A 72089-nucleotide genomic window follows, 5' to 3' on the forward strand; every position below is an offset into this window, starting at 1 on the left:
CAAGTCTTAGGATTCCATCCTATTAGAATTATGCCTATGACATTGATGTATATGGCAATTCAAATTCAAAATCCTGATTTCATAGTGGTTTTTGACTATGCCCAATACCTTGAAGACGAGATTCATGAGGGGCTGCAAGACATTAAGAGTGGTGTGTTGGACAACCATTTCTTTTGGTATTCATTGTTGACGCACATGTTCTTATATAGGAATGCAAATTATTTTGAAGGCACCATGAATTAAAGGACAGTTGGTGGTGAAGAAATTCCAGTGCAACTTTGGAGTATGGACATGTCTTGGGAGAGGCCAAAAGCTAGATTTGTCAGATTTGACAAATATTTGCATCTAGATTAATGGGAATATTGATAGTGAATCCACCTAGGATTCCAACATAGTTGCATGATTTTTTAAGACCTAAGGAAAGATTGCCACTTTTGAGAATTGAGCATAATTGGGGGGATGTTATCCCCTACCTGGTCAACATAGTGATTAGAGTGTATGGTTTCCTTGGTGAGCCTCATGTGATACCTTTTCATGTACCTTTTAGACTCAGATTTCTAGAGGTAATTTAGCAAATTGGATGCATTAATGACAAAGAATTGAAAGGGAGAGGTTAAGGAACCATTTTCCCTGATTTGACAGTCATCCCATATTTTGTGATCACTAAGGGAGGGTGGATTCATTTTGACAAATTGTTTTCACCATATCATATGGGGGTCAGCTCAGCAAGACACATTGACCCTGAAGGTTTATACATTTTGTTTAGGACCAAAATAAAATGAGGTCCACATACCCATGAGCACAATTTCCTTGAGGATATAATCAGGAATAAATTTGATTTAATGGTTCAAGATGAAAAGAAGGAAAAGTGGATTGCTTATAGGAAACTATGGAATATTGTTCAAAAGATGGATCGAAGTTATAATCCATTAAAAGGTTTTATCCCATTCTTTGCTAAAATTGTTTTTTTGATGAATAACTTTGAGGAGGTAATGCTTTCCCTAAAAGATAAAAGAGCTAGGCTAGAAGAATTTCATGGAAATCAAGTCAAGAAAAGAGTTCAATAGACTCCAACACCACAAGAAGCATCCCTGCTACAACAAATGAGAAGAAGATCATCAGGCCCACCACCTCTGCTACCACATAGAACTGATGGATTATAAGAGGATAGACCTATCAGCTCACCTTTAGCCAGTAGGCCCTTTTTCAAGAGGATAAGGAAGGAAACAAACAATGAGGAAGAAAGCAGTAGTGAGAGTGATGAAATGTTGAAGAGGAAAGGGAAGAAAATAATGAAGAAGGAAACACCCCCTAAAATGAAAGCAAAGCCACTTAAGGGGATTAAGATCATTGATCTTGTGGAACCAAATAGGATCCCTTCACCACCACATGTACCCCTTTCACCTCCAAGACAAGTAGAAGAACGAGTTGTTGAACAAATGGAGGAATCACATATAGAAGAACAATAAGAGGAGGATACCATTATTGTAATAGATGTAGATTTGCAGGTTGGTATCCCTCCTATGCCAAGGCCTTTGGAATTAGATTTGACTCCTTTGGATATCCAAGGTAGAGCTTTCAAAGATCCAAGAAAACAGGCTCGTGCTAAATTTATTGAAGATGAGGCTTTTGTACAAAGCCAAGCTTTCTTGCAGCTAGTATGGAAGATGAAGATTGATGAATACAAAAGGAGATGTGAAGAAAGGAAAGCTTAAAAGCCAGATAAAACTGATAAGGAGAATTAGGGTGAAGTAAAGGGTGATATGATGGAAGAATTTAGAAGAATCATTAGCCAAGAAGGGGTCCTAATTCTTCCTGAGTGGGATATTGTTGATGTAGTGGCCTTCGATGCCATTAGAAAATCAAAACAATAGCCTTTTCATTCTGAAGAATCTAGGTTGTGTTGGTATTTTGGATATGTTGATATGGTTTTTTCATTGATGTCAACACTTGTCAAACACTTGTCAACCTTATCAGGACTTGGAGATCTTTGGTTATGTTCATCGGCAAGTCAGTGACTTATGCACAGTCGCTGGTATTTGGTTTACCGATATTAAGCATTAAGTTTTGGTTAAGTTAAATTTGGTTTGAATTTATTGGACAACTGATTCACCCCCCCCCTCTTAGTTGTCTCTGGGACCCAACAATTGGTATCAGAGCATAGTCCTCTTTTTGCATAAGTTTAACAACTTAAGGAGATCCAATGTCTTCTAACTATTTTAGGAAAGATGGTCCTAAACTTGATGGAACTAACTATGGCATATGGAAGATTAGGATGGAGACACATTTGAATTGCATTGGAAAGGACATATGGGATGTTACAAAGAATGGTTATACTGCTCCTACTCAAGGTAAACGTAATCCACCAAACTTGGCTAAAGATGAGGAAAATGATTGCAAAGCAAGAGAAGCACTTTTGAGCGCATTATCAGATCAACAAATCATGGGATTATCAGATAGATCTACTGCTAAAGCTATTTGGGAAAAATTGGAAACATTGAATGAAGGAGATTCCACAGTCAAAATTGCAAAACTTGAATGCTTGTGTGTCAAGTATGAAAAATCTGAAAATGGAAGAAGATGAAAGAATTTTTGCTTTTATGGAAAGAGCAAATGAAATTGTTTTGGGTATACAATGTTGTGGAGGAACCTTAAGTGAATATGAAATTGTTTCTAAAGTTTTAAGAGCAAATTTCAAGAGTATTCCAGATAAATCTAACAATGTTCTTGATTTAATTCATACTGATTTATGTGGTCCAACAAGAACTAGAAGTATACAAGGAGATAGGTATTTTATGCTAATCATTGATGACTATTCTAGAATGTGTTGGGTAACTTTTCTCAGGGAGAAATCTGAAGCATTTGGGAGATTCAAACTATTCAAAGTGATGGTAGAGAATGAAACCAGCAAGAAAATCAAATGTTTGAGATCAGATCAAGGAGGTGAATTCACATCTAAGGAATTTAATACATTCCATGAAGTGAATGGGATCAGAAGACAGTTATCATCACCCTAGACACCCCAGTAGAATGGAGTTGTGGAAAGGAAAAACATAACTATCTTAGATGTAGCTAGAAGCATGATATCAGAAGCAAATCTAGTTCATATATATTGGAGAGAAGCGGTCAATACAATAGTTTATACATTCAATGGAGTTTGCATCAAAGGTGAAACCGATAAGACACCTCATGAACTATGGTTTGGTAATACTCCCACTCTTAAATATTTCAGAATATTTGGAAGTAAATACTATATTAGAAGAGATGAGTATATTGGAAAATTTGATCCTAGAAGTTATGAAGGAATCTTTCTTGGTTATTAATCTAAGAGCAAGGCATATAGATGTTTTAACAAGAGACTGCAGAAAATTGTTGAAAGTGCAAATGTGAAGATTGATGAACAATTTAGAGGAAATTCAAGGTACATGGACTCTGAACTAGCAATAGAGATAATCACAAATGAACCTACTATGAGTACACTGGTATATAATGTTGATCCAGTTACACCAGCATCATCTAAGGATTCAACAGTCACTGAAGAACAACAACAAGTAAAAACACCCTGGTATGTAAGATTGAATCACTCCGAAGATCAGATAATTGGAAACAAGTTTCAAGGAGTTATGACTAGAGGAAGATTGACAAATGAAGAGGTATGTCTTATTTCTCAAATTGAACCTACAACTATTATTGAGGCAGACAGACTATTATTGGCTTTTGCAGCACACAAGAACTATAAAGTATATCAAATGGATGTTAAATGTGTATTTATGAATGGAGATCTTGAAGAAGAAGTTTATATTGAACAACCTAGTGGATTTTCTTTGACAGATGACAAGGATATGGTTTGTGGGTTAAGGAAAGCTTTATATGGACTAAAGCAAGCTCCTAGAGCTTGGAATGCTAGATTTGACAAATATCTTTTGAAGCTTGGATACACTAAAGGTAATCCTGACAACAATCTATACTACAAAGTGACAAATGATGACATCTTGGTTATTGAAGTTTTTGTTGATGATATAATATTTGGAGGAGAAGATGGATTGTGTAAAGACTTTTCTAATAGAATGCAGCAAGAATTTGAAATGTCTATGATTGGGGAGATAAAATTCTTTTTAGGATTGCAGATTTCATAGACTCATAAAGGTATATTTCTATGTCAATATAAGTACTTGAAGGAATTACTAAAGAAATTTGGCATGGAAAACTCTAAACCAGTAAGCACACCTATGACTACAACTGATAAACTCTCTTTGAAGGATGAATCGACACCTGTTAATCCGACTAGATACAAGTTTATGATAGGAGGTTTACTATATTTGACACAAACAAGACCTGATATTATGAATGCAGTATGTATTGTTTCAAGATTTCAGAGTAATCCTAAAGAAAATCATGAATCAACAGTAAAAAGGATTTTCTGGTATCTACAAGGCACTACAAATCTTGGTTTATGGCATCCTAGAGATGAAAATTTTGATTTATGTGCATACACAAATGCTAATTGGGCAGGAGATGTAGATGATAGAAAAAGCACCACCGACGGAGTATTTTTTCTTGGTAGCAGACTAATTTCATGGTTGAGCAAGAAACAGAGTTGTACATCACTATCAACAACAGAATCAGAATATGTTGCAGCAACAACTAATTGTACACAAGTATTATGGATTAAACAAATGTTGAAAGACATAAAGGTAAAATGCAAGGAACTATAACTATTTACTGTGATAATATAGCAGAAATTGATATATCTAAGAACCTAATATTTCACTCAAAGACTAAACATGTTTCTATCAAATTCAATTTTCTGAAAGACAATGTTGAAGCAAAAGAAGTGAAATTGGTTTATGTGAATACTAAGAGAAGATTGCAAATATTTTTATGAAGTGTTTTCCTAAGGAGACTTTTGAATATCTCATAAAGTAGCTTGGAGTTCTACCCCCACCGGTAGAGACTTGGATAGTTGATGTTTTTCATCAACCGACATAATCAACAGAGAAATCTTTTATTTTGGATTTGATGAGGAGAGCTACTTCTTAGGGGGAGTAGTTGGTATTTTTGTAATGAGTTGGTATTTTGTATTTAAATCTGGTGTTTTGTATTGCTTTGGCATTTGATGTCAAAGGGGGAGAGATATTATGGAAAAAAACATTATCTTTTGGAGAGATTATTCCTAGGGGAGAAACATTATGTATTTTGATTTCTGGTTAATGATCTCTTTGGGAGATTGTTGGTTTCTGGTTTTTGGCATTTATGTTTTGGCACTTTGATGGTTTTTCCATCTTGTGTTGGCATCAATGCCAAAGGGGGAGATTGTTGGTATTCTGGATATGCTGATATGGTTTTGTCATTGATGTCAACACTTGTCAACCTTATTAGCACTTGGAGATCTTTGGTTATGTTCACCAGCAAGTCAATGACTTATGCACAATCATTGGTATTTGGTTTACCGATATTAAGCATTAAGTTTTGGTTAAGTTAAATTTGGTTTGAATTTATTGGACAACTGATTCACCCCCCCTCTCAGTTGTCTCTGGGACCTAATAGGTTGGCATTAAAAGGATCTAAATTTGTGCAAGATTATGACACACCTGTTACTACTTATCAAATTGCCATTAGTTTTATATACAAAGTCATTCTATATACTCTAGTCGGTTACCACTACCGAAATATTTAGTTGGTATGAATAGCCTAGTCGGTTACAGAAGGAAAACAGTCACAAAGCCCAGTATACACCGAGCTGTCTACCAAGTGTTATTTCACGTCTACCGAGCAATAAAGATAATACACCGAGTTCATTTACACCGAGTGAAACATGTTACTAGATTCATTGAACTTGGACACATATGAAAACATGTTACAAGATCAAGGCACACAGAACTGTTATCACATTGGAAATTGCACATACAAATTTTGTATAATTTTGAGGTCATCTAACCAATGAAATATTTTGCATGGTTATTTATTCAAGAAATCATGTTTGTAAGATCGAAGCAATGAATCAGATCACCGACATAAGAAGTCTATTTATACAACATGAATTTAGGGTTAGAAACATATGTGAATGTGAGAAATGTGTGTGCATATGTGTATGAAGCAAGACTTATGTGATACATGAGAAATCACAGAGTATTATGACTGTTACAGAGACACAAAGGTCACTGAGAAGGTTATCAGTGAATAATCGAGGAACAGAGTAAACATAAGGGTTTATCGAGTTACTTTATGAGTTACCGAGGTATGCTATAGGCAAGGTAATCTTATTTTGAGCACATAGAATCTGCTACAACATTTCAGATGTAAAGTTGTAGATATTTGTAAAGTCTTATTGTAATATTTTGAAGTTGTAAGAGAAACCTTTAATAGGGTAAAAGACTCTAATCAAGTCTATAAATTGTAAATCCTCTAACCAGGTGCAACATATATATAGTGTTGTAAAATCCTTTAGCAAGTTAGATCTAATAGATATTGTTACTCCTAACAAGGTAAGCTATCAGAAATAGCTAAATATGTAGCTCTAACCGAGCACTCTTTATTATTGCAGTAGTGAAGTTGTGGGTGCCATCCCCACTGCATTTTTTCTCTCTAACCAAGAGTTTTTGCATAACCAAAATATATGTGTTATGGAGTGAATCATGTATGATTCTTACTCATTTGTTTTAGCTTTATGTTATGTTACAGTAGTTTTTGGTTTATGCATAACAGTAAAGATATTGTTGAGAAAAGGATTTGAAGTACTGATTCACCCCTCCCCTCTCAGTACATTAGCTTTCCATATTGGGCCTAACAATTGGTATCAGAGCTTGAATCTTGGAAAAGGGTTTAACTACCTAAACAGAAAGATCTTATCAATGGAAGGCTATAAACAATCTCAGAGGATTGTGTATCTACAAGAAGAGCTGGATAATTCAAATCAAGTGATTGCAGACATGCAAAGGCAAATGCAAAAATCTCTGAAAGTAAGGAGAAGATTATCTGATGACTTGCAGGATTCTCAAGAGTTAGTGGAACAAATCAAGACATCATCTGAGAACAGTATATCTAAAGAAATTGAAGAAATGATTGGAATGTTGAAAGAAAAGAACAAAGCATTGGCTGATCAACTTAAAGCAATGAAAAGAGAACATGAACATTTCAGTACACAGATGATTGAAAATCTAGATGCATTAAGGTTAGCTGAGGATAAAGAAAGAGATCTACAAAGAGAGAAACAACAACTTGAAGTCTTAGTATCTGATAAGAATGATGAAATCATAAGGCTAACTGGTATTCAACAAAATCTGACAGATCAACTAGGTTATACACATCATGAAACAAATATGAAAGATGATGAGAATCAAGCATTGAAACTTGAAGTATCAAGGTTGAGCAATGAACTTGAAATAGAGAAGAAATCCAAGGAAACATTGAAGAAGAGTTATGAAGCATCAAAGATGTTGGATGAGCAACTGAACACAAGATGACCCTACAAAGAAGGAGGACTCAGTTACGAAGGAAAAGACTCTACCGAGAAGGGAATCTACACTACCGAGAGAGGAGAATCATCAAAACAAGCTGAAAAAAAGAATAACATCAAAAGGAAGAAGTCTTTTTGTTATTATTGTGGAAATCAAGGTCATACTACCAACATGTGTCAAATCAGAAAAGGTAAGCAACTGAATACCACTAAGACCAATGGTTATTGTGACAATTGCAATAAATATGGTCACACATCTAATCAATGTAGGACAAAGTCTGTTAACAATTATCAGAAAGAAAAATTCAAAGGGTTTTGTAAAAAATGCAATAGATATGGACATAGTACCGAGAAGTGTTGGTTTAAGGAAAAGAACCACATGTGGTCTGCACACCGAGCAAATACTAGAGGTTACTGAACTCACACAGATCCTTACCGACAATATTCTACAGTACCATGAGATTACAATACAAGGATATGGTGTGAATGTTGTGGAAGATATGGACATATACGTGCCAACTGCTTTATAAGGTTTGGAATGGATAACTGAAGATCATGGAGAAATCCTGGCATGGCATGTTTTCATTGTCACAAAGTTGGACACTTGGCTGGAGATTGTAGAGATCAACCTAGAGAAGACGCCGAGGAAATAAAGGAGAAATTAAAGATGATTTGGAGAAAGAAGGAAATTGTGTCAAATAAAGAAAGCACCTTACCTACCGAGTTAGGTGCTCCCACTCCAAATTAATCGGTAAAGGTATGAAGGGACTGCATTCTCACAAGGTTAAATCTTAAACAGTTCCTATTTTAGTATGTATTGAATTCAAAATCTGCATAGTAAGATGTAGTAGTAAGTTTGAAATTCTATCAAAGTCTTTTGGAGCACTTTACAGGAAAACTGTTAAGTCGGTGAATTCAGGAAGCCTGTCAAGTCGGTATATGAAGGAAATCTGGTTACTCGGTTAAAGTGCAAAAAAAAAGGTGGAAAGAAAGTTAATTGAATCAAGTGCATTTAATGTCTTTGACCTAACTTGCATGGAGCCCGATAAGGTATTTTTGGGTACTTAAAAGGTTTTTCGCAGTCATTTTCATTCACTAAGTTTTTGAGAAGCAGAGTAGAGCGAATCAAGGCGATCAAACCATATTCAAAGCAAAATCTAAGGTATTTACATCAAATCTCATCGCATTGCTAAGCTGGTTTACCGAACTCATTAAGTTGTTATTATCTGCTGAGTGTGAAGCGTCTGCCATTTGTTAAGTTCTCAAACCCTAAGGTTCCTGTGTCAATTTTTATCTGAAATCAAAATGGCATCTAAGATCCAAGACCCCATTGTTGTCACAAATGTAGAAAAGGCCTCACTAAAATACTCTTTGACTCCCAAAATTGCATCTAAACTGGATGACAAAACTACTTTTTCACTCATCCCAGATCGAGTCTTGTTAGTCGAGGATGTGAGATTCTTCACAAAATGTCGTGTTGAAGAACTCGGTCATGTTGAGATCAAAGATGCATATGATGAATTGTGCACAGATGGTAAAATGGATAGCAAGTATGAGCATATCAAAATCAAGGGATTGACTGAAGCCCTAACCTATCCCCATGTGTTCAAACTCCAATGGGTCAATTTTGTACTAAGCTGAGTGCATGATGATTTTATGTGGCTACAAGAGCAATCGTTTAAGATCACTAAAGAAATCATTCATCTGATCACCAGTTATCCTATCTATGATCGTGCCCGAGCACAGAAAATGATATCACAGAAGGAATTGATCAGTTTGACTGGAGTTGAATTGGATTACAGAGGTCTGAAGTTGAACAATGTCACTGATCCTGAACTCAAATTTGCCATTAGAGTAATTGGTTACTGTTTCTTCCAATCGGCAATTGGACTTAGCATACAAAATTGTTAAGAAAGGCATGAAAATTGACTTGTGTGAAGTATTGCGGAAGAACTTGTTTGAAAATCTGAACACAATCAGGAAGCCGAAGAAGAACAACATGGCAAATACTCTAAAATTTGGATCAATACTTGTATGTTTTTCTACTTTGATAATTTTTTTCCAACAGTCGGTAAAGTTGTTTGGGAACTACACTGACCAATCACCCATCAGATCAATGACTTCATCAAGAAGTTAGGTGATAACTTTAATGATATAATGGATGATTACTTTATCAAGTTCCAAGAGAAAATGCATAACAGGTACCAAATTCCACCACAGCTGGTAGAAAAATACAAAGATGAAATATGTTTTGAGGTCGACACTGATTACTGTTATGTGAATGTTGTGGAACCGAAGACTCAATCTTTGTCACCTATGGGTTATGAGATTGATTTTGATATCACATAATAGAAAATTGATGCCTATCTATCATTGCCAAGGCATACTACCAAGCTGAGGTATGGAACCTATGAAGAGGTGAAGGAAAAAGTAAAAATGAGCATTATAGTACCTAAGGCTACAAGAAAAGCTACAAAGATGATTAAGGCATTAACTAAGAAATTTGGAGAAGAGTCTTCCTCCACACCTGTCAAAGGAGTTCTAGCCATCACCGAAGAGGAGACAGAAGCCCAAGAAGCAGCCATAACACTTAGCACCAAATTGCCTAAGGGAAAAGTGTTGAAGAGAAAGAAACAAGACACTTCAATGGCCCTATGGACCCCTCCAACAAAGAGACCTAACACAAGGGCATCTGCTACATCACTGAGTAAGAAACAAAAGACTTTTTTCGTTCCTAAGGTAACTAGAACTTACAAGAAATCTACTCGAAGACTCATTTTGCTAAAAGAGTCGAGTGATACCGAATATGAAGATGCAAATAAATTTCAGATTGTGAAAAGCAAGAAGGTAGATGTGCATAGTGTAGAAATTTTTTGTAATAATCTAAAGGAATATGGTGGATTTGGTGGATTTAGATTTGTCAAATATGAATCCAGATCTACTGATGAAAAGAGGAAAATTGAAGAAGCTGTCATTTGCACACTTCTCAAATTCCAAGTGGTCCCATTAGAATTATGTAATTCTATTCATAAGGAATTATATGCACATATTGAAACCAGATGGCAATATGCCCTAGACTTGGAGAAACAAATTAGAGAAAGAAGTTTCATCTCTTTCCTGATATGTCGGTTGATGAAATAAAAGAACATTTGACAAACAGCCAAACTCAATTTATAGTAAAACAAAAGGCCTTGAAATTGATGAATGGCCTGTATATAGAAGTGGAGAAGGAAACAAAAGAGAAATGCAAGACCATCTTTCGAAGAAAGAATGCTGGTGAACAATCTACAGTGGAAATAGTCGATGTCACCGACCAAGAGCCTGGTGTCACCGAGAAAGACCCTGCTGACACCATTCAAATAGATGAAGATATCATGGATGCAGAGGCACCTGAACAAGAAATGATAGAAGGCAATGCTTATGCAAAACTTGTCTCCAATGAATCTATTTTGGAACAAGTTCATCCTTACCCACCAATCAATCAACCTATTACAACTGAAGCTCCTCAGGCTACAGGTGAAGGCACCGAAGGTCAAAAGTCTACAGCAGAAGGTACTTCACAAGAACAAACCTCTCAAGCACCTTCTAGCACAAAAAATGTTATAGCTGAGACACCAAGCACCGAGACATCGAAGGACACTACCAAGGCTAAAGAAACTGACAAAAGTGTTGTCTCTACTGAGCAACCTACCGAGGCTTCTCAAGCCTCTCAAGCTATTGTAGTGGTTCACCCGATGAAAGGTCAAGAAAAGAAGTTGAAAAATCATAGTTTCAAAATTGATTTATCAAAACTGATAGTGTTTCCCAATGTAGACATCTCCAAATTGAAAGGGCAAGCACTCATTGAATTTGGTGAACTATGCAAAGCAAAGGCCGAATAGGAGAAGCAACTAGCCATACAAAAGAAGAATAAAGTACTTTAGAAGGTAAAGACCTTACTATCAGATATGCTACCTTCAGCTATAGTATCAACCGATGCAGCCATCCATATTCAATTGGATGAACTCCTAAATCAAATTGAGACATCTAGAGTAGATGCATCTGAATACTTGAGCAAACTAAAAGACAAGGAGCTAACTGCTAAAATGATAGAGGAAGTACAGAAATCCATTTCTGTTGGCAAGGTAAAACTTGTCAAATTTATTGCTGAGTTGTCCCCTCAACTCAAGCACATTCTTTCATTATTTCAGAAACTCTGCACATTTTCTTTATTTCTTAAGGACATTAAGAATAAAATAGAAGAAATTGAGAAATAGATCACCGATCTCTCAAATAAGTTGACCCCTAAGCCCAATTCAGTTCAAAAATTTTATACTAAGCTAGAACAGCTCATGGCTCAACAATTGGAACTGAGGAATGAAGAACACAAGATTAGGATGGACATAATGACACTTCAAACATTATTCCTTCCTCATCTTTCATCTGCTCAAGAACAGCTAGATTGAGCCACTTATCTCTCTACTACATAAGAGGGAAGCACTTTAGATGGCTTAATTTCATTATTGGATGATATTAATGCACAAAATTCTTTAATGGATAGTGTAAAGGATGCACTCTCTGTCATTCTCACCAAAGCCAAGACAAAGTAAAAATCCATTTTTGATCAGTTGCCACCTCCCAATGGTAACTAAATTTTGATGTTTGTCAAAAAGGGGGAGTATATCAAAGTATATCATCAAAAGTATATATAGCATCAAAGTACACAGGGGGAGTGTATAGTATTCAAAGTATCAAACAACTAGAGTGTAGTATATAGGGGGAGTATACCAAGCAGAGAATGAGTAGAATATGCAGAGTATCCAAGAGCAGTGAATCGAGAAATGAACAGAGGAAAGAAAAGTGATTACAGAGTTTTGTACAACATATTGATAAGGGGAGTATATTGGATTATACTATTTCAATGACTAATTTATATACTGCATGTTTAGTCAAATTTTGTAAAGTATACAGATTTTTGAGTAATGACTTTGAAAGTAGTTTTGTCAAACATCTCAACTAATGTCAAAAGGGGAGATTGTTACTACTTATCAAATTGCCATTAGTTTTATATAAAAAGTCATTCTATATACTCTAGTCGATATGAACAGCCTAGTCGGTTACAGAAGGAAAATAGTCACAAAGCCCAATATACACCGAGCTATCTACCGAGTGTTATTTCATGTCTACTAAGCAGTAAAGATAATACACTAAGTTGATATACACCAAGTGAAACGTGTTACCAGATTCATTGAACTTAGACACGCATATGAAAATGTGCTACAAGATCGAGGCACACAGAACCGTTATCACATTGGAAATTGTACATACAGATTTTGTATAATTTTGAGGTCATCTAACCAATGAAATATTTTGCATGGTTATTTATTCAAGAAATCATGTTTGTAAGATCGAAGCAATGAATCAGATCACCGACATAAGAAGTCTATTTATACAACATGAATTTAGGGTTAGAAACATATGTGAATGTGAGAAATGTGTGTGCATATGTGTATGAAGCAAGACTTATGTGATACATGAGAAATCATAGAGTATTATGACTGTTACAGAGACACAGAGGTCACCGAGAAGATTATCAATGAACAGTTGAGGAACAGAGTAAACAGAAGGATTTATCGAGTTACTTTATGAGTTATCAAGGTATGCTATAGGAAAGGTAATCTTATTTTGAGCACATAGAATCTGCTACAACATTTCAGATGTAAAGTTGTAGATATTTGTAAAGTCTTATTGTAATATTTTGAAGTTGTACGAGAAACCTTTAACAGGGTAAAAGACTCTAATCAAGTCTATAAATTGTAAATCCTCTAACCAGGTGCAACATATATATAGTGTTGTAAAATCCTTTAGCAAGGTAGATCTAATAGATCTTGTTACTCCTAATAGGGTAAGCTATCAGAAATAGCTAAATATGTAGCTCTAACCGAGCACTCTTTATTATTGCAGTAGTGAAGTTGTGGGTGCCATCTCCACCGCAGTTTTTCTCTTTAACCAAGAGTTTCTGCGTAACCAAAATATATGTGTTATGGAGTGAATCATGTATGATTCTTACTCATTTGTTTTAGCTTTATGTTATGTTACAGTAGTTTTTGGTTTATGCATAACAGTAAAGATATTGTTCAGAAAAGGATTTGAAGTACTGATTCACCCCTCCCCTCTCAATACATTAGCTTTCCATATTGGGCCTAACAACACCAGCCATTTGGTCATTGGAACAAGGGCCTAGAAGACCTGATATTGGTGATATCAACCCTAATTTGAGGGGAAGCCTAATAATTGAGAGATTTGTAGATACATCAAATGTGGAAGCTTCAAAATTAACTATGGATGCAGCCGAATTGGCCCATGAGACCACTAAGAGAGGAGAAAGAGAAGAAGAAAATTATGAAGAAGTTTGAACACATTTTTGGTGAATATAACAAGGTGCAACAAAGATGTATTGAGTTGCATTCTAAGGTTCACCTTCTAGAATAGAAACAATTAGAAGCATCCCTTGCTGCCCCTATAACTACTTCAGCACCTTCAACATCAAGGTCTCCTCCTATTACCCTTGTTGATGCAACAATTAAGTGTTCTTCATCAAAGCCATTTGTTGAAGAACCAACTAGGTCAACTGATCCAACAAAAGATCAACTGCTGGAGAAGATCATAGATTTGGAGAATAAACTGAAGAATCAAAGGATTAGTCTACCTTAAAGAAAAGAAAAATAATTAGCTATATGTTAACTCATTTAAATGAAAAATTTGATAGCAGGTTGATTAATATTCATTCTTTATATATATTTTTGTTTAATATTCAAGTTCTTGATCAAGATAAAGAGGTGGAAATACCTCTGTTTACCAAATGGTTCCAAAGGGAAAATGAGCTTAGACTAATGCCAATGGATTCTAAATATCATGTTGAGAGGCCACCTACACTTCAACCAACCTATTTGTTGGTGAAGTCAATGCAATAAGCTCGAATCCAACTAGAAATCATAGAGAGAAAAATAAGAGAGTTTATGAGGAGTTTCAATGAGTTAAATGATACACTTCTACCAGAGATTTTGGATGAGAATGGAGCTATCAAGCCTTTGCAACTATGGAAGGAAGAGATAGAGAGAATAATTAACACTTAGGTGGAACTAATTTGTGAGGATTTGGATATTGAATTATTGGAGAGGAGTGTGGATAAAACTCTATGCACAAGGACATTCTTTGAGTCTCTTGAAATAGAAACAAATCAAGTTGTTGTAAAGTATACTACATATAGGGCAAAAGATGATAAAGTCATGAGTTTTAGGTGGCCATCTAATGAAGAATACAATGAATGGAGTAAGACATATTTGAATGAGAAATAAAGATTGCAAATAGTTAGCTTGTCAACTTATTTATGTGACATATTGGTAAATGGTTTTGTCTTCTTGTAGCGGTTACCTTTTTGAATGCAAGCAACAACAAGGTGGGCCCGTATTAGGATCTTTTTCAGCAATAAAAAGGAAGAAAAAGTGCATGAAGTGTTATGATGAAGCAGTTGAATATATTTAGTCTTGGTTGTGACATTCCTCAAAGGAATATTTTGTAACAAGAATCATGTACGTCCAATCATTTTGATGACAGGTGTCTCCTCTAGCTTGAAGCTTGTTTGGTCCCTTATTTTCTATGAAAGGGAATTCAAGGCCTAGAGAAGAGGTTCCTATTCCAACTTTGTATGAAGTTTTCTAAATCAGAGTCATAGGTTCCATTAGCAATTTTTAGGTGCAAATGAGCAAAGTGTATAGTCTTTTTTGTAGAGCAAACATAGAATGAGTCTTATGTCACATTTTGTTTAGGTTTTGAAGGATTGAATTGTATATTATCTTATGATAGAGATGGAATTTGAGTTAATGAAATAGAATCCAAACCTATTTCTCTCCATTGTATGATTCTACTATCTTTTGAATGAAATATAATCAAGGGTTTCTTTCATTCATTACATTGTTGTGATGTATGTGATTTGTGTTTATGCTTTGATCTAAGGGATCAATTAAATGCTTGAACAAAACTACAGGGTGGCAGGGCTTGTGCAGGGATACTGATAAGTAGTTCAGGTTTGGGTCATAGTTTAAATATATTGTAATATGATATATTCTTAGTTAAACATGCTATCAGATAAATTTTATTGTAATTCATCTTACATTTCATGAATTTGACTCCCTAATGGAATAAGGCACTCGTTATATCTTGTCTTAGTCTTTACAGTCAGTTTTATGCTCCGTTCATCTATATTTTCTATAAGTTATTGATTATTAGAATATATTTTATTTCATGTCTATTAATATATGTTTTCTCCATCTCATGCTCCAATAGGTTGAGGATCACTGAAGAATTTGTCATTCTTGAGCATTATCCCTCTTTGTTGAGCCTGTATATGAGATTACCTACTTTGTTTTAGTGCAATTTGTGAGTATGGCATAGAGATTATAAATACACTAAGGGATCACCCTCCTGGGTCTTGCAGAGCCCAAAGTGTAGAAGGATATGTTGAATCCTTGTCAGTTGGTCCAAGTTCTAGAGGATATTGATAGTTGGACTTGGCTTCTCCATAGATATTCGAAGAATCAACTTGGTTTCTACCTTTTAGAGTGTAAACCCTTTGGGGAACCAAAAATATCTTTACACTAAATGTTATTATTATTTTCTAGGAGTCAGTTTATCATTAATTAGTAGTAAACAATAAGCATTAACAAAAAATCCACTTTAAGGTCTTAAATCACTCCACTCAGCCTGCAAAACATATTATTGAAGCTAGAGGAGTGGAGATGCCATTTCAAAAGTGTAGACACCTGATCAGAGACACTGAACCATAGTTTGTGACCTGTGAACCTCATAAAAGATTAGTTTTGAATGTTAGTTTTAAGGGATGTGGGTCCCACTGGGCATGCCAAAATGAAAGTGAGTAAAATGTTAAGTCTAAACAACAATTAAACATTCAAATTAAATGTAAAATTAAGAATTATGCCTTTACCACTCCATGGATAGAGCTGGAAATGGAGGCATCCTTCTCCACTTGATTTTCTTTTTGATACTTTAGGATGTGAATTTCTCTCCAAATTGCACAACAAAGGAAATTTTTTGGAATGATAATGGTCGCATAAGTTTAGCTCAAGATTGTGCTATATACATGTGTGTTAGCATTGTGTTAAATGCTATCATTGATGTCAAATTTTGTGTTTTGGTTAGGACTAGATGTGGCATGTTGACCAGTAGTGGAAGATAGGTATGTATGTGATGTTGAAAAATGTTTGGTGATTTACCAAAAGGTTTAGTACTCTGGAAGATGTGTTGTAGTTGATATTCAGTTCTATTTTGGGTGCAGTTTGATCTCGAATTTGAGGATGAGTTACGACATTTGTGTAGTGTGTGGATCATATTTTGGGTTCAATATTTATGGTGAATGTAATGTGTTGATTTTTTCTATGAAGTGTGTTGTAGTATAGTCTACTGATTTGTTCTATGAAGTGTGTTGTGGTATGGTCTACTTCTCACTCCCTTCTACCACCAGAATGTTTAGTGTTGACCTATTTTAGATCTTTGTCTTGGCCAACTTAGAAGATTATGGTTCCTGGAGATAGTATATATATGTGGATAATCTAAATGTATTAATGTGGCAAATTCCATGGAAGATATGCGAGACTAAAAGGAAAAATTTGATTGATATGTGAAGCGTGTTCTTGCTGATAGGCACCAAAAGTAGTTTTGGTATTGCAGATTTTGTTACAATGGTGGATTATCTTTTCTCTCTTCTTTCTTTGGCAACGATCCTTTCTAGGAAATAAGCCCTCCATTAGTGAGCCTTTCTCATTAGTGATCCCTCTGATAGTGAGCCTCTTGGTAGTAATCCATCTTTGTAAAAATCACTTTAACTTGTGTCACCTTAATCAGTGTTATATATTGAGAACTAACATTATCTGTCATTTTTCCCTTCATAGGTTTTCCACATAAAATTTGGTGTCAATTGTTTGATCTATTTTGTGCATGTGCTTTCATGTTATATTTTCTTTAACTAATTTTGTTAATTGCTTTAGATCTATGAAATAATTAAAGGAAGGTTTAATTCTTCAACTGATTCACCCCCCTCTCGGTTGCCTTGGATATTCAATAATATGAAGGGGAAGACTCCAATTTATAGATTTTTGAGATAGAAATGGATTATTCAGATAAGAAGTTGATGAAGGGCTAAGATTAAAGGAAAGGAGATGAGTTGGATTGAAGGCTTAGCCTTGTGATGAGTGTTGGTAAAATGGTGTATCAAACTTGCATTGCATTTATATGAGGTTACTAATTATAGTAAGTTTTTATTTGACCACAAAATGGTGTGAAATGATGAATAATGATGAATAGTAACTACTCAATAGATACTGAGAGGGTGGGGGTGAATCAGTATAGACAAAAACTTCCTTAAACCACTTTGACTGTAAAGACTACACTAACTGGTAAACATTATCACCGATCTAAAATAGGGCACTACCGGTAAAACACAGTGAGACTGTAAAACACATAAACCAGTAACACTTAGATCTTCACAAAAACTAATAACTCATTTCCACTTCACCCATATGCATAAGCAAGTAATACATCATCAGAAATATAATGACCACTTGATCAACATGCTTTACCACTTAACAGAAAACACTAAGACATCACATGAAAAATCATCACACATAACACACTGATTTTTCACGTGGAAATCTAACTAGGAAAAGCCACGGTGGGGATGAATACCCACAAGTTGTTCTTTGAACTCTTCTGAAGTCCACTCTATTAGGAGCCTAGTTTGGTTAAGGACTTTACGATAGGTTTTGCTAGGAACTAATCCTGCTAGGGATCACCCTGTTAAAGGTTAGAACCCTGTTAAAGGTCACCTCACAAGAGGAAGAACTTAATGATTTTGAGTCACCCTGTTAAAGCTACCTAGTTAAGGGATTTTCCAACTACTGAAATGGTTAGAAGTCAATAGGTAAAACATTGATTTGATAATAGCACTCAATGCCAAGGCAGATCCACTTTAGTTTCTTTACTTCTGCAATCACACTCTACAGATCTCTACTCACTGCACCGGTCTAGCAAGAATCAAGTATCTCTTCACTTGGATACACACACAATCATTTGCCAACAACTTCACAATGCAAATCATCATCGACCTTATAGACAATAATTAGGTCGATATCCAAAACCTAAAACCCTAAGCATCTAGGTTAACAATATAGTCGGTCCAATCCTGACCGTTCAATCACATTGCATAGTGTAAAACAATCTTGAACAAATCTCAAGACATTCTCCATCATTCATTCTTTGCCACTTCTAGAAGCTGATAACCCATCACGCCCTCTCCACCATTTACTAAGACTTCACACATTCCCTAGGTAGATAGGATCAATCTTCTTCATGCAAGATCTTTAAGGAAATCCTTCACGCAACATGATCTGATCTTCATTTCAATGCTAACCCATCACAAGATGTCATCAGTCAAATCACACAAACTTGAAATGCTTCAATCGGAAACCTTGAAGCTAAGACTACCAACTGCTAGTCATATCAAATGAAACCCCGATACGGGTTCACATTCCAACATACCGGTTCACCATTTCACATATACCAGTTCACATCATCATACCGGTTTACTTCATACCATCATAGCGGTTCTCTTGCCAGTTTGCTTTCTTCAATATACCAGTTCATACTTCAGCATATTGACATCAATGACAACATACAATATCATCATGTCATCAAACTCTGCACATATGCCAACATGAAATTCTCCCCGAAGCTTCTGGTTGGCTAGATAAGTATGCCGATAAAGTTTTGTTGCAAGATCACAACTAGTTTTGATGATATTAAAGTTTTCATTTTTGAATGGTGTGATGAAAGGTTTAAATTTAATTTTAAAGACTTTAGATCCTTGAAAAGTGGGTGTAAATAATGTAGCAGTTTACAAGGTGATAGAGAATTTCACAAGCTTTCTGGTGCTTCAAACGATTCGTCAATCCAACATACCGTTTACAAGTTATGGCCTCCATAAGTTTGGACTCCTGAAATAAGAAATATAAAATGCATGAGACACATAAATGAGATGTAAAAGTGATGCAGTATAGAGATTCCTTTCTTTATACTCTATGATTATATGCTCATCACATTAGCAACACATGGTGTTATGACAATCAGGTCAGGGGAAATCATTAATTTTCTATTAGAACCCTAGTTATCAATAAATCTCGTGAAAAATCAACAAAGATCTTTCTCCCTTTTGTCAGTTAAGAATTTCCATCATTGGCAATAGGAAGAAACACACTACTCTATATCCACTTGTTCTTACCCAAACAGTTGGAATCAAATTAGTACAAAAAATAGGGCAAATCACAGAAAAGAATGTGCTTCCAAATTAGTTGCCAATGATTAGACTTAAAAATTTTAATTTTTGTATTCACATATCAACATAACATGTTTCCAACCATTGGTTATACAATTTATACCAAATTTATGCATTCCTATGGTCACAATAGACCCTTGGGTTCCCTGACTGTTCAACTTCCAGATTTGAAAAATCCCTATCGGACACAGATATCAGAATATTACTGCCTTCGATCATGAATTCTTAATCACTCATCAAAATAACTCTTCAAGGAAGAATAACCATTCCACGTAATTTCGATAGAAAAAACTTATCCTGATGTCGCCCATTTCGGTATAGCTATACCAAACAAGACAATTGGACAACTATCGAAATAGCCCTTCATAGTTGGCTAAACAACATATGCCAATCCCGATAAGAGAAACCATCCCGATGACATTTGTTGAGTTAGCTATATCGATGGCAAACTTTGACAACTTTTAACAACAGAGAACCTTTATCAGGATAACTACCTTGATGACAATATTGATGACTTTTTAACAACAATAGCACTTCATCGGTATAACTTATCCCAATGACAACAAAAATTTGTGCATTCTCATGGTCACAATAGACCCTTGGGTTCCCTAACTGTTCAACTTCCACAATTGAAAAATCCTTGTCAGACACAAATATCAGAATAACAATACCGATCTGCTAAATCAATGTTGGGTATTGATGTCGAAATAGCAACTCCGATCATGACTTCTTAATCACTCATCAAAATAAATCTTCAAGGTGGAATAACCATTCCACATAATTCTGATAGAACAAACTTATCCTAATGTTTCCCATTTCGGCATAGCTATACCAAATAAGACAATTGGACAACTATTGGAATAACCCTCCATAGTCGGCTAAACAACATCTGCCAATCTCGATAAGAGAAACTGTCTCGATGACACTTGCCGGGTTAACTATCCCAATGAAAAACTTTGAAAACTTTTTACAATAGAGACCCTTTATAAGGATAAATATCTCGATGACAATATTAACGACTTATTTACTGCAATGACACTTCATCGGTATAACTTATCTCGATGACAACAGAAATGACAACTTTTGAACAACATTATAGATTTGCAAATTATGACTCCAAATTGGACATACCCATCTAAAAATATGAAATTACATTACAAATGGTTTTAATAGACCTTATTGAATAAAACTAGACCTAACCCTAACTCCTAAGACTCAAAACGTATTTACTAGATTCCACATGCTCCTGCACCAAACACCCGAAGAGGAAAATTTCATCCTCCTGATGAAATGAGATCTGCAACTTTTTCTTGAATTTCAATACTCTAATGATCCTCCTAGAGAATGCAACAACTTCCATTTTTCTTCATCTTCACCTTCAGCTTGGCTTTGCCCAAGCAACTTAGCACTCCTCTTGACTAGTAACCTTGGATCTACACCTCCATGCTTTGGCTTGACTGTACCTTCTTCATCCAACTATTGTCAACAAATCTCTTGGTCTCATTCATCTCTAAACATCCCATACTCTATCCTTCCTCTTCCTTTGGCATAACTTCTACCATCATAATCATCACATCAATGAATTAACAAGCTACTTCTTTCCCTCTTTGTCTCTGAATTCTCTTCTTCACTATCACCTTTAGGTTCCTTATGCTTATAACCATTGTCATACCAGCATTTAAATGTCTTCTTATCAGATCTAGCAACCAAAGACATCCCATCATCTTAACCATAGTACACTCTCTTTTCTCCACTTCTCTTGCCTTCTCTTGGCCTGCCACTTGTTTAGTCCCTTCCACCTTTGGGAATCTCTGAAAACTCTTCTTCTTCTCATCTTCTTCACCTCTCAAGGTGACTAATCCTTGCCATGGTCCTTGGCTTACAATTTCTTTGTTTTTCTACTCACATTGAACTACACCTTGCACATGGTGTTCTTCCACTTTGATCTCTACATTTGGAGACTAATAAACTTGTGTTTTAGCAGTATTTTCCTTCCCCACAACTTCTCTTTCCCTCAAGGGACACATCTTTGTTCACATAATGATCTTTTCAAGCTCATATTGGCTTTCCTCTTCCTTCATTATCTCAACTTTGGAGACCACGTTGCTGTCTGATCTTTCATCTCCTGTGTCAACATACATCTGCTGTATTTTATGTTCTTGTCCAATTAGTGGACAATACTCTTTTTCCTTTGTGTCCTGGCTAGGCCTTTCTTGTCTTTCACTAGGTATTTCTCTTTCCTTCTTCTTCTTGGTAATGGTTGCCTCATCATTACAATGATGCTCCTCTTGGCTTATAGGTTCCCTTTTTCCCTGCATAAGTACTCTTCTAACCCTATCTTGTCCTTTATTTTCTTCTACCAATGGAGTCAAATAATAATAAATACCATCTTTCTTAAATTTATAAATATTGTGTCTCCCATTATACAAAGAATCCCTATTACATACCCATGGCAATGCCAACAACAAATGACATGTATTTATAGGTATAACATCACATAAAATCTTGTCCTTATATGGGCCTATTTCAAACTCAACCCAACTTTGTTCCTTCACATCAAAGTATGCTCACCATTCAACCAGGAAATAGAGTAAGGTGATTCATGAGGAAAAAATTTTAAGTGCAACTTATCCACCATTTTTCGAGATACCAGATTATCCAAATTACATGAATCAACCATCATGTTGCATACCTTGCCTTGATAGAAACATTTGGTCTTGAAGATGGCATTCCTTTGTAGCATCTCTTCCTCCATGGATCCTTTGATTGCCATGATGTCCTTTCACTTTCCAATAGATCTAATACCTGTAGCTCTGATACCAATTTGATGTAGTACAGAGATTCCTTCCTTTAGACTCTATGATAGAGAATTTCACAAGCTTTTTGGTGCTTCAAACGGTTCGTCAATCCAACACATCATTTACAAGTTATGGCCTCCAAAATTTTGGACTCCTAAAATAGGAAATATAAAATGCATCAGGCACATAAGTGAGCTGTAAATGTGATGCAGTATAGAGATTCCTTCCCTTAGGCTCTATGATTATATGCTCATCACATTAGCAACACATGGTGTTATGACAATCAGGTCAGGAGAAAATCATCAATTTTCTATTAGAACCCTAGTTATCAGGAAATCTCATGAAAAATCAACAAAGATCTTTCTCCCTTTTGTCAGTTAAGAATTTCCATCATTGGCAATAGGAAGAAACACACTACTCTATATCCACTTGTTCTTACCCAAATAGTTGGAATCAAATTAGTACAGAAAATAGGGTAAATTGTAGAAAAGAATGAGCTTCCAAATTAGTTGCCAATGATCAAACTTAAAAAGTTCAATTTTTGTATTGACATATCAACATAACATGTTTCCAACTATTGGTTATACAAATTATACCAAATTTGTGCATTCCTGTGGTCACAATAGGCCCTTGGGTTCCCTAACTGTTTGACTTCCACATTTAAAAAATCCCTATCGGACACATATATCAGAATAACAATACCAATTTGCTAATTCAATGTTGGGTATCGATGTCAGAATAACAACTCTGATCATGACTTCTTAATCACTCAGCAAAATAACTCATCAAGGCAGAATAACCATTCCACATAATTTCGATAGAAAAACCTATCCCGATGTCGCCCATTTTGGCATAGCTATACCAAACAAGACAATTGGACAACTATCAAAATAATCCTCCATAGTTGGCTAAACAACATCTGCCAATCCCAATAAGAGAAACCATCTTGATGACATTTGTCGAGTTAACTATCTTGATGGCAAACTTTGACAACTTTTAACAATAGAGACCCTTTATCGGGATAACTATCCCAATGACAATATTGACAACTTTTTTACAACAATGACACTTCATCGATATAACTTAACTAGATGACAACAGAAATGACTACTTTTATAGACTTGCAAAATATGACTCCAAATTTGACAGACCCAATTAAAAACATGAAATTACATTACAAATGGTCTCAATAGACCTTATTGAATTAAAGTAGACCTAACCCTAATTGCTAAGACTCAAAACCTATTTACTAGATTCCAAGTGCTCCTACACCAAAAAGGGAGGAACACGTGTTAATGTGTGTTTTGACACGTCATAGGGCATCTATAATGGAGATAAGGTTGACTCTACTTTATTGAGTGGTTTTAGCCCACGGTTTTGTAATAACATTTGACGATTTCTTGTATTGTATCTCCTATATATGAGGTGCCTGAGATAGAGGTTGTGTGTAAAAGTCTTATGGCTATTGAGTTACCTCTAAGTCTCTGATTAGCGGTACTCCTATGAAGAGCTTGCTTTGCAAGTATATTGTAATCTATTATTGATTGCTGAATAATATATTGAGCTACTTTTGGAGTGTGGGGTTTTTCTCCCAAAAGTGTTTTTTTCCCATGTAAACCATTGTGTTGTTGTGTTGTAGTCTGCATGAAATTTTGTTTATTTCTTTTGAGTTTATATAATTGTTGTAATGATCTATAAAAGTTGTTGCATTACCCTCCTCTCCAGGTTAGTGTAGGAAGTTGTTTCGCTACTTAACTTCCTTACAAGTGGTATCAGAGCCTGCTCACCTTTGGTTTCAGATTGGGTTGGGTTTTTTGAAATAATCCAGATTTGAGTGGGAGCTTGTGAAAAAGATACTTATTGATCTTGTTGTAGAATCCTTGAAGATTTTTATGGAAGAAGAAATGACAGCTTTGAAAAAGAATGATACATTAGATCTTGTACATTTTCTTGAAGGACAAAAGCTTGTTGGTTGCAAATGGGGTTTCAAGAAAAAGATTGGTTTAGATGAAAGCATTAAGAAGCATTAAACAATGTTGGTTGCAAATGGGGTTTCAAGAAAAAGATTGGTTCAGATGAAAGCATTAAGAAGTATTAAACAATGTTGGTTGCAAAAGGCTACTCTCAGGTTGAGTGTGTTGATTATGGTGAGATATTTTCTTTTGTTGCAAAAAAGACATCCATTAGATTTTTGCTTTCTATTGTTGTTGCTTACGATTTAGAGGTTGAGCAACTGGATGTGAAAACTGCTTTCCTATTGGATATTGTCAGTCATTGTTGCTGCTAGTATATGTTGTTGTCATTGATGTCAACATATTCCTGTGATTTTTTTCTGGTGATTGTAGGTTGGGAAGATATTATGATCTGGTTTGTAGTTTGGTTTTGATGATCTTTGTAGCAAAGGTTGATATTTCCTCTGATATATTCCAGTGTGATCAGATTTGATGCTGAGCTTTTGGTATATTGTTTTGGATGATCTTATATATCTTCATTTCAGTTAGATCATGATTTGGTGCTCCACAAGTTATCTTTCTTTGTGACAGTTGCTGATTGGTTGTGTTCTTGAGCTTTTAGATGTTGACATATGAAGATTCAAAAAGTGGTGTTGGTGCAGTTATTTTGGATGATTCTAATGTGCTTGATGATGTTTCTTAATCATGTCCTACTTGCTTTGATGATTTGTATTGATTTTTGTGTGAGTTTTTGGTGGTTTCTATCAACCGGTGATGATTTGTGTGTTATACGATATTTCTTGTGGTGCAGCGTGTTGCAGTTGATCTTGGCATGAATTTTGGTGGAGTTGTGCATTTGGGAATTTGAATTAGGACCATGTTATGCTATGCCAATCATCATATTGGTTTGGTAGTTGATCTTTGTATTGTGTGATGTAATTTTTTAATTGAGTGTTGAGGGTTTAGCTGACCTTGATATCAAGGTTGATGAATTATATATATAGGTGATATAGTCATGTAGTTTAGGTGTCGTTGTTGTGTCTGCATTATCAAAGATAGGTTTATGTGTGAACATATGATTTATCCTTTGTTATTGAGTTTGTGGTGAGATTAGTGTTGCAAGGAAGACATCTATGCTTAACTGGAATTGTAATCAGGCATTTTGAGATGCTATTCTTTCAGTTCATTTCTTTCGGATTGTAGTTCGAATCTTATTGTAAGTCAGTGAGACTTCCCTGAGGGTTGTAGCCTTTTGAGCAAATATATTTTGAGCAGTGAGCTCTAGGCAGTGTGCCTGAATGAATGTGCATTATCCATTGTAATATTTTCACATACTATTGCAGAGTATCATCTTACTATGGGTAGGTTCTCACCATAGTTTTTCCCTTAACTGGGGTTTCCACGTCAAAATCTTGGTGTTGTGTGTTCTGCTGTTAATTTTCTTATCTATCATATTGCTACAGTTGATCAGATCTATGTTTTGTGGTTAAGTTTTTTATTCTAGTGAAGACTGATTCACCCCCCTCTTAGTCTTCCCTCTTGGATGATGCTAACAATTGGTATCAGAGCTAGATCCTCCAGTAGAATCTTAACCACTTGAGGAGATCCAGGATGGCAGCTCAAGGTGTAATCTTTAAGAAGGACAATCCGAGATTTGATGGGAGTAACTATTGTGTGTGTGTGAAAAACTGGTCTGTAAGCTACAAGCACAACACTTCAATTAAGTCATTATATGTATGGTTAGTAAATAATAATCAATAAATAATAAACCATAACAAAGCGACTAATTGCATTCTAAAAGATGTGAGTATAAGATTTCTCTCAGATTTTTATAAGCAATACCAATGACTAAACTACACCAAGACAAAGGATTTAATATATATGATATTAACTATATGGATGCAAGATGGATGAATAATTCAAGAAAATAATCAATTCAAGCAAATATGGATTGAAGCAATGATGAATGAGTAAAACTAAATATGGATGAAAATAATCTAAAAAGAACAATAATCTTCAATGACTCCAGAGCAAAATTAGTGTGATAATAATCTTCAAGCGTGTTCTCAAAAATCTCTAGGGTAAATTGGAATGAGAGCTGAAGACTGAATTTATAGAGAATTACCAAGAGAAAAGATCAATTTAGGATTAATTGAAAATAATTGAGAAATCAGGTTTAGTTAACCTTGAGATAGATTCCAATTATAATTTAATTGAAATGCATTCAAATTAGAAGTCCAAGTTGCATTGAAAATAATAATAAATTAATTCCATGCATTTGTGATAAATATAGATAATTCTTTTATTTATTCAAGAAAAGAGTATTTTCAATGCAACTGAACTCCTTTTTCTGAAAACCTTTGAGTTCCAATTTTAGAGAATAATTCAATAATTCAATTAATTGCTTTTCTAATTTCAAGTTCTAAATTTAGAAAAAGAAATAATATCTCAAGTTTGATTTCTCTCTCAATTCAATTCTTTTATTTTAATTTCAATTCAACTCTTGCTTTGTAATTAATTCCTTTTGCATGATTAAATGGCAATTTTATTAATTAATTAAATATGCAAGGATATTTTAATAAATTAAAATGGGATAATTGATCAAATGATATTCTTGGAAATGATTCAATTATTTAAATGAATATTTAATTAATATTGAGTAATTGATTTTCCATTTGATATTTGATGAATAAAGAATTAATAATGTGCTCAAGATTGATTTAATGCCTTTGGTTAGGACCTTGGTGATGTTGTCAAGATTAGGGGTCCATGGTTTAGATGACCATTTTTAGGGTATTACAACTATGTTGTATGGAAGGACTGGATGGAAGTGCACTTGAAATGTCTTGGTGAAGAATATTGGAAGATTACAAAGAATGTCTATTTTGTTCCTCATAATGGAATATCTACTCCTAATGAGGTTAAGGAAGCAGAACATAATATTAGAGTGAAGGAAGAATTGCTTAGTGCCCTGACTGATTTTGAGATGACAAATGTAATGGATCTTCAGAACGCACATGAGATCTGGGTGGATCTTGAGGTGTTGTATGAAGGTGATAAAAAAGTGAAGGTTGCTAAGCTACAAAGTTTAAAAGGAAAGTATGAGACATTGAAGATGTGAGATGATGAGAACATACATTCATACATGGCTAAGGTGAATGACTTTGTCCTAGGTATTAGATGTACCGGTGGAACCATTGAGGAAGATGAAATTGTTGCCAAGGTATTGAGATCTTTTCCTCCTGCCTATAAGCATAAGGTTGCTTCTATTGATGAGATTCGGAGTGTGACTACAGTGACAAGAGATATGTTGGTTGGAAAGCTTGTGACATTTGAGCTGAGTGAATTTGGAGAATCACATGGAAAGTATGAGACAACATTTAGAGCATCTGCATCTATATCCGGTAAGAAGAAGTATGATCCTGATGAGTGCAGAATATCTAGATATGAAAGAGAGAGAAGAGAGATAGAAGAGTAAGAAAGGGAGCTGGATAAACTTGAAGCACTAATTGCCCAAAGATTGCCTAAAAAGTGCTGATAAGTATGATGGAAAGTTGCCTTTGAAATTTTTTTTCTTGTAACAAGATAGGACATTTTGCTTCTAGATGCTCGAAGAGAATGGCTAAGTATGACATACATGATAAGTTTGATAAGCATGATATGAATGATAGATATGACAAGCATGAGAAGCATGACAAGTCTGACAAGTCTAACCAAAATTTTAGAAATCAGAAGAATTGTTATTATGCTACTGATGAAGGTATTACAAATGAACAATTTGAAGGAGATGAAGTTGTATTCCTTTCCATTAATGAAGATGGACCTGGACCAGTTGATTCCTCTAGCTGTACTATTGAGGAGAAAGATTTAGATAATAAAGTTGAAGAGAAAGATGAATGGGTGATTGACAATGGTTGTTCACATTATATGACCGGTGATAAAAATAAATTTGTAAGCATGGAAAGATATGATGGTGGAATAGTTAGATTTGGAGATGACAAAGCTTGTGTGATCCATGGGAGAGGTTCTATTTCTTTTGATGGTAAGCATAACACTGATGGCGTCTTGTATGTTGAATGTTTGAAGCATAATATTTTAAGTGTTGGACATATGGTTGATAAGGGTTATGATCTACAATTCAAGGATGGTAAATGCAAGATCTTAAATGCCTCTTGTATAGAGATTGCATCTGGAACTAAGAGTGTAGGTAACATTTTTCATTTGAATGTTGGTGAGTAAAGTTGTTTGATTGCTCAGATTGATGAGAGTTGGCTATGGAATAGGAGAATGTGTCATGTAAATTTTGATTCAATGATCAAGATGTGTTCTACACATGCTATTAGAGATTTGCCTAAGATTATTAAGCCTATTGATTTCAAGTTCTAAATTTAGAAAAAGAAATAATATCTCAAGTTTGATTTCTCTCTCAATTTAATTCTTTTATTTTAATTTCAATTCAACTCTTGCTTTGTAATAAATTCCTCTTTTGTAATAAATTAATTCCTTTTGCATGATTAAATGGTAATTTTATTAATTAATTAAATATGCAAGGATATTTAATAAATTAAAATGGGATAATTGATCAAAATGATATTCTTGGAAATGATTCAATTAATTAAATGAATATTTAATTAATATTGAGTAATTGATTTGCCATGTGATATTTGATGATTAAAGAATTAATAATGTGCTCAAGATTGATTTAATGCCTTTGGTTAGGACCTTGGTGATGTTGTCGAGATTAGGGGCCCATGGTTTAGATGACCATTTTTAGGGTATTACATTTGCCCCTCTTTGAATTAATGTTTGAGCAGCTTGTTGGTTCAAAGAATATGTGATATCTAGGAGATGCCAGTTTTGAACTTGAATGATCACGAACTAGATGAAGAGCAAGGTGTTTAGCTTGATTCAAAGAGACAAAGCTGAATGAAGTCTGATTAAAGCGATACCATTCTTGAACTTGATTGAATTGAGGAACGATAGAAAACAAAAGATACCAAACTTGAACTTGATTGATCAAGAAGCAGATCTTACTGATCTGGAACTTGATTGAACTTAGACACAGTGAGTGATGATAAAAATTTATCTTAAACTTGATTGATCAAGACACGATGAAGATAAACTATCCAGCTTGATCAAGAAATGAATACTGAACACCTGCTTAGATTGAGTGTGATGAAAGATACTCTTTAAACTTTTGATTGAGTTTAAATGAATAATCAGTTTGATGTGAAATGATGAAACTGATTAACATTAAGAGATTGATTCAGATGAAAGACAAATTTCAGCTTGATTTGAAGCAATGAAATTGATATGCCCCTAGTGATTTATTCGATTCAGATAATCGAGAGATCTCAACTTGATGTGAAGCGATGAAGCTGAGATGCCCCTTAGCAATGAGAATTGATTTTCTTTAGTTAAAAAAGATTTTGCTCAACTTTCGATGAAGATTTGAAAAAAAATGTTCTCAACATTGAAGATGTGAGGTCATAAGGTCATGAGTACGCCCCCTCGGGAGCAAAATCAAAAGATGGTGAGGGTACATGATAGGCAATTGTGTGGCGAAAATAAGTTATTTGAGCACAAATTGATCGTAAGGAATTTTTTAAGAATTCGGCTTTGATTGATGAGTTAAGCGCAGAGTTGATCATAAAGTTGATGTGTAGAATTGAAATTGATATTCAGCGTTGAAATTGAGCACAATTTGAAGAAAGAATGAGCATTTGATGAAAAGAGCGCTAAGCAGTCCAAATTGTGAAGTTGACTAGCAAAATGATCTCGAATTTTGATTTCGATCCTAAAAATGGAATCAGAACGGTCTAATTAGCTAAGAGTGCAATTTTCATGTCTATCAGAGAAAGTTGAAAAATTAGGTTTTTGGCTATATATGGGACAAAAGTGTCATTTTCAAATCATTTTAACCCTCCAAGTTTGAAAATTCAAAAAGCCTGCTACGAAGAAAATGGTGGTCCCTACTCATTAGCATCGATTCGAGTGCCAAAGATGTCATAATCAACCCCAAAACTATGAGCCATCGGTAAGTGATCAATCTTAAGCCTCTTTATGTTTTCGATTTTGATTTTTGCTTATTTTTCATTTTTTTCATGTGTGGGGTCGGGTTTCACATTTTATCATGCAAGACAGGATTCTATCTCGTACGAGTAACTGGTAAATTATCTTTTGTTGTTTGAAGTCATTTGAATTGTTGTTCGAGATGCACCCTTGTATCATATGACAGGTCTGTAAAAACACCATTTTGTCATGTGAAACCCAATAGTTTGTTGTTTGGGGTTGTTTTGTCGTATGAGAGCTATTCCTGACTCGTACGAGATATTGTCCCTCTGTGTTTTGTCATTCGGGAGACAGTGAGCATTTTTGAAGGTCTAAATGTGAAAATTTGATTTTGCATTTGACTCAGTTGGATTTGCTTGATGTTTTACTTCCCTTGTAGGTTCATTTGGAATGTTTTTTGATGCTTCGTTGTTGGGTTTTTTTGCAAGTTTGATTACCTTCTGTGCTCTTTAGATGTGTTTATCCTCCTACTATGGCATTAGTTCAACATTTATCTAAGGTTGAGTAGGCTCATATTTATGTATGTGGTTTGACTCATCTTCTTGGTTTGCCAGATATCCGTGTGAATCACGAAATGCTCACGGCGTTGGTAGAGCATTTCCATTTAGAGCATAACATGTTTCATCTACCAGTGGGGGAGTTGACTATCACTCTTGAGGATGTATATATGATCCTTTGTATCCCTTTTGCTGGGGATAAGGTGGATTACGATTCAAGGAACCTTCCAGGATTGCAGGCAGTGAGGCATGTCTTCAGAGATCTTGACATTTTGACTCGTTCCATTAGTTGGGACCTATTGATGAGCAGATACAGCAAGGAGTTTCCTCTGGCGTGTGTTCTAGCAGGATTCATAGGTTGTTTCCTGATGCCAGATAGAGGGCAACAGGGTTTCCAATGTGGTTGGGGCAGGATGTTGATGAGATTGATGGAGACCCCTCAGAGGCTTTGCTAGGGTTCTTACTTGCTTGCTCACATGTATCACAAGATGCATGAGATCATATATAGAGATGGTCGGAGCATGGCCACAAGTGTATATATTTTATAGGTTTGGGCTTGGGAGCATCTTCCCATTTGTCAGCCAGTGGTAGATGATAGTAGAGAGCTCGGACAACCAATTATATATAGGTATGCTAGTTATATTACACAACCCCATCTGGGCAAGACATATTTTTGGCGGTGATAGTTAGACAATTTGATGGCCATAGTGTGGAGACCTTATAGAGGTTTGGAGCCTTGGGATGACTGGTGGCTAGTCCGCATGGACCTTTTTGTCATGCGCCCACCTCTTGGGAGATCATAGACTATTGTTGAGCAGTTCGTTGTATCACGGGTGATGAGGCAGTATGGCTGGCCTCAGGGTATCTCGCAGGAGTATACAACATATGCACGTTACGTGGATGAGGAGAGACAGGGATGATCTCCATGATTATCTTATGCCTTGTACATGCAAGAGCTAACTGGTCTATAGCGCCTCAAATGGGATTATATGGATGACGTTGCGGATGTGGGGGTATTTGTTGGTGTAAATAATTATTCATCTTGGATATTATTACACTTACTTAAGTTTACTTAGGAAATGCATTTCATAGTAGTTTGGGTATGAGACACTTGGGTGTTTATGCCACATTGAGATAGTGTGTGTAGGAGAAATTTCACCTTTTATGGTGTTGATCTGGTTGTTACACTCCACATTCAGTGGGTGATCCACCTCATGTGGACTATTATATTATTTCTCCTACCTACCCACACCTATTTCCTACGTACCCTTGTTTCTTATTGAGCCACATGTCATGTTTGTGTGCTCACATATCTCTAGCCTTGCCTATATAAGCAGACTCATCTAAATTGTATGTAATTGATATTATTGATCATTTTCTATTGATGAGAATACAGTTTATTCTTGTCCTATATTGTGTCTCTATTTTGTACATTTCATTGAGCTCTTGATCTTGACAAAATCTCACATGGTATCAGAGCCATTCGGACTTCATTGATTCATTTTTAAGAGGCATTATTGTGACGTCAAGAGGCAGATCTAAGGAGCAGCATCTTTTGGAGGTGTCCTAGACCAGATCCGACCCCGCCATTGCGTCCAGAAGGCTGTTTCCATGAATTTTGGTTATAAAGTTGGCCTATTTTGGTGAGAAAAAAAATTTCGCCAATTTTGCAATTATTGTATGAATTTCAAATTTTTTTTTATATTTTCCGAAAAAAATTAAAAAAAAAAGAAAAAATTCGGAAAAATTTCGTCAAGAAAAAAACAAAAATTCGTAAAAAAAAAAATATTGTTTTTTGGGGGGTCCGCAGACCCCCCCGTGCTTTCCATACCCTGCTTTGATTGTAGGCCCCTACCGCCCCGTACTCTCCTCGGCCACCACCATCTGCAACTCCGAAGCCTCCCGCCGCTATCGTGCACCTTGCTACTTCAGCACCTCCCGCCGGTATCCCCTCGGTCGCCACTGCTGCTGGTTCACCTCCCACCGGCACCCACCTTCCAGCACCGGCCCTAGACACTCTGCTGCCACACCATCTCCCCTGCATGAGCACTGCTACCATGTCTTCACCACAACCCTTGCTGGCCATCGAACGCCGCATCTCCCTTTCTGACAACGACCTCCCCGGCTCACAGTGACCTCCCGACAGCGACAGTCTTCGTCTGCCATGTGGTAGTACTGCATAGCGCCCTCTCATCCATGCAGAGGGACATGTGTCACATGTAGGTTAGACCACATCTGCCACCTCAATCAACCCGCCACATCACCAGCCCAGTTGGCTGCCCAATCACACCGTCAAGTCATCTGCCAAACCACTAGACTAGATCGAGCCACGTCATCAATCTGTACTGTACGGATGCCCAGTCAGCAGGGAGGTGAAGTTTTTGTGACAGTCATATGACCATCAAATTTAACCCCGTAGTTCACTAACAACATCATTTTTTCAAAAATTTTGCAGGCCCCTCTCATTGAGCTTTTTGATTTTGCAGTTCAACTTCAAATGGCCATATCTTACTCATTTTTGCTCCCTTTTTGGTGCAATTTTTTTTAAAATGGGCTAGAATTTCATGCTCTTCGTAGTGGTGGAATTATTTTATTATTTTGATGGATAGAATTTTTAGAATTCTTAGTTTTTGGTGACTGTACCTATCCAATCCCCGTTCTGCAACTTCCAGGTCTCCGTTCGCCCTCATACAAAATCCTTTTCAGGTGCCAATTTTTTTGAAAGTGCATTATTTTTTGTCTACTCTCAGAATATGCTATCATTTTGTAGCAATTGTGGGTAGAAATTGTACTTTCATCATATGGTCTTATTTGGCCAATTTGGCATTTGTATTGCATAGATCTATCTTTCTGATCTTTTGCTTTGTAGTTCTCAGCCTATTGGGGTAGTTGTAAAACAAAATCAGAAGTCCACCTTGCCATTGTTTGCAAGTGGCCTATTGTACACGCACTACATATAAAGTGTTAAAATCATTATTTTTTGGGGGGTGTCTCTTGTGCTTTTGTGCTCTTGTGTTCCTTCCTTTTTTTTTCTATGGGCTCTTCTAAGTTTCCTCTCTTAACTCCTCATAATTATGCTACTTGGAAAATTGATGCATGGAGTAAACTTATGGAAAAAGGACTCACTCATTACATTGATGGAACTATTGTTGCTCCCACTGATCCTAAGGTTGATCCAGTTGGTCACTTGGATTGGCTCACTAAAAATATCATGGCAATTGGTACCTTAAGAAAGTATGTATCAAAGGATCTCATTTTTCATATTGAGAAGTGTACTCTAATCAAGGATGCTTGGAAAAAGTTTCAAGACTTGTATGGTCAAATTGATAGTGATCTCACCATGTTAGATCCCAAGAACTTTGATACTATACAAGATTATGTCACTAAGGCAAATGAGTTGAGGGCACAACTCAAAGATTGTGGCATTGATAAGAAGGATATTCAATTGATATTCAACTTGATAGGCAAGCTTCCACAAGAATATGTAGCATTTGTTTCTAGTTTCCAAACCCATAGGATGACAATGGGTTCAAGCTATATAATGCCTACATTTGATGCTTTCAATGAAATGTTGATGGTGGAACAAACTAAGTTGATAAGCATGGGCATTCTTAAGGCTTCTAAGTCTCAAGCACTAGTGGCAAATCAAGGGAACAAAGGAAATCAAGGAAAGGACAACTCAAACAGGAAGAAATGGCAATCAAAGCCTAAGGAAAAAGCACCATCTTCTCCACAACAAGGAGATTCATCCTCTTCCATGAGAGATAATTCACCAAAGAGGGAGAGACCTACTTGTGCCTATTGTAAAAAGGTTGGTCATGAGGAGCATCATTGCCATTCTAAGAAGATTGATGAGCTCACACATATCATCAAAAAGCATAACATTGATTTGCCTAATGTCTACAAGAAGGATGATTCATCAACTTCCACTTCCTCACATTCAAAAAGAAAAGGGTAAGCATTCATGGCTTCTACAAGTGGGAAGACTCACTCTTTTGGGACAAGAAAAGGAAAAGCTCTATGTGCTACTATCAGTCATGATTCAGAGAGATGGCTTCAAGATTCAGGGGCTTCTCATCATATGGCATCTTCGCACTCTATGTTCTCTACATTTGAGCCTTGCACCATGCCACAGATTTTGATGGGAAATCATACATACATGGATGTGATTGGGAAAGGATCTATTGACATTGGGGATAACTCCTTCAATGATGTGTTGTGTGTACCCAACTTGATAAACAATCTCCTTTCTATCTATCAAATCACACATGGCACAACTAAGAGAGTTGTGGAGTTCACACCTGACTTAGTTTTCATTAGAGACTTGGAGACTAGAGCTATCATTGCGACTGGGGTGGTTGATCATGCATCTCAGTTATACTCCTTTTCAGATTTTGTTGATGATGATGATTTCACATTTGATGATTCTACACATGATGATCACACTTCTTGTGATGGTTCAGATTTTGAGGAGAACTTTGGGCACTTGAACATGGGGATTCTCACATGTGACCCCATTCTTGAGTCTTGTATTTCATCTCTTCATATTGATATCACATCACCTATTGCACCTAATGATGCAGATAGTGTGACAGTTTTGCCTTCATGTGATTTAGCGCAGCAAGATATTCATTGTCTTCTAGCTTCAGATTCATGGGATGATTACTTGACAGACATTGCAGGTTTGTTTGTGGAATCCTACATTGCAGATTTGGGAGACATCATTGATGACATTCATCTTCTCTTTGATGAAGGTGATCCTTCTTCGATTGTTGCGAGGTAACACTCTGACCCTCTTGTTCATTCTCTACATGATCATTCTTTCAAGGTTGACATGATTGTGGATACTTATGTACAGCAGTTGGAGGAGGTCTCTTTATGTTTAGAGGAGACATGTGAGTCTTTGGGATATGTTCTACATCCATCTCCACTAGATCTTGGAGTGCCTTTTTCAGCAGTGTGGCATAGTTTACCACCTTTGGAGGGGGTATCTTTCAGCATCGACATGGGGACACTTGAGCAGTTTTTAGAGATTCCAGTCATCATTAGTTTTCTTCATACATCCTCCCTTCATGATTGGGGAGACTTCATGGATACACCTTTGGTTTTGTTTCTTCCTAAGGGGAGGAATGTTGTTCGACATTCGTGGAGTAGTTTTTTCATACATTGAGCTTCTATCATCGGTGTAGATTCCACATTGAGGGGGGGCTTCCTAGTCTCTCTTCTTCTTCTCTCATATGGGGGGGACTTTTTCCTCACATGGGGTTTTGTCCTTCACATTGTTCTATGAGAGTTCTCTTGTATGTTTTTCATCTCCCCTTTTGGGGGAGGGTTTTTTCCCATTGGGTTTTTCTCTCTTTCCCCACTTTGTGATAGATTTCATTGCATTGTTTTGCATGAATTTGCATTTGTACATGGGTACCTAACATGGCCTAGTAGCCGGGACCCATCTTGCATTGCTTAGTTATTGTAGACTTAAGTGCATTCCCCTAAGTTGCACTTAAGGGGGGGTGTTGGTGTAAATAATTATTCATCTTGGATATTATTACACTTACTTAAGTTTACTTAGGAAATGCATTTCATAGTAGTTTGGGTATGAGACACTTGGGTGTTTGTGCCACATTGGGATAGTGTGTGTAGGAGAAATTCCACCTTTTATGGTGTTGATCTTGTTGTTACACTCCACATTCAGTCGGTGATCCACCTCATGTGGACTATTATATAATTTCTCCTACCTACCCACACCTATTTCCTACCTACCCTTGTTTCTTATTGAGCCACATGTCATGTTTGCGTGCTCACATATCCCTAGCCTTGCCTATATAAACAGGCTCATCTACATTGTATGTAATTGATATTATTGATCAATTTATTCTTGTCCTATATTGTGTCTCTATTTTGTACATTTCATTGAGCTCTTGATCTTGGCAAAATCTCATAGTATTTCCCTAGTACAGAGAGTGGTTCCAATAGCATCCTTTTCCTAGGTTTACTAATCTGGGTGAGAAGGCACCATGCATTGAGGATGATGCACCCACACAGGTATAGGGACAGGGTCCGAGATAGGGCCAGAGATAGGGACAGGGACAGAGAGTCGAGGCTCTGAGGTAGATAATTGGTGATCTTGATGCTAGTAGCAGTAGGGTTCCAGCTGAGGGTGGACAGCAGAGGGGTGAGCGTGGATCCCTTGGGAGAGTAGGAGTGAGATTGGTTGGAGATGAGGAGGAGCAAGAAACTCTGAGACAGGTCCGACAGTGGAGAGAGGAGCAAGGTGGTACTGGAGGTGGAGATGGAGGTGGAGAGTCGACAAGAGAGTAGGGGATAGACACAGTATAGTCAATGGGAGCACATCTTGTAGAGTTGCAGTCATAGTTGATAGTGGCTCAGACTCAGTTGGCAGAGCGAGACCGACAGCTTGCAGAGGTGAGGGTTGAACGTGATCGGCAGCTGGCTGAGCTAAAAGTAGAGTGTGATCGTCAGCTTGCGGTGATGAGAGAGGAGCGAGACACCCTCTAGTAGGAGGTTTTGCATTAGAACAGCAGGGTAGCCTACTATGTCGCAGCATACAATGTGGCAGTTCCAGTAGCCCAGCAGGTGATTCCTTATTCTCAGTATATGGCACGTTCTGAGGGAGCTCAATCACCTCGATAGGATCTTGGTCATCAGGCTCCTCCTCCACCAAGCGATGAGGGAGAGGCTCAAAGCTAGATATTCTTCTTGTAGCTTGGATATATTTTTGGTAGACACACCCATTTTTATGTAGCCTATACGATTCTTGCTCTGATGGGAGTTTGTAAATATCATTTGACATCATTTTGTACCTTTAGACTTGACATGATATATATATACACAATCCGATTTGACTTTATCGTACTTGTGTTGATTTGTTTATGAAATGTCTTTTATATGCTTTAATCTATATGTATGCATTTCTTTTCAGTATGTATGTAATGCAAATGATTATGGATGTCTATTTTTGGTTATTTTCATATGCAAATGAATGAATGAGCAATGAGTAATATGAGTAATACAATATTTTCATTTTTCTATGCAATAAGATGAATGTAGATGAGTAAATAATGAAATGTATGAAGCTACATTAAATGTTATGTATGCAGCTAACATCTCAAAAACACAAGTACTCGATCAAAGAAATGATGATAAATAGACCACTTAGCGTAAGAAATGATGATGCTTTCAGCTCTCATTCAGAAGATAAAGAGATTATTACCATACCGAAATCACTCTAAATTCACAAAAATGTAGAATGATATGCAAAATAATATGTGAAATGATATGCAAAATGATATGCAAAATGCATCCTAAACCTAGTCACTGGATTTAAAATACTTAAGATTCATCACTAAGCATAACGAACACAATAGGCAGGTTAGAGTTAATTTATTTTTCAATGTGCAATATTAATTATCTTGTTCGCAATGACCCTTTTTTCATTCATATCCTTGGACAGATTTTGCAAGGACCCGAATTGCATCATAAAGAAATTCCCTCAAAATGGACAAAGAAATGATATGGACCTCCCTGTAGCATACAAATAAGCAGAGTCGAGGCATGTGAGGCGATTTCACCTTGTTGTGAAGGCTCTTATCATAGACACCCAACTAATTTATATGTTTCCAAATCATTGGGATCATTCCTACAAGAAGAAAACAAAGAAAATATTATGCCCCAATCCTTTCTCCTCTTAGTCACAATAGACTTCCTCAAGTTACTCAGAGGGATAATAATAGAAAAGTAATATAAAAGATAGCACACAAGGAAAATTTTCATTCATAGCTCAAACTGTTTAGTGATTGTTTTCCATTATGTTGTTTTTCTTGTTTACTCAGTGATAAAAACTCTTTGGTAGTTAGGAGATTGGTGACTGACTCAGAGTGGATGACCAGGTTTCATTGATGGAAAGATGACTTGGTTGACACTGCTTAGGATATGTAATGTGCTCTGTCAAGTAACCTAAGACTAGGACGTTGATCAGTTTCAAGTCATGAGGGTCCTAATGAACCAGGATGTCACAAAAGTGACTGAAAAATATGTACAAGCAAAAGCAAAGATGCATGAAAGGGAGAAATGTCAACGTTGTGTTGATAGATGGAGTGCTTGAGTACAAGAGGCGCCTATTTTCCAGGTTTTCACTTGCTTGGCAGAGATTCAATTTTTTTTTTTACCAAGGTTCCTGCTTACTAGGTTTTCACTAGGGCATTTTCTTTTGATATTTTTTTTTTTTTTTTGTATTTTATGATTTTTTTGATTTTTTTAAAGACTTTTTCCAGTTGTACAAGTTGGTGGCACAGATAATGCTAAGTGAAGAATTTCTTCAAGTGGATGGAGTTAATCAGTTCATGGAGTTGTTCTCCTTCTGAGTTTGAGAGTTGATAGGCACTAGAGCCGAATACTGTAGTAACAATGTAGGGACCCAGCCAGTTGGGTTCAAACTTCCCTTTATTGTCGCAAAATTGTTGATTTTTTAGATTTTCTCTCAAAACTAGGTCACCAACCTGAAATTCTCTTTTTTAAACTTTCTTGTTATATCCTCTAGACATTCTCTTTTGATATACTCTGAGATGATCAAACACCACTTGCCAACGCTCATCTAGCAATTCGAGTTCTTGCAATCTAGATATTCTGTGATCTTCATCAGTAACAAGACCTTGCAAAGAAACTCTTAGAAATGGTATTTCTACTTCAATAGGTAGTACTTCTTTGGGCCCATACACCAAAGAGAAAGGTGTAGCCACAGTAGGTGTTCTAATACTTGTTCTATAAGCCCATAGTGCAAGATTGAGCTGCAGATGCCAATCCTTCTCAGATTTGTTCACTGTTCTATGCAAGATAGTTAGTAGGTTTTTGTTAGATGCCTCAACTTAGCCATTACCTTGAGGGTAATATACTGATGACCAATGTTGCTTTATTTTTAATTTCTCACAAAGCTCCTCCAGATCTTTATTCTTAAACTATCCTCCATTATCAGTCATGATGGATGAAGGTATCCCATACCTACAAATGATATAGTCCAAGATGAAAATGTTGGCATTTTTGATGATTATGTTGTGATTGTCATTGATGGACACACACTTGCTATGAGATCACTTTTTGTATGTATGAGTTAAATCTCAACCGGTATTTGTTCCAACTGGTATGATGTATTATAGTCTTTAGACTATCAGTGTTTTGCAGAAAGTGTTTACCAATCTGAAGTGGTATGAAGACCCCAAGTGGTTTGAGGATCTCAGGTGGTACGAAGGAACGAAGTGGCACAACTCATATTTCTCAGTCTTCATTTTGTCAAAGTGGCAACTGGTATTTTTCTTCAACCGATATTTTGTATGAACTGGTAATACTCTGTGATGAGTTACCAACTGACATTTTGTGATGAGTTACCATCCATCGATTGTTTGGCAGTGTCAATACTTTAATGGTGCTTTTTGTGTCGTGTTACAGAATATGTCTAGATACATTGAACCTAAGAAATTGTATTGTAATCCTATTGGACTGACATGAAATCAGATTCTTTCATAAGGACATCATGTCTAGGGTTTTAGGTTGTTGCTAGGGTTTAAGTTGGTTGAAGAGTTTTTATAAGTGAGAACACAAAAGAGAATTTCAAGTCTATGAGAGAAAGTAGAGTGTAAATGTGTTGAAGACTGAAGTAATGCCGAAATGCATTAGGAATGAGCTATCAAGGATCTAACCAAGCAATCTGTGCTATTTGCTAGATCACTCACTTGTTGATTACTCACATCTTCGATAAGTTTGAAACCCTTAACCGGGTAAGCCCAAAAAGCCTTTTGTAAATCCTCTAACAAGGTGGTTCACATCTGTGGATCTAAAATCCTCTAGCAAGGTAGCCTTTAATCGGACTTATCTCCTAACAAAGATTGAGATTCCTAATAGGATCTATTCTGATAAAGAACATTGTATGACCTTAACCGATCTGACCTTAATCGGTCTGGTTTCTATTCTGCAGATAGTTACTTATGAGTTTCATCTCACCGTGGTTTTTCCCATTTGGGTTTCCATGTCAAAATCTCTTGTGTTATGGTGTTTGTGCTTCTGTGGGTAAATGCATTATTTTCTATCTGGTTTGAATGTGTGCTAACCGGTCTATTTGTTAAACTATTTTACCAGTTTACTAGTAGTCTAGTAAAGTGTTTAAGTACAAAGATTTTTGGCATACTAATTCACCCCCCCTCTTAGTATTCATCAATTGGTATCAGAGCCTACCTTTCTATAAGTCTAACCACTTGGAAAGAGATATGGGGGGTACACTATGAGGGAACTTACTCATCAGCTCACTCAGTCTGAGTAAGCCTATGATGATCTTATGGTCAAATATAAGGCCTATCAGGCAAAAAGGAGAGAACATGCTGAAAAACTGACGGAGCTATCTGAAAATAGTTCTTCTGATGAAGTAGACATGGAAGCCCTAATTCAAGAAGTAGAAAAGCTGAATGAATCCAATTCCAACCTAAGAAAGGAGTTGGAAGTGTTAGGGTTTCAAGTAGATCCAAAGCAAATATGAACTAACAATTATATGTAGATTTAAATATAAAAGATAAAGAAATAAAACAGGACACAGATAACACAGAGATTTAACGTGGTTTACCCAGAATGGGTTACGTCCACCATACACAACCGTCCAATCTTTCTTATTATTCAGCAAAAGCAATACATCAACCTTACAATGCCTTAAGCATCCCAGCTGCTTATAACATGTGTTTTTAGGGCAACAAACAAAGTCGGCCTTTTTAGGGTTTTATTACAATGTTGGTTTTCATCAACAAAAAATGGCAAAAAAAAATTTCTTGGGGGCTGCCGCCCCCGAACCCCTGCCTGGGGCCCAGCCTGGCCCCAGACCTCATTGAGGATACGTGCTGAGTGTATAGTAATTTACTAATCAGTTGCCACATTTCAACAATCTCCCACTTGGAGACTGATCGGGCTCCACACCAAACAATCTCCCACTTGGAGACTGATACTACATGACACCACTGTACATGCAACATCTGCTGGATAAAACACTAGGACTTGACTGGTATAAATTCCACAATTATCAATCAAGAAGACCAACAGAAACTGATGAAGAAATCAGCTTCTCTTGTGGAACTGCCTTTGTGAACATATCGGTAGGATTTTCACTTGTGTGAATCTTCTTAAGCCGTAACTGACCCTCCTCCAAAATAGTCTGGATGAAGTGGTACCTGAGCTGAATTTGCTTTGTCCTTAAATGAAAAGAAGAGTTATTTGCAAGATGAATGGCACTCTGGCTATCAGTATACAATGGGCTATCCTCTTGTGTCTAACCCAATTCCTTCAAAAAACATTGCAACCAAATCATCTCCTTGCTGGCTTCTGTAGCAACAACATACTCAGCTTCAGTGGTTGAAAGTGCAACAACCTTTTGCAGCCTAGAAATCCAACTGACTACAGTTCCTCCTATAGTAAAAACATACCCTGTAGTACTCCTCCATGAATCAGTATCACCTGCCAGATCAGAGTCAACAAATCCACTCAGAGTAGCATTAGATCCTTTGAAACATAATGCCTTCATAGTAGTTTCTTTCAAATACTGAAGAATCCATTTCATAGCATTCCAATGTTCCATACCCGGATTACTCATAAACCTACTCACAACTGCCACTGCATGTGCAATATCTAGCCTTGTGCATACCATTGCATACATTAGACTACCAACAGTTGATGAATACGGGATGTTAGTCATTTTATTAACCTCTTCTTGTGCCTTTGGGCACATCTCCTTAGTCAATTTGAAATGACTAGCCAAAGGTGTACTAACTGCTTTTGCATCCTGCATGTTAAATCTTTTCAACACTTTCTTTATATACTCACTTTGGGACAAATTCAAGGTTCTATTTTTCCTGTCCCGTGTAATCCTCATACCGAGAATTTGCTTAGCTGCACCCAAATCCTTCATAGCAAATGATCTGGCTAATTTCTGTTTAAGATCATTTATATGTTGCATGTTAGACCCAGCAACAAGCATGTCATCAACATAAAGCAACAGGATAATATAACTGCCATTATCAAATCTCTTAAAATATACACAATGATCATAATGACATCTATGATAACCGTGTTTAGCCATGAAACTATCAAATTTTAAATACCATTGTCGGGGTGCTTGCTTTAGGCCATATAGACTTTTCTTCAACCTGCACACCAAGTTCTCCTTACCTTTGACCTCATATCCCTGTGGTTGCAACATGTAAATTTCCTCCTCCAGATCTCCATGGAGAAAAGCTATTTTGACATCTAATTGTTCAAGATGTAAATCATCTACAGCCACAAGACTAAGTACAGTTCTAATTGAAGTCATGTTTACAACTGGAGAAAATATTTCATCATAATCTATACCCTTTTTCTGTGCAAAACCTTTTACCACAAGTCTAGCCTTATATCTTTTCTGACCTCCTTCCTCCTCCTTCAACCGATAAACCCATTTGTTAGGCAAGGCTCTTTTTTCTGTAGGTAAAGGGACTAAGTCCCAAGTCTTATTTTTTATCAAGGAGTCCATCTCCTCTTTCATGCCTTGTTCCCACTGTTGTTTGGCATCTACCTGCATTGCTTCTTCATATTCTTCTGGTTCACCAGAATCCGTTAATAAAATAGAATACAAAGAAGGAGAAAATCTTTTAGGGGGTCTACTTGTCCTTGTAGAATGTCTAACACTTGCAGGATTTTGTGGGACAATCTGTTGTTGCTGAGCATCAGGTACCTGTGGTATTTCATTTTCAGGAATCTCATCCAACACCACATATTCTTGTTTGTCCTGTTCATGCTTCTTTTCCTGCATCTATTATTTATACATAACCTTCTCTTTAAATATAACATCTCTACTTCTAATTTTTTTTTATTTTCAAAATCCCATAACCGATAGCCATATTCATCTATCCCATATCCAATGAAGGTACATTTCTGAGATTTAACATCAAGCTTGGTTCTGTTTTCTTTATCAACATGGACAAAAGCTTCGCAACCAAAAGTTTTTAGAAAAGAATAATTTACTTTTTTACCAGTCCATGCCTCCTCTAGAATACCACCATCCAAAGGGGTTGAAGGTCCTCTATTTATCAAATAGACAGCAGTATGTACAACATCTGCCCAAAAATGTAAGGGCAATCCAGCATGCAATCTCATGCTCCTCGCACATTCTATGATAGTCCTATTCATTCTCTCTGACACACCATTTTCCTGTGGAGTTCCTAGAACTATCTTCTGCTTCCTAATTCCATTTAAGGAAGCAGTTATCTTCAAATGCTTTGCTACAATACTCACCTCCATTATCCAATCTAAGACACTTCAACTTTTTCCCTGTCTCATTCTCAACCAAAGCTTTCCATTTCTTAAAAGTTTCAAAAACATCTGATTTTTGTTTTAGGAAATATACCCATGTTTTTTTGGTTGAGTCATCAATAAAAATAACATAATAACAAGAGCCACCAAGAGATGATACCTGAGCCGGTCCCCATACATCTGAATGTACAAGCTCTAACTTCTCACTCTTCTTCTCTTTCCCAACCTTGATAAATCTGACTCTTTTCTGTTTACCATAAACACAGTTTTCACAGAACTCTAAATCAATCTTCTTTAGTCCTGGAAATAGATTTTTGGAGTAAAGGATTTTCATCCCTTTCTCACTCATGTGCCCAAGCCTATGGTGCCACATTATTGAATATGTTCTTGCAACATTTATTGTTGTTGTCCCTGCAATAACTTTATCTATAGCAGCTAAGGTAGAGTAAGTGTTACCAGTACATAGATATAATGTGCCTACCTTCGCACCTTTAACTACTACTAATGATCCTTTAGTGACCTTCCACATACTATCTGAGAAGGTAACTATGTAGCCTTCACTACCTAGTTGCCTTGCAAAAATTAAATTTCTTCTTAAATTAGGAACATGTCTTACCTCTTGCAGAAACCAGTCATTACCATTCTGCAACTTGATCTTTATCTTTCCTTTTCCAACAATTTGATAGGGCTCATCATCACCCAAATATACCTGTCCAAAATCACCTTGAAAATAATCTAGAAAATATTTTCTATGGGGTGTAGCATGAAATGAAGCCCTAGAATCTATTACCCAAGAATCATTAACATTATCCAAACATAAGATTAAAGCATCTTGTAAAGTATTACTTGCAATATTAGCTTCCTTACTATCATTTTCATTTTTGTCTCCTTCTTTGTTTTTCCGAGACCAACAGTCTTTCTTTAGATGACCAGGCTTTCCGCAGTACCAGCAATCTTTCTATCCTCTAGATTGAGAGTGTCCTTTCTTTGACTCCCATCATGACTTCTCATTCTCAGGGCCTTTTCCTCTTTCCTTTGATCTTCCTCTGTTCTCCACATTCAAAACACTACTCGATGATGTTGAAGTCTCACCTGTGCTTTTCCTTTGCATTTCCTCGCTTAGGATAACACCAACAATATCATCAAATACCAAAGTATTTTTACTAGAGATAGAGTTACTTACAGCCATAACCAAGCTATTCTAGCTTTCTGGCAAAGAACATAAAATCAAGAGAGCCCTAACCTCTTCTGCAAAGGTAATTTTTACCAAAGACAATTCACTGGTAATTGTATTAAATTCATTTAAGCGCTCCACTACAGATCCTCCCTCACTCATTTTCAAATTAAACAAATGCTTTATAAGAAATACCTTATTCGAAGCTGAGGGTTTCTCATACAACTTAGCCAATGTTGCCATCAAATCTACAATCGTTTTTGCTTCTATTATATTGAATGCTATAGACGACGCAAGGCATAATCAAATGGATCCTAGTGCCTTTCTATATAAAATGTCCCACTCTTTATCTGATATTGTGGTTGGTTTCTTTGCCTTTCCTTCCAATGGCTACCACAAATCCTTTTGATACAGGTAATCCTCCATCTGCATTTTCGATAACTGATAATTTTGGCCATTAAACTTTTCGACCTTGAATTTGGAATCCTCCATTGCTCCCACTCAAATTTGAAAGTCCTGCCAATTTACATAAAACCTCATTCTGATACCAATTGTTAGGGTTTCAAGTAGATCCGAAGCAAATATGAACTAACAATTATATGAAGATTTAAATACAAAAGATAAAGAAATAAAATAGGACACAGATAACACAGAGATTTAACGTGGTTCACCCAGAATGGGTTACGTCCACCATACACAGTCGTCCAATCTTTCTTATTATTCAGCAAAAGTAGTACATCAGCCTTACAATGCCTTAAGCATCCCAGCCACTTATAACATGCATTTTTAGGGCAACAAACAAAGTCAGCCTTTTTAGGGTTTTATTACAATGTCAGTTTTCATCAATGAAAAATGGCAAAAAAAAATTTCTTAGGGGCTGCCGCCCCCGAACCCCTACCCAGGGCCCAACCTAGCCCCAGACCCCAGTGAGGATATGTGCTGAGTGTATAGTACTTTACTAATCAGTCACCATATTTCAACAGGAAGGACTGACTATTCAAATGTGCCAAGAGCTTGAGAACCGAAAGAAAGCTGAAGATCTGGTAAAAGACAAAGATCATGAAATCTCCAAGCTGAAGCAAGAGATCAGTGTCCTAACTACTCAACTCCATGTGAGAAAAGTGGAAAAGGAAGACATGCAAGGAGAACTGAACATAGCCATCTCCAAGAGTGCAAACTTGATGGAAACAAATGCTGCTATTTCCAAAGAACTCTCTGAGTCAAAGGAAATACTTGCTAAGTTCAACAAGAGTATTGTTAAGCTAGAGAAAAATCTTGAATTGGCCAAACCTATCAAGAATACTGATGGACTTGGTTACTCCAGTCATGAGAAATGTGAGACCTCTAGTGCAAATGTTGAAGCATCAAAGAAGAAACCTACATTCAAAGGTAAAGGTAAGCAAAAGTTCAAACCTATTTGTTTTAACTATCTTAAAGAAGGACATGTTGCCAATGTATGTAGGAGCAAAGCCTAGAATAATTTTCTTTATTTTATGAACAATGTACCTAGATCCAATAAGTTCAATGGTAATTGTTATGCATGCAACAAGTTTGGGCATAAAGAATTTGAATGCAGGTCTGTTATGAACAACACTGGAAGATATCCTCAGAGGACTCAAGGAGTTGGTCTGGAACCTTTTGTGAACCGAAATCCCAACTAGTTTAATACCTTTAATCATTAGTCAGGAAGCGGTGGCTATCAAGCGGCAACCAAATGGAGAGAAAACTATCTGATCTATCAATGTCATGGTCACACTGTTGTAACATGCAGGAGGAAAAACGGTAACATGAATAATGGATCTTGGAGAGCACCTGGAATGGTTTTCTATCATTACAACAAACTGGGTCACATTGCCAGATTCTGCAGAACAAGAAAGAACATATTGGATGACATACCGGTCACTCTGGAAGGAAAGATTGATATTGAAACTGTTCAAGTGGATATGAACAAAACCTAGAAAAAGAAACCAGTGGTGTTGCAAGAAGAAATGGTTTCTGCACCTAGTGTGGAAATCACGGAACTAACAAACTAAGCATCAGAAAAGATTAGGGGGAGAAAATGGCAAAATACTTCGAACCCTCGGTTTACATCGATAAAAGACCTTAACCGATATCAAAAGACAAATTAGGGTTTACGCCCTGATATTGGAGCATTTATTATGGTAGGTGGAGAACCTGTTTAAAAGGAATTTTCAAATCATTTCTCACTTATCATTTTTTGAGTGAAGGTTTTCAAGTGCAGAGCAAAGAAAAGCGATTTACACTGCGATTCAAAGAGTTTATCAAAAATCTGGAGAAGAATCTAAAGCTATCATCTGTTGGAGGAGTGTAGAATGCAAAGTGGTATCTTTGCAACTAAAGGAGTGTGAAGCAAAGTTCAAATTGTGAATTTCAATTTGTGAAGGTATTTCTCATAATTCCTCATTTATCATGGCTTCCGCATCTCATGATAGTTCTAGTGCAACTATTGATTCTATGGACTTCATTAAGCATAAGTCAAAATATAATGCCTTGTCTCAAGTACCGGCTGGTGTTAGAGTAGAAGAAGGGATTTCTGATTACATAGACTGCAAAATCGAAGACCTAGGGTCTCTTTTAATTCATTCCCAGCTGAGCTTATTCTACAGAAAGGATAAGAAGATTAAACTGGAATTCAACATTCTAGAAAAGAAGAAACTTCAAAATGTAGTTTACTTTCTTGAAGAATTTTTGGATGATCACATTTGCATCATTCTAAGCAGGGTACACAGTGACAAGATGTACCTAGAGTGGACACATGATATCACGCCTGAAGCGATTCATGTCATCACCAGTTTCTGCAATATAGGGGAAGTGCCAGCCCTAAGGAAGGTCAGCAAGACTGAAATGTCCAAGCTCACTGGTTCAGTGAGTGACTCACATGGAATGACAGTCAACTCAATCAAGGATGATCTGGTCAAGTAAGCCTACATGGTGATAGGCTACCGGACGTTCTTTGCTAGCAGAATTAATTCTGTCTCTGGCACAATGGTAAATGCTGCTTACATGATGATCAAAGAAGATGCATCATTTGATCTATGCACCTATATGTAAATACAACTTATGTTGAATTTTAAGTCGATCAAATAGGACAATGCACTAAGATTCAAGTTCGAACAACTACTGGTTGGGTTGTTCTTTTACTTTCAAGGCTACTTTCTAGGAGTAGGTGATATTCAGTGGTCTGCCAACTAACCAGTGACAAAACAAATCAAGGAGAGCCTACAAGCGGTTGGAACTAGCTATCTGGAAGTGTTGAACAAATACTTTGATGATTTTAGATGCAAGATGAGCCAAAGGATAAGAATATTCGGCGATTTAGTCCAAAAGTATGAGGAAGACATCTTCTTCACCATCAAAGTGGATGAATGCATAATCGAGGCTGTTGAGCCTAGACAGGAAGAAGTAGAGCCTATGGGCTATGAGGTAATGAATGATACATTGGACGGGTATGCTTCTACCCTTATCACCTCACCCCTTGATCCTAAGGCAAAGAGAACCGGCACCTATTTGGAAAGGGTTACACCCATTGTAGAGCCCTCTGAAAAGACACGAAAGGCAGTGCCTTTAGCATCGACACCGGTTACTCCAGCCAGTCCCAAAGTGACCAAGCGGTCACCAGTTAAGAAGAAACCAGAAGCGGCACCTACAAAAGTCTTTGAGAGGAAGCGAAAAACAAAAAGAAATACACCTAACTCAGAAGAAACTGTGTCAGAAGAACCACCTAAGAAGAAGACTAGGCAAACAAAGAAAAAGACAAAGAATGAACTAACATCATCTGCACTGGTAAATATAGATATTTCTTCTTACAGACCTTTGACACATTGTCAAAGAACTATAAAGAATATTAGGAGAAAAGTGCTGAAGGATTTAATTGATTGTTTTGATGATTTCAATGATGAAGAAAAGGAAGAAGATAAATAGGAAATCATTAAGTATTTGTGTGTTATGACCGGTCGCCTTCAGAAATTAGATCTGAGACACCAGATTCTTTGTATAATTCTTTAGACAATAAATGGCACATTGCCATAGAAAAGGAACAGGAAATGAGGGAGGAAATATTTGCTCAATATTTTCCTGATGTATCAAATTCAAAACTTTTCAAAGTTATGAATAAATACAAAGGCCTCTTCTTCATGAGAAGAAGAGGACTCGTGTTACCAGAAGGAAAGGGTCAAGAAGTGATCAAGGATACACATAATCATGCTCAAGAATCTCTTAAGATGCATCAAGTGGCTAAAGCCAATAGAAAAGCTGAGCAAGAACCAGAAACTGGCAAACCGGATGAGGTGTATAACAGTAAAGAAGAACCGGTCACAGAACAAATGGACCCCATTGATGTTGACGCCTTAGATGGTGAAAATGTTGCTCAAGATACACCATCAGAAGGAATAGGATAGAAAAAGAAGGCTGAAGAAGAAAAGAAGCAACAAGAAGCTGAAAAGAAGAAACAGGCAGATGAAGAGGATAAGAGAAAAGAAGAGGAAAAGAGGAAAGAGGAAGTAGATAAGAATCAAGAGGAGAAAAAGAAGAAAGAGGAAGAGGATAAGAGAAAAGAGGAGAAAAAGAAGAAAGAGGAAGAGGATAAAAGAAAAGAAGAGGAGAAGAAGAGAAAAGAAGAGGAAAATAAGAATCAAAAGGAAGAGAGGAAGAAAAAGGAAGAGGAAAAGAAAGAGGAGGAGAAGTGAAAAGAGGAAGAGAAGAAATAGGAAGAGGAAAAGAGGAAGAAGGAAGAGGAGAAGAAGAAGGATGAAGAAGAGAAGAAGCAAAAAGATAAAGAGAAGAGACAAGAAGAAGAGAAAAGAAAGAAAGAAGAAGAGGAGTAGAGGAAGGCTCAAGAAGAGAAAAAAGCCAAGGACAAGGAAGCACCTAAAAAGAGCACACAGGTGGAGACTCCAATGGCAATCGGTAGTAAGGCTAAACTGGCTACAATTACCAATCCTATTGACCTCTAGTCTGCTAATGAATCGGAGTTGTTGTAGAGCATTAAGCTTTCTCAAGAGCAATTGGATGCTCTAAGGAGGAAAAATGAGGAAGATATTATCCAAGCTGTGGTGGACACTCTTACTGGTTTGATACCTGGTACGAACCTTCCTAGTACCAATTCCTCACTTGCACAATTGAAGCTCCTATGCATAGTTGTAGAAGACCAAGTACAAAGCCTAGAAGAGATCGCAGAAGCAAATGACAAGAAGGCACATCAAAAGGCTCTAGACACTGCCTTGGTGAGAAAATTAATAGAACTCCAGTCTGATCTTCAGAAGGCATAGAAGCACATTAGACATGCAATGGATGAGGGCAATCTACTACTCAGCAAGATTTGCCAACCTTAGTTATTCTATGATGATGTGCTCACTCAGAAGGACAAACTGCAATCTGATATGCAGTCATTTATTAGCACCTTCAAGATGCCCTATGACTCCTTTTCCACATATGGACAAACTGTTCACCGACTTCAACAGCAGTCCACAAGACTAGAGGTAGAGATAAGCAACCAGACACATAATTTGCAGGAACTTCAACTGGTCCTACTGCCAAGACTGAAAATTCTCCAGAAGTGCTATCTAAATCTTGATGCCCTAATGGTCACTCAAGAGATGAGCATGATAGATGCCATGGAAGAATAGGTCTCCCAGATGCAGATAGAGAAAGAGGTGGCTACCTCCCTACTTGACTCATGGTCCCTATCCATGAAGCAATTTTTGTAGGACTTTAAATCAGTTTTTGACAAGTTTTACTCTTTACTATCATAAACACTTATTATTTTAATCAAACAGGGGTTAGTCTGCAATATTTTATTTTTGTCATTGTTGGCAAAGGGGGAGAAGTATAAATTTTGAATGTTTGATGTATACTTTCATGTTATTTCTATTAAGAAGTAGTATACATTGCATTTTCTGCAAAAGGGATAGTGTATATGCTTAGGGGGAGTAATTTTGATTATGGCATATTTTTGTTGTAAAACACTTAGATGTCAAAATTTTCCTAAGTGTTGCCATTAATGCCAAAGGGGGAGATTGTTGGCATTTTTTATGATTATGTTGTGATTGTCATTGATGGACACACACTTGCTATGAGATCACTTTTTGTATGTATGAGTTAAAGCTCAACTGGTATTTGTTCCAACCGGTATGATGTATTATAGTCTTTAGACTATCGGTGTTTTGTAGAAAGTGTTTACCGATCTGAAGCGGTATGAAGACCCCGAGCGGTACGAGGATCTCAAGCGGTGTGAAAGAACGAAGTGACACAACTCATATTTCCTAGTCTTCATTTTGTCAAACCGATAACTGGTATTTTGCTTCAATCGGTATTTTGTATGAACTGGTAATACTCTGTGATGAGCTACCAACTGACATTTTGTGATGAGTTACCATCCACCGATTGTTTGGCGGTGCCGACACTTTAACGGTGCTTTTTGTGTCATGTTATAGAATATGTCTAGATGCATTGAACCTAGGAAATTGTATTGTAATCCTATTGGACTGACATGAAATCAGATTCCTTCATAAGGACATCATGTCTAGGGTTTTAGGTTTTTGCTAGGGTTTAAGGTGGTTGAGGAGTTTTTGTAAGTGAGAACACAGAAGAGAAGTTCAAGTCTATGAGAGAAAGTAGAGTGTAAATGTGTTGAAGACTGAAGTAATGCCGAAATGCATTAGGAACGAGCTATCAAGGATCTAACCAAGCAATCTATGCTATTTGCTAGATCACTCACTTGTTGATTACTCACATCTTCGACAAGTCTGAAGCCCTTAACTAGGTAGGCCCAAAAAGCCTTCTATAAATCCTCTAACATGGTGGTTCACATCTATGGATCTAAAATCCTCTAGCAAGGTAGTCTTTAATCGGACTTATCTCCTAATAGAGATTGAGATTCCTAACAGGATTTGTTCTGGTAAGGAACATTGTATGACCTTAACTGGTCTGGTTCCTATTCTGCAGATAGTTACTTGTGAGTTTCATCTCACTGTGGTTTTTCCCATTTGGGTTTCCATGCCAAAATCTCTTGTGTTATGGTGTTTGTGCTTCTGTGGGTAAATGCATTATTTTTTATTTGGTTTGCATGTGTGCTAACCGGTCTGTTTGCTAAATTGTTTTACCGGTTTACTGGTAATCTAGTAAAGTGTTTAAGTACAGAGATTTTTGGCATACTAATTCACCCCCCTCTTAGTATTCATCAGAATAAGGAGACTTGTTTACCAGTTACTTTAATGAGAGGAACTGCTTCTACCCACTTGGTGAAATATTCAGTGGCAGTTATGATGAATTTATGTCCATTAGATGAACCAGGGTATATCTGACCAATGAGCTCAAAGGCCCATCGCAAAAAAGGTCAGTGTGTTATAAATGGTATGAGGTCCCTTACCGGGGCATGCATGAGATTTCCATGAATTTAACATTTCTCACAAGCCTTAGCAAATTGGATGGCATCTTTTTCCATATTTGGCCAGTAGTAGCTAGCCCATAGTAGTTTTCGAGCTAAAGTAAGGCCATTTGAATGCGATCCACAAATACCTTCATGGACTTCTGATAATGCACATTTAGATTATTCAGTTTCTAGACATATAAGCAATGTACCATCCAAACCTCATCTAAATAAATCGTTAGCTATGATAACATACCGCGAAACATTTTGAGTTAGGTTTCTTTTCTCATTTCAAGTAAGATTTCTAGAGATAATTTGGTCACATAGATAGGAATACATGTGGCTGTATCAGGATGAGTCATGTCCAATAATAGAACAGACTATTTGGGTCTCAGGAGAATCATAAGTGAGGTAATATAACTCTTTTACCAAGAAATCAAAGCAAAAATTGGACTCCTGTAACTCAAGTATAGATGCCAAGGTAGCCATAGCATCTATTGCTTTGTTTGCGGACCTAAGAATCTATTGGAACCATTCTCTTGTAAGGCATCAGTTTCTCATCTCAAGTCTAATATGTATCATTTATTTGATTAACCACCAATTGAGAATCTCCATAGATATACAATTCTTCAACCTTCCATTCAATAGCTAGTTTTATCCCATTCACCAAAGCTTCATATTCTGTAATGTTGTTTGTGCAAGGGAATAGAATCTTATAAGACTTTGGGATTGAATACTTCTAAGGAGTAATGAATAATATGCCAGCACCTGAACCATTTTAGGTAAAATACCCATCAAAGAACATTTTCCAAGGTTGTTGAGTAAGGTGCATTACTGATTCATCTGGAAACTTTATGTGTAGCGGTTGAGTGTCCTCAAGCGGAGCTTCAACAAGTTGATCAGCAATTACATGTCCTTTTATGGCTTTGTGTTCCACATATTCAATGTCAAACTCTGTAAGGATCATGACTCATTTCTCTAATCTTCCTATAAGTGTTGCCTTATTGAGAAGATACTTGAGTGGATCAATTTTGGCCACTAGCTTGACCAAATGTGCTAGCATGTAGTGTCTCAGTTTTTGTGATGCAAATACTAACGTTAAGCATGCTTTTTCTATTATAGTGTAGTTCATTTCATAAGACACCAATGTCCTAATAATGTAATAAATAGCTCATTCTTTTTTATTATCATCATGTTGCACCAAAAGTGCCCCCAGTGATGAATCAGTTGCTGATATATATAAGATTAGTGGTTTACTCTGAATTGGTGGCATTAATATCGGTGGATTCGATAGGTAATATTTTATTTGCTGAAGATGTTGTTCACACTGCTGATCCAAGTTGTAAATTACTCCTTTTCTCAATACCTTTGTGAAAGGTTAAGCTTTGTCTACTAGCTAAGAAATGAATCATCTGATGGATTGGAGACGTCCCTGTAGACTTCTCATTTGACTAATGTTCTTCTGAGGTTGCATTACCATTATAGCTTGGACCTTCTCAGGATCAACCTCGATTCCCTTCTTTGAAATGATATAGCCAATTACTTTACCAGATGTCACTCTGAATGCACACATCTTTGGATTTAACCAAAGTTTGAACTTTTCCATTCTGTCGAGTATAGGACATAACTCTTGAATATGCGTTGATCTTTTCATAGTCTTCACTAAGGTGTCATCAACATAATCTTCCATATTCTTATGCATCATGTCATGAAAAATAGGTTTAACTGCTCTTTGATGGGTTGCTCCTGTGTTCTTTAGCCCCAATGGCATGACGTTCCAGCAAAAGGTTCCCCATGCATAGGTGAAAGTTGTCTTTTATTGATCTCCAAGAGCTATTTTGATTTGATTGTATTTGGAGAATCCATCCATTAGTGAGTACATCTCATAACTGGCAGTCATGTTGACTATCATATCAACATTTGGTAATGGAAAGTTGTCCTTCAGACATGCTTTGTTAAGATCTCTGAAATCAATACAAACCCTGATAGACTTGTCTGCCTATGACATAGGTACTATGTTTGAAATCCATTCGGCATAATCTATAGCTCTAATGAATCCAACTTTGAGCAGTTTTTCTAGTTCATCCTTGACTAATAGTGCTACGTGCAGGTGCATCTTACGGAGTTTTTGCTTAACTAGTTTTACTCTCGGTGTAATTGAAAGATGGTGCATAATGAGATCAGGATCTAAGCCTGGCATATCAGAGTACGTCCATGCAAAGTTTATTTTATTTTCTAAGAATAGCTGAGTGAACTCCTTCAATTATTATGTTGATAGTGATTGAGCTACATGAATGATGTGTGGTGTCTCATGACTCCTAATGTTCACTGGCTGAGTTGGCTCGATCAATATGGAGGACCTTTCTTGGAAATGACTTGGCAGTATATCAAGTATCTCACCTTCAAGCACCTCAGAGAGGTTTTCACCTTTAGGTATGTCCTTTATTTTCTCTTTTTTAGATTCTGACACCACCACAATGTGGTTTTTTCCATGAGATGTTTTATTTTTATTTTTCCTTTTTTTGCGACTAAGATACTTGATATCCACTTCAGTCATGTTTTCACTCTATTCACTGGTGGAAGAGTCTATAGGTTCAACTACATTGAGATAATAGGCTAACATATAGTCATTGGCAAAAGTAGGTATATTCATGGGCTAGTTTTGTAAAGTACAGTCAATCAATTCAGGATGTACTAAGGATAAATCTTGGATAGGTTCAAGAGTGTTCATGGTATTGTTATTACAGTGGTAGATTGAAAAGTCAAGTTTCAGAAGAATACCTTGTGTAAGTGTCTCAAGACTAGGAAGAGTCAGATCATGATTATTAAAGTTCACATTAATATTTAGTTGATCTAATCCAATAGACATACTTGTAATGTTGTTCACTACGCCAAACTGGATGTCATATCATGGTTTAACAATGATAAGATCAGTAGACAGATTTTCATTGTTTGTGTCAGCTGATTCAGAATTTGAGGCTGAGTAGATATTGTCCTGAATAGGACTGTCATCAGAGTCATCAGGTGAATTTTCTAAGTCTTCTTCAAGTGATTTAATAAGTGTATGTATGTTATCAATGCCAACATCTTTAATACTGCAAGTTCCTTCATGTTGTGGTTCATTTGTCACTTGTATTTGACACACCTGTTGACATGATCTTGATGTTTTTGTGATTTGTTGTCGTCTACTCCATTCAACTTCTTTTGGACTGATAACTGGTTCTTGTTCGGTAGCTTCCAGCTCTTCTTTTGTCGTGCTATACTTGATTTGTTCTGTTTTAGGATAGGGGTGCATAGATGAGAAGCTTTATGGTATTCTTCCTTCTTTCAGTCCTTGTTCATAATTTGCTTGTCTCTTTTGTCTAATTTCTTATATTTATTTCTCTAGTTTTATGTGCATTAGCTCTTGAGCATTATTTATGACATCGCTAGACTCTTTTGGAGTTTATGTAGTGGATGTGTCTAAGAGGTGGTCAGGACCCCATTCATACTCATTTGAATCAATCTCTGAATCGTCTACTTGCTTCCTGCCAGTATATGTGACTAGAACTTTTAGTGGTGCAAACAATTCTTTGATTCTTACTACTTCATCTCTTATATCTTCTGGGACCTCAACTTCTTGTATTATTGTAGCTGACACCATTGAAGCTTGAGCACTGACTATTTCTTCTTTCTTGACTATTGATTCCTCTTTCTTTTTTCTACACTCTGCTTTTGTTTGTTGAGTGTCTACTTCCTATAATGTTAAAGGCGATATTCTTTTCTGCCACTTAGACTTAGAAACATGTTTTTGGTTTGATGTCTTTTTCAGATTGTATCCCAGTCCAGCCTTATCATTTGTGGATTTGGTTTGTAGCTGAATTGGTTCAGTAATACCTTCCTTTTGTTTGCCTAGAGGACCAGTACCTAAGTACCCCATATGTTGAATCATTTTGTAGCCAGGACCATATTGGTTTGAGGAAATCTCACAATGTTGTACCTCCTCATTTTGACTATCTTCCTTAAAGAGCCAGTTAAGAACAACATCCTCTTCTATTTCATCCACCAAGGAGGTAGAAGACTGTACAAAGAGACCATCATATATGGTATTCGGATTTGAAGTTTGTGTTCTCATAGCCTCTGATGGCTTGCCCAACTATTTTGGTGATGGAGGGAGAGAAACTAATGAAAGTACCGGTTCTATCTTGTAGCCATCCATGCTGGTATTTGTAATCTTCAATCTCTTTTCTAAGTCTTTCATCAATGTTTCTAGATTTGCATTTGGAGAGGCTACCCTATGTGAGGCACAAAAGTATCTGAACCTTTTCTCAATGCATTACTGACGACATTTGTATCAGCAGGAATACTGACTTCAGCTCCATTATAAGGAAACTTTAGGCATTGATGGTATGTTGACGGTACTGCCTTCATTTCATGAATCCATGACCTGCCTAGTAATATATTGTATGACAAAGGAATATCAAGTACTTGGAAAAGGACCTCTCTTTCTACAGGTCCCACTCTGATAGGTAATGACACCAACCCTTTATAATTCCTTTCTTCTTCATCATAGGCTTTTATTGTTATTTTCTTGCCAGGATCAATGACATTTTCAGATAATCTTAGTTGTGTAAGCAGACTGTAAGTACAAATATTCAACCCCGCACCTCCATCTATCAAAACATGTTTGACTCTATGTTTGTGGATCATGGCTTCAATATGCAATGGCTGGTTATGTGGATGATTTAGTAAGTTGTCATCTTCTTTAGAGAAGGTCAGATAGTGAAGTGAAGTCAGATGACCCACCATAGATTGAAACTAATCAATGTCTAAATCTTTTGGAACGTTGGTGGTGAGCAATGCTTTGTCTAGGATCTTTTTGTGAGCAAATGAGAGTTTTAGCAATTTAAAGATTGAGATTTGAGCATTTGTCCTTTTCAACTGTTCAACGACACTATATCCAGAAGATGATGATGAAGTTAACCTTTTAAATTTGTCCAAGGTTGATTATTTTTATTTGTTTGGCAAGGCTGGTGGATTTGATATTGCTTGAGCCGGGTTGGAAGAACTATCTCCTTGGAGGGTGACTTTCTTCTGAGAACAGGTGAGAGCTCTTGCATATCGTGATTCATTTGGTTTATCTTGGACTATAATCATATTGCAATATTCTGAGTGGGAAGGCTCAATCATGTTGATAACATTGTCCTAACTGGTATAAGTATAATTTACCTTGGCACCTTCTTTGGTCTTTGAAGAATCACCTTGTTCATAAATAGGCAAAGGGTCTTTAAATCCTTTATGATCTACATTAGTCAGATGATTCCCAACAACAAATTTACCAGCGTCTATGAGATCTCGAATCTCATGTTTTAGCTTCATGCAATTGTTTATGTTATGACCTTTATTCTAATGGAAGTCACAGTATTCATTTTCTCTCCACCATCTTGCTTTAACATTTGGATCATGTGGTTTGGAGTTATTTGGTAGTGTTATCAAGTTGTTTGCCAACAAAGTTTTGAAAGTAGATTCATATGATTCTTCGAGAGGAGTAAAATCACGCTTAGGTTTGGAAAGACAAGGCTTTTCTTTGAACCATTCCTTTGTTTTCTTTGGCCGATTTTCTGTTGTAGCCTCAGCAACTTTAAGTGCTTGTGTACCACTAGCCAAGTTGAATATTGTGGATTTTTAGTTGGCTTTGACAGTGTCTACTACTCCATCATTAACAACATTCTTGTTATTGTCTTTGCCAAACTTCCAATACTTGTTCTTCTCTTTAGATCTAGATCCTGGTTGTGTTTCTTTCCAAGGTGTGATATCCTTCTTGTTAATGAGCACATCTTCCATTCAAATAGAATTATCTACCATTTTGTTAAATGATGGGTGTACTTGCATTTGTACACTATAATTCAGTTTGGGGACTAAGTTATTGACATATATATCCATTTTCTCAGAGTTTGGGATAGGTCAAGATTACCTAGAAAACATCTTTCTCCAATGTTGGAGAAAAGTAAGAAGAGGCTCCCCTGTTTTTTGTTTAGTATTGCAAAGCTCAATCATAGTCATAGGATGTTGAATGTTGTATGAGTACTATTTTAAAAATAGTTGGATTAGTTCTTCGAACATTTTTATCCCCTTGGGTAAACTTGAGAACCATTCCATTGCTTGACCCCCTAAACTCCTCGAGAAAAGGTGCATGAGGTACGTTTGATCATGCATGAACTCCATACAGGCAACACAAAACTCTCTGACATGATCTTGGGGATCTGAGGTACCATCATACTTATCAAATTTTGGGATCTCCACTCGTGAAGGAAATGGAGGCATGTATAGATTCTTGTCAAATGGAAAGGGACATATTGTTTCTAGAGAATATTGTTTTGGGGACTTATCCTTATTCTTTAGTTCTATGACCTCCATTCATAAGGCTAGTAATTGTTTGTGTACCATTAGTATAGGTGATTCTTTCTTTTTAGTAATGAGCATCTGAACATCATATGCAGTAGAAAGTTTAGCACCTTGTTTTGCTAGTTCTAAGAAATAGTCTTCCTTCTCTCAGGTCATGATAGCTTTCATCATTTTTCTAAAGTCTTTGTCCTTTTGATAGTCAAGGATTTCTTTTTCTAGAGGTTCAGTGTCTTTGTCAGCCTCACTTGATGATGAGGAATCATTATCATTTTTCAAGAATGTTATTATCATCCTTGTTTCTATCATTGTTTTCCATCTCATATATAGTCAGAGATTTAGGTTCATCAAAAATTGGTCCGCCTGATGACAACGGTATGTCAGTGAGTGGATCCCCTTTGTAAAATGGATTGTTAGTGTATGAAAAGGGCATTCCTTTTCTTTTGGCTTCTTTCTTACGAGAACTCCCAGTTTGTGTAGGCATTTTTATGGATTAGTGTGACCTAAAGTTGTTTGTGATGCAGAGGTCAAGATCAATTTTAGAGCTAGTTGTTCGGTTAATGTATTGTTTGGGAGAAACAACTAAGATTCAGTCTGATTTTAGGAATGATCTATCCTGTATAGGATGTTTATCTAAGTTTATTCTAAGCATAGTGTAAGATTCATTCTAGTTTCAATAATGATCTATCTTATATAAGACATTATCTAAGTGACTAAAATTTGATAGGTAGTTGATTGAACTAGTTGAAAGATGATCGACCAAATCGTGCAACATAAATGGAAGAGGTACACTGTCTTGATCTGTTTATGCTCAGGAAAATTGATAACCAGTATTATGTTTCTTGTAAACTATTTTTAGGCAAGTTTGACTATTCTATTTTGACAAAACTAGAGACTTGTACGACAAGATTTTCTGAACCGGACGATAATTTAGCAGCTATAGGATGACAAAAGTTTTGTTTCGTATGAGTTGTTGCCTCATACCGTACGACAAATGGGTATGTGTAGGATGACAAAAGACTCAGAGCAGTTCTATTTCATATGACACAAGATACAGAACTAGATGACAGATTAAAATGACTCGTATGACACATGATCAGGTCTAGGTTGACAAACCAAAAAACTCGTATGACACAAGATTAGGTGCAACACAATAAATTATCAGACTCGTATGACTATTCATAGGACAAAGCCTTGAAATTCTAAGTTTGTTTTTTATTGCTAAGTATGATAACTGAGTATGGCCAATTCTGAGATGGACTGATTTCAGACCAGGATACAAAATTTTGACTTAGGACGGACTAGTTTTTGACATGGACAGAGTTTCAACTTAGGATGGACTAGTTTTTGACACGGATAGAGTTTCGACTTAGGATGGACTAGTTTCTAACATAGACATAGTTTCGACTTAGGATGGACTAGTTTCTAACATGGACAAAGTTTTGACTTAGGATGGAATAGTTTTTGACATGGACAGAGTTTCAACTTAGGATGGACTAGTTTCTGAATAGACAGAGTTTCAAATCACTGAGTTGTTTCTTGGCTTCTCCAATTTTGGTATTTCAATTTTTGTTTCAGGGATGAAAACACAGAAAACAAGTAGTATGTATAGTGACTCCAATCACAGCATGCAAACCCTAAAGAATTTGGTGAGGAAAGAAAACCTTTGCTTGTAGACTTAGGTACACACCCAATAGCTAATTAGAATACGGCCGCTGAGTCTCATGCAATGGATTCTCAATGCCATATTATCCGACTCCAAACGTTAATGGGGGCACAAAATGACAAGTATCTTGGGAGAGTTACTATCTCTCTTGCACAAAGATTATCCCCCTTTCGGAGATGAATCAGGTAGCTTCTAATTTTAATTGGAACTATTCAGGGATCTATTTGGTGCATTGAGGTATAAACTCAATTAAGAGGTCTCCCAGCCTTGAAAACCAAGGTTTAATATACCCGAAGGTACGAAGGAGAGCTATTCCCGAGCACTGTCGTTGACTTGATTTTCATCAAATCATGTTTATTTTATAGTGGGCTGGAGTACTTGGCATTTAGCCATTCCCACTTAGGTCGGTTCCCCTCACACCAACCGTAACGACTTTAAGAGTTTTTCAGCCCCTCGGGAGGGCAAGCCTGCTAAAGATGTACAAATCTCAAACAAAGAAAATGCCTCAAGGGTCTGGATTTCTGATTGTCTAGAAAAAGACAAGAGCATACTCTCCTACCTCTCAGAATCTTCTAAAAATATGAAAGATAGATTTGTTCTTTAACCAGATAGCAAGTTAGGTTCCTAAAAAATGAATTTAAAGAATACACGATGTTTAGTTGATTCTCCTTAGGCAACCTGCAAAGACAATAAATTAGTAGTCATATTGTCTTTATGTGACAAGCATATTTTTTGACAAGCGTTCTACAAAAACTAATTAGGCTGTGCAAATTTTTGAGATAGACAGATAAACAGTCAGGGCCAGTTGTCAGAATAATCAAAAAATCATGAAAATTTGCCTCTTTTTAAAAAAATATTTTTACTAGAAAATACAAAGTCGTACAACAGTATTAAAACTCATATGATACATGATCCCAACTCATATGAGATAGGATTCCAATTCGTATGACACCTATAGTTTGTCATTTCAACTTGTGGTAATTGTCGTACGAGATGTACAAACGAAAAATCAAAAAATCTAAAATTTAAAAAATAACAAAAAAATAAGCAGTCAATCTTGGAGGCCGAAAAATGTAGTCTTCTACCCCACAGTGGGTGCTAGATGGCATGTGTGTGAAAAAGTGGTCTATAAGCTGCAAGCACAACACTTCAATTAAGTCATTATATGTATGGTTAGTAAATAATAATCAATAAATAATAAACCATAACAAAGTGACTAATTGCCTTCTAAAAGATGCGAGTATAAGATTGCTCTCAAATTTTTATAAGCAATACCAGTGACTAGACTACACCAAGACGAAGGATTTAATCTATATGATATTAACTATATGGATGCAAGATGGATGAATAATTCAAGCAATGATGGATGAGTAAAACTAAATATGGATGCAAATAATCTAAAAAAAACAATAATCTTCAATGACTCTAGAGTGAAATTAGCGTGATAATAATCTCCAAGCATGTTCTCAAAAATCTTTGGGGTAAATTGGAATGAGAGCTCAAGACTGAATTTATAGAGAATTACCAAGAGAAAAGCTCAATTTAGGATTAACTTAAAATAATTGAGAAATTAGGTTTAGTTAACCTTGAGATAGATTCCAATTATAATTTAATTTAAATGCATTCAAATTAGAAGTCCAAGTTGCATTGGAAATAGTAATAAATTAATTCCATGCATTTGTGATAAAAATAGATAATTCTTTTATTTATTCAAGAAAAGAGTATTTTCAATGCAACTAAACTTCTTTTTCTGAAAAGCTTTGAGTTCCAATTTTAGAGAATAATTCAATAATTCAATTAATTGCTTTTCTAATTTCAAGTTCTAAATTTAGAAAAAGAAATAATATCTCAAGTTTGATTTCTCTCTCAATTCAATTCTTTTATTTTAATTTCAATTCAACTCTTGCTTTGTAATTAATTCCTCTTTTGTAATAAATTAATTCCTTTTGCATGATTAAATGGCAATTTTATTAATTAATTAAATATGCAAGGATATTTTAATAAATTAAAATGGGATAATTGATCAAAATGATATTCTTGTAAATTATTCAATTATTTAAACGAATATTTAATTAATATTGAGTAATTGATTTGCCATTTGATATTTGATGATTAAAGAATTAATAATATGCTCAAGATTGATTTAATGCCTTTGGTTAGGACCTTGGTGATGTTGTCGAGATTAGGGGTCCATGGTTTAGATGACCATTTTTAGGGTATTACAACTATGCTATATGGAAGGACCGGATGGAAGTGCACTTGAAATGTCTTGGTGAAGATTACTGGAAGATTACAAAGAATGTCTATTTTGTTCCTCATAATGGACTATCTACTCCTAATGAGGTTGAGGAAGCAGAACATAATATTAGAGCGAAGGAAGAATTGCTTAGTGCCCTGAATGATTTTGAGATGACAAATGTAATGGGTCTTCAGAACGCACATGAGATCTGGGTGGATCTTGAGGTGTTGTATGAAGGTGATAAAAAAGTGAAGGTTGCTAAGCTACAAAGTTTAAAAGGAAAGTATGAGACATTGAAGATGTGAGATGATGAGAACATACATTCATATATGGCTAAGGTGAATGACCTTGTCCTAGGTATTATATGTGTCAGTGGAACCATTGAGGAAGATGAAATTGTTGCTAAGGTATTGAGATCTTTTCCTCCTACCTATAAGCATAAGGTTGCTTCTATTGATGAGATTCGGAGTGTGACTACAGTGACAAGAGATATGTTGGTTGGAAAACTTGTGACATTTGAGCTGAGTGAATTTGGAGAATTACATGGAAAGTATGAGAGAACATTTAGAGTGTCTGCATCTATATCTGGTAAGAAGAAGTATGATCCTGATGAGTGCAAAATATCTAGATATGAAAAAGAGAGAAGAGAGATATAAGAGTAAGAAAGGGAGCTGGATAAACTTGAAGCACTGATTGTCCGAAGATTGCCTAAAAGGTGTCGGTAAGTATGATGGAAAGTTGCCTTTGAAATGTTTTTTCTTGTAAGAAGATAGGACATTTTTCTTCTAGATGCCTGAAGAGAATGGCTAAGTATGACATACATGATAAGTTTGATAAGCATGATATGAATGATAGATATGACAAGCATGAGAAGCATGACAAGTCTTACAAGTCTAACCAAAATTTTAGAAATCAAAAGAATTGTTATTATGTTGCTGATGAAGGTATTACAAATGAACAATCTGAAGGAGATGAAGTTGTATTCCTTTCCATTAAGGAAGATGGACCTAGACCAGTTGATTCCACTAGCTGTACTATTGAGGAGAAAGATTTAGATACTAAAGTTGAAGAGAAAGATGAATGGGTGATTGACAATGGTTGTTCACATTATATGACCGGCGATAAAAATAAATTTGTAAGCATGGAAAGATATGATGGTGGAATAGTTAGATTTGGAGATGACAAAGCCTATGTGATCCATGGGAGAGGTTCTATTTCTTTTGATGGTAAGCATAACACTTATGATGTCTTGTATGTTGAATGTTTGAAGCATAATATTTTAATTGTTGGACATATGGTTGATAAGGGTTATGATCTACAATTCAAGGATGGTAAATGCAAGATCTTAAATGCCTTTGGTATAGAGATTGCATCTGAAACTAAGACTGTAGGTAACATTTTTCATTTGAATGCTGGTGAGTAAAGTTGTTTGATTGCTTAGATTGATAAGAGTTGGCTATGGAATAGGAGAATGTGTCATGTAAATTTTGATTCAATGATCAAGATGTGTTCTACACATGCTATTAAAGATTTGCCTAAGATTATTAAGCCTATTAAACCGTTATGTAAGAAATATCAGTTGGGTAAGAAAACAAGAATTTATTTCAAAAAAAAACAATATACATCTGATGGACTACTAGATCTTGTGCATACTGAACTATGTGGACCTACAAATGTTAGAAGTGTGCAGGGTGATAGATACTTTATGTTGCTAATTGATTTTTATTCTAAGATGATCTGGGTTGTCTTTTTGAAGCAGAAATCGGGAGCATTTGTTAAATTCAAGATATTCAAAGCTAAGATTGAGACTAAGTCTAGATTGAAGGTGAAGTGTCTAAGATTTGATAGAGGTGGAGAATTTTTTTTCCAGTGAGTTCAATTCATTCTGTGAGATGCATGGAATCAGAAGACAATTATCTGCTCCTAGAACCCCTCTGCAGAATGGAGTTGTTGAGAGGAAGAATACAACTATTTTGGATGCTGCAAGGACTATGCTGATTAAAGGAAATGCTCTAATGATTTACTAGAGAGAAGCCATTAGCATTTCTATTTATATATTCAACAAATTTCACATCAAAGGAGATACCGATAAGACCCCTTATGAGCTTTGGTTTGGTCATGTTCCTATTGTGAGATATTTCAGAGTATTTGGTAGCAAATGTTATATCAAGAGAGATGAGGACATAGGAAATTTTGATGCTAGAATTGATGAAGGTATTTTCTTGGGATATTCAACAAAGAGAAAGGCCTATGAGTGCTACAATAAGAGACTAAGAAAGATAGTTGAAAGTGTAAATGTGAAGGTGGATGAGAACCTTGGGAAGGAGATAAGAGCATGTGGTTATGATGATGGTCAACAAGTTATTTTGGCTCCTATTCAGCTTAAAGAACCTAAGTAGAATGATCTAGTACAGACTATTAATCTATATGTTGCTAGTGAAGGAGTGTAGGAACCTAAAAATTAGAATAGACAGAAGAGTCCAAGGTATATAAGACTGAATAATTCTGAAAATCAGATTATTGGTGATAAGAATAAATGTGTGATGACTAGAAGAAGGTTAGCTACAAAAGAAGTATGTCTGATTTCCAAAGTTGAACCTAAAGATGTTGCTGAAGCATGTAAAGATGAAATTTAGATGAGAGCTATGGAAGAAGAACTAGATCAAATTGAAAAGAATAACACTTGGGAACTTATTTCTAGACCTAAGGATAAGAATGTTATTGGTACTAAATGGGTATTCAAAAATAAATTGAATGAAGCCAGTGAAGTTGTTAGAAATAAATTTAGTCTGGTTTGCAAAGGGTATTCACAACAAGAATGGATTGATTATGAGGAGAATTTTCTCCGATTTCCAGACTTGAAGCTGTTAGACTATTTTTTATTAAGGAAAATCAAGTTTTAAGGGACCCAAAACCCACTTACAGAACGAGGAGATAAGCAAAAGAGAAACTAGAAAGAAAAGAACAAAGATAGAAAGGTTGCAAAAGAACATCAGAAAAACTAGTAGCCAAGGAAAAGGACAGCATAAGGCCAGCGAGAAACTGGCAACCTAAAACCAGATTACATATTAGATGAAAATATTTATACTCTTCCGCATCCTTAACCAGCATCATCATCGCATTAGCTACCTCTTCCAGATCTTTGTTTTCCTACATCTGATGGGTGTCTTTGGTCTTCAACTCTAGCTCACTGGTAGATTGTCTGGTTTTGCATCTAGATTAGTGAAGAACATAACTAGAGGCTGACTCATCATCAATAATCACCATCTCTTTATTCTTCTTGTTCTTCTCCAGACAAACAACCAAAGCGCTCATGTTTTGAGAAGACACCTTCAACACCCCAAGACTATGCTCTATGAATTTCTTCAAGGCCTTCTTAGTTTTTGTAATCTAGTTGTTTATAAGATCATTATAAACCTCTCCCCTTTCTTTGATGATTCTGACCACATCTTCAAGATGCTTCAAATCTCCCTTAATCATATCTTTTTTCAGCCAGTCTAGAATTTCTTCTTCATCCTCTACCTCACTAGTATCCTCCGTAGCATCCTCTTTACCTTTAGTGTTGGTATCCTTAATCAAGTTCTCAATTTTATAATCCAAGTCTCTCTATTTATTTTGAATACTAGAGATGTTATCAATCACCCATTTCTGAAAATTGAACATTTCCAGGGTACTTCTGGCAGCATTCAGAATGGAATCTGCATTCTCCATAACCAGAGCAGCGCCCATAGACCTAGGGTTTCCCTCCTCCATATTGTGCTAAACATCATTTCTGCTATTCGAGACATAAGGATTATTCTTCACTTCTGGCTTTTCAACATCCCGTTTTCTCTTCTCATCCCCTTCCTCACCCTCAACCTCCTTCTCCTGCTCATTCTCCACCTCTTCATCTACCCCTTCCCTTGTTCCTCCTCAAAACCAACATTCTCTTCCGTGTCTTCTTTAGCTTCATCACCAACCCTCAATTTCTTATGCAGAGGAAGATTAGAAGAATCTTCATCAGAATCAAAGCCATCATGACCCTCAAAAATGTGGGCATTCTCCACAACGGGGTGTTCCCTATTAGCCCTAGCTTTACCTTTCAAATGCTCATAAATTAACAAAATAAGGCCTTGGTGAGCAATGGGGTAGGATTTAGGTTTTTTGGCATGGTCGACCAAGATATCGTTAAGGGAAGAAGCTAAATAGAAGGGCAATGAAATCTTCAAGCCATGGCGAAAATGGTTAAAGATGAAAAAATGGTAATTGTAAACCTTCGAAAACCTTCCATCAACCATAAGGTATTCCATTAAAAATTTCAGCATTTTCTACCAGAAAGATTTTACTTGGTGAGGGAGGTAGTAGGACACATTGTCCTTCTTAGCGAGCCAAGCCCTTTCTTCATCATTTTTAGGGAAATTCTTGGTAGCTTCCATCAAGAACTTGCGGTCTCTATAAAATTTGATGCCTTCCTTCTACAATCCTGTAGCCTCCGCCACCAAATCTTCATCCAGCTTCCATGTCTGGCCAAACAGAGTAACTTTATTATTGCTCTAGCCCTTGGCAAAACCATGTGACATAGACTTTTTACTTCTGTGCAGTTTCTCCATTTAATCAGTGAACCCATATCTGTGCAACCTTCACCATATTTTCCTTTCACTTTTCCAGTTATCACATCTGGAAGGCTCATTGCGATTAAGATTTCCCCCCATAATGTAATGGCCATTCAAGTCGAAACCCTCAACAGAGCACGAAATAACCAAATTGTCATGCCCAAAATTTGGGCAAAAACAAAACAACAATTTTTTTTTAAAAACAACATAAATTCATTAAATAATCTACATTAAAAGAAATCAAATAAGTTTTGTCTTAACTAAGGGTTAAATAGAATCATTTACTAAAGTTGATTTGATTAACTAAATCAATATAGCGCCAATAATTAGAGAAGACTAATTATTCCCTAAGAGGGTCATCACAACTCAATCAATTAATCTAATTAATCTAATTAATTTCCTCTAATTAAAATCGAGAGATATTAAATATCTCAATAGAATTAAAATACTCAAGGCTAATAAAATGATGATAATGCTAACTTATATTAAAAATAATTATTTGAGCAACCGCAAAAACGCCTTTAATTAAATTAATAAAGTTAACCTATTTCAAATATAATTTACATTAAAGTCAATTTTAAATCCCCTAATACATTCAAATTTCAACTATTAATTAATTGGCCAATAATGATCTCATAGGCTAGAATTCGCATTAAAACAATTAATAAATTTCATTAATAAAACCCTCCAGATTAAATTTAACCTAACATCCATATTTAATTAGATATGGAAAATAACTATATAATAAACCTCGTTAATAACCCTAGTTAATAAAATTAAATCAATAATTATGATTAATATATCTATATAAAATTAATCCCCAATTTTAATTATGCCTTGATAAAAAGACTATATTAAAATTAATTTTCTCCCTAGTCAATATTAGGAGTTTAAATTAATTCCACATATATGGCTATAATTAAATTGGGGGGGGGAGGGAATTCTTTTTCAAATTTTAAAAAGAATTCCTCCTCTTCTTATTTTTATTATATTTAATTTCAATCCCTAATTAGGGTTGAGTGATCCTTTTTATTTTATTTTAAAAATCAACCCTAATATTTTCATAATTTCTAAATGCTAACCCTAACCCAAATGTGGGCTAGGGTTGCATATTTTATTTTATTTTATATTCTAACCCTAACCCAAAAATGGGTTAGGGTTGCATATTTTAACATTTTCTTAGTTTCTTCTTGTTTTGGTGTGTGTGTGTGTGTGTGTGTGTGTGTGTGTGTGTGCAAGGATTCAAAGGAGGCAGCGACGGAGGCCGAAGAGAAATATGCAAGGGAGAATCTGCAAGGTTTGTGGAGGCGGCGGAGTTAAGGGAGACGCGGCGACTGCAGTGGCGCCGCAGGCGCCCCTGTGGGTCTCGACCCGCAGTGGAGTCGTGGGCGCCCCTACGAGTCACGGCTCGTAGTGGTACCACAGGCACCCCTATGGGCTTCGACCCACAGAGGGGGCCCAAGCCGCCTTGCGTGCCCGCGAGGCTATGGGGGGGGTTTGTTACTTCCCCAAAAATTTTGCAAGCATAATTTTTTTTTCTAAATTTTTTTTTAATGTTTATCTCATGCATAATATATATATATAACTAAATATTTTATTTATAGATTAATGATACACCTATGTTTTCAATTTCCAAGGGTAGCATATATGTGTGTGTGTGTGTGTGTGTGTGTGTGTGTGTGTGTGTGTGTGTGTGTGTGTGTGTGTGTGTGTGTGTGTGTGTGTGTGTGTGTGTGTGTGTGTGTGTGTGAAGACCTAGAAGGCATGCATGATTTTAGAGAAAAGAAAACCAGAAACTTGAAATGACAAGTATTGTTTTCTTTTCCAAAATATAATGTTTTAGATATATATATATATATATATATATATAATTTTACTCTTTTTACAGAATGTATAGAAATAACAAAATTAAATTATTTTTCCTACAATCGTGCATTTTCCAGATTTACAACTTTAGCAGAAATGATTTATTTTACAACTACAAATTAACCCTTCTAGTTTATTGATTTTTTACTTAACATGCATTTACAGAATATTTAAAAAGAAGCATAAATATATTTATTGACAGCTACAACTAATATTTTAAAAGAATCTATTTAATCTATAAACAACAAATGTGATGCAATATTAATATTCACTCTAACACCTATTTACATTATTTTGTATTATGAACAATAGATAGATATAAATTTTTATCCTCTTTTACTGACATCTATACTTCTACATTTCATTTATTTCTTTCCCATTTCTAGCAAGCATACACCTTATTAACAAATAAAAGAAAACAAAATAAAAAATCTTTTTTTTTCTAGCAACTATAACAAAACATAAACAATCAAAATGCATTCATTTTATTTAAAGGATCAATACTTCAAAAAAATACAATTTATTACATGGTAAAACTTAGTCAATAATACATTTTTCTTTTCTGCAATATAAATACAATAGAAAACTTATTTTTCTTTCTTTTCTTTGCAACTAAAATGCAAAAATAACTCTTTTTCTGCAACTAAAATAAAATCAGCAAAGACCATTTCCAAGCTTTCCCTTCCAAGTCTTTTCCAAAGCAACCTGCAATAAAAACTTGAGGTTGTGACTATGGAGGCTCAGCTCCCAACCTAGGCTTACTAGAAGCCACCCCCAAGCTAGGAGAATCAAGACTAGATGGGAAACACTCATACAAAACACATACATACAAAAATTCAAACAACAGAAACACACTCCCAACCCAAGGTTTAAACAATGTCACTTATGTTACTTTTTAAGTGGGGTGAAGGTGGACTAAGTACCCTTGAGGAGAATTCTGCAAATAGTGAGCATAATGCCATAACAAGGCTGCAAATATAGCACATCACAAGTTCCAGACTTGTCCCTATAATTCCTTATGACCCCCAAGGCATACAAGCCAACAACTCCCCTTATGACCCCCATTTTATAAACATAATACTAAGCAGCAAGGGCCACAAAAATCCCTTGAGAATCACTCTCTTCCAAATAGAGCCTCTCACTCAAAAGGTTGTCAAACAACCCTTCACCCCAATGCCACTCTACCCTCCCAAGGATGAGTTTGGCCTTGAAAACTCTCATAAACAAAGACATAAAAACACAACAAAAACACATAAGGAAGATTTCTAATCCTTCCTACACAAAAATAACAACAATGGAAAAGCAAAAACAACCACAATCTTTTCAAAAGTAAACAACATCATACAATAGATAGAAATTTAACCAACCTTTATCTACCAAAAAGGGTAAGGAAATTTGTAGGAGAGCTACCCAAATCCACAAGTTTTCTCCTTCCAAACTTAGCCAAAAATCTCCCCAATACTTGCCAAAAATTTTGAGAATTCTAAGTCTCCAAAATGGAAAGTGGGTGATCAAACTTTTCCCTCCCAAACTTTTCCCTATGAAGCCACACTTCACTCCTTCCAACCCACTTGGGAAGGGTGAAGGATTCTCATTGGTTGGTCTTCCCAAAACCTTACACACTCCCTAACCAAGGAACCTCAAAAAGGGGAAATGGAATGGGGAAGAGGAATGACACTCATGAAGTGGATTATCTAACCAAGGAAGGCTCTTCTAAAGATGAAATTTGGCCAACTTGGGAAACTCCTTTTTTGGGGAGGTTAAACAAGTCCTAGGGAGTGGACACGTGGATAAATTTGGCCTTCATCCATAGGTACATCATATGGCCCACTAAAAATTTTCCTAACTTGACCCCAAGAGTTAGTTTAACCCCTTGGAAGTCCCTATGCCACTTCATGGTTTTACATCCCTGCGGGGATTTGGAAAGACCAATATCCGCCTTCGATTTGGTTCTAGTTTTAACCCCATTAGAACAACCTATCTTCTTGTTTTTCTTTTTTCCCACTCTTATTATCTCTTCATCATCTTCATCTTTATATTTAGATTGCTTATTATTCCAAGGTTCTCCTATTCTCTGAGAAGAGGTAGGTGATTTAGTGCCAACACTCTAAAATAGAGAGTTAAGGTTAACCTGAGGCGATCCAAACTTGGTCTTTTTTTCAACGATAACTTTTGGACCTTCAAAGTCCTTTGGAAAAACTTTATTACTTTCCTTTTTTGTATTTTGTAGAGCCTCATGTTGTGATTCATTTATGTCGCCAATCTCACCTTCTTCAAGAATTTCTTCTATGC

The sequence above is a fragment of the Cryptomeria japonica genome, chromosome 11 (genome assembly GCF_030272615.1).
Source record: "Cryptomeria japonica chromosome 11, Sugi_1.0, whole genome shotgun sequence".
Lineage (NCBI taxonomy): Eukaryota > Viridiplantae > Streptophyta > Pinopsida > Cupressales > Cupressaceae > Cryptomeria > Cryptomeria japonica.